We start from the raw sequence: 55,826 nt of genomic DNA, 5'->3' as shown, positions 1-55,826 counted from the left end.
TAATCGATCAAACAATCTCAATCAATATAATGTAAAATGAAAAAAAAAAATAAATAAACATAAAAGCTTAAATTTTTTTAATAAAGTATACCCAAATATATATGGATACTTGGTGCTACTTAAAATACAACAAATTTTCGTACGTTAGTATTTCTTACGTTACACAATACTTAACAAATATGTCATGTTTGTGAACAGTTGAGCAAAAATTGTGAGGCATGAATATGATAGTAATAATTTAAAATCAAAAGTCCTAATAAATCATTTTATTCATTTATTTTATTAAATAGGCATGGTTCTACTACAGTCTCACCCACTCTAACTCTTAATTATCAAACATTTCTATATATCTTTTATGAAGCTCAACCTAAATTACACTTGTAAACTAAAGAACTGAAAAATCACAAAACTAACATTTTTCCTCCTTACTTTTTGGGCTTGAACTTGGGCCTGTCTTAATTAAAATCAAGCCCATAAGCCTTAACCCCGTCAAGCCCAAAAATCCCAAAATGCTTCTCAAACTCTTCGCCAACTTTTCCATTCTCATCAAAAAGATCAAACAAGTAAACCTCAACTCCGACGCCGGGTCTTCTAGGAGTCCCGGCGTTTCTAACCGCACGCGCCACCACATTACCGTTAAAAACCGCCGCGTTTTCAACGTTCGCCGCTTCTCCACCACTCTTCGGCCAACCAGTCTCCGTCACCGCCACCGTAACTCCTCCAAAACCTTCCTTCTCCATCGCGTAAACCAACGCGTCAATACTCGCATCGTACACATTACTGTACTCAAACGCACCGTCTCGAACCGTACGGTCCGGTTCAGATCTGAACAGAGCGTAATCCAACGAAACCTCTTCTGGTTTACTGTTGATGTAACTGAAGTAAGGATAGAGATTTACCATGAACGGCGATCCGGTCTCGGTCAGGAACTGGAGGAGAGGAATCATGGCGAAACGGAGGGAGGGATCGAAGGAAGCTGAGGAAGGCGGGTACGATGTGGATAGTACGGACGCGGCTTGAGGCGAGGATAGCTTGATTGAATCGGCGAGACCTAGGGTTTGAAGAGCTATGTGGAGATTGAGAATGGTGGGAACGAGATGAGGTGCGTAGAACGAGTCTTTAAGGAAAACCTCGTTGCCTACAGCGATGTATCGGATTTGATCGGCGGAAATGTGGTCGAAGATGTTGAATCTGAGCCAGTCAATGGCGGCGGACGGCGGAGATGTGGCGAGGAATGGGAGGATTTCGTTGGGTACGCCGATCATTAGTTTTATTCCGGTGCCGGAGAATGATCGGAGTAGGGCGGAGTCGGTGTTGAAGAGACGAATGTTAGATATTCCATTTGATTGGAGGAGTTTAACGACGTCGTTTGTGGGTGGTAGATTATTGGCTACGCGGCCGTAGCATATCCCAATCGGAGCACAAACTGCATTAAATAAATAAATAAAAATTATAATATTTTTTTAAAAAAAAATTGGAAAAAGAAGGAAAACACAAACTATCATAAATAAATAAATAAAATTTTGTTGAAAGCAATATCACTACGTAAAAGGTAAAATATACTTAACACTTTAAATATATGATGTTGTATTTGGTTAAAAGTAATCAATATGTATAATATACTAGCAAAATAACTACAAAACAAGCTTAAAAATAACAATAATAGATAATTATTTTGTTAATTAATATTTTCATTTTATGTTGTTGAGTTTGATAAATTTTCTTTTTTGATCTATTTGTACAAAAGAAACTAATAAATAAATAGTGTCACCTGCGTATGAGATAAGCAAAGCAAGCTCAATAAGGAATAGTAGTGAGAGTTGGGGGAATAATACTTGACTTTTTGGCATGTTGTTCTTTAATTCCAAGATCGTGTGTGGAAAGAGGGAAGTGGCCATCATTTTTGTATGGGATTTGAGTCCTAACATGGCTATGTTAGATAAGTTTTGAGTCAAGTTTTAGTTATGGTTGGTTTAAAGCTAGCTAGCTATTTGCATGCTTTGATCATTTTTGGTATAAAATATAGAAGTTTATTATTTGCATGCATGTATTCCTTGTGTGGGTTTTCGTTTTCAACGTTGGATTTCAAAATTCAGTTTGATATTTGGTTTGGTAGAGGTTGGATTTTGCTACTAAAGGCGAATGTAATCCTTTTATGATGTAACCACAACTCTCTCATTAGGGTAATATACCATTTTAGACCTTTTTAAATTCTGAATAAGAACTAATATTTCACCTTTTTTATAGTTTACTTAGGACTAAAGTAGCAATATTATCGATGAATCTAACTCATGTATATTATTAGTGAACAAGTTTCCATTATGCAAAAAAAGACTTAGTTAAAAAAAGCCAAAGAGGTATAAATGACTTAACAAGGATCACTTGCAGAAGCATAAAGTTAAAAGATGGAGCATCTAATTCACACTCTTTAAATTGCCTGTAAATTCAGGGGCCCAAGTACCATCTGTTTTGATTAATATATTTATATAATTTTCATCCATGATTGTGCTAATCATATCAAAAGAGATTAGAAAAATCAAGCTCAGTCCACTCTAGCAGAATTATTCTTTTGAGAAAGGAAAAGGAATAAAGAAGACAATCAGCCCATGAAAAAAATGCTAAAGCTTATCATTGCGCAGATCCCTAAGTTGAACCTCATAATAATCTCTGTCTCTAAAAATATTTTGAAGTTAGTAAATCTTTAGACCAAAAAAACCCAAAAAGCAAATTTGGTTTCTTATTATTAATAAGCTTTTGTTTGCTTTCACATTCTACTTTTGTAGATAATAATAAACATCTTTGAATGACTTAGGTGAGTTGTACACACTTCAAATTTATTACTATAATTAAAGTTATTACACTATTGAAAGTTGAAACCAAGGGATAATTGGTTTTAAACGGATTAAGTGAAGCGATCGTTTGCTTGAACAACTTCCCCAAACTTTGTTTCTTTGATTTAAGCTTTAAAAGATTCTATTACATATTTATAAATTATAAATATTTATTTATTTATTAGTATTTTTATCTTCTTAATGGGTTCTAATATAATAGTTTGCCAAGATATTGGCCACAAGATAATACTAATCATCCATAATTCGCATATGCATTACAGTATGCACTAGTACAATATATTAATATGCACTTATTATAATGAGAATGAGATTATCTGTCAACAAATGCAACTCTTTAATGGCTTTTAGGGAATATTAGTGTTGTCTAAAGGCTCCAAAATGTCACTTTCTCTCCATACAAAGCAATCTAATTAGCAGAAGCTCCTTCCGCAGTGAATAAAACACAAGGAATATCTTTAGTTGTCTCACTTTAATAAAGAAACTTAACTAAAGTAATTCTTTTGTTTTTTATTTTTAATTTTCACAAATACCCAATATAATTTAAACACCTCAATTCCATTATACATAACCACTTCTTACAAGGAAATAAGTCTTGCTTGTTCCATGAGTAAACCCAAGTCTCCCTTTGTTCTCACTCAAAGAACCAACCCCCAAAACCACTAGTACTAAACCAAAATCCCTTATCCTCTCTTCTCCAAATCCCAAAACCCAATTCTCAAAAGATGGCCACTTTGCAACCCCAAGTGCAGCAAGTTCCTCAGCCTCAACAACAACAACAACAACCAGTTTTGGTTTATCCAGTCACAAAGCAACCTGTGCCTGAGTCCACTCACCATTCAAGTGGGTCATTTGGGACAGTCTTCATTGTCTTAGCCGTGATTGTTGTCATATCAGGTATTGCTTGCTGTCTTGGCAGGCTTTGCAATCGTAAAGCCCATAAACATAGCCCAACAAAGCCCCATAAGTCTCAAAAGTCTCGGCCCAAAGGTGGGGAGCCTGACTCCAGGAATCGGAACTTTCAGCCCAAAGATGGAGATCCACATTTTCAGCCCAAACAAGGTGATATTGAGTTTGGTAAAAGTAGCTTTGGGCCCAAAGAAGGATACGTCGAATCGTTCGGAAACCGTAGCTTTAGGTCCAAAGATGGAGACAGAGATCCCGAGTTTGGGAATCCACATTTTCAGCCCAAACAAGGAGAGACTGAGTTTATGAAGAATAGCTATGGGCCTGGGCCTGGGCCTGCACTTGGGCCCAGAGAAGGTTATGTTGAAACGTTTGGGAACCGTAGCACTCGGTCCAAAGATGGGGATTTCGAGTTTGGGTTCGATAAGAAAAATCCAAACCATGGAAAACAAAATGGTAACAGAGACAGTAGCAGAGGCCACAAGCCGTACGAACATGGGGAAGTGAAGTACCATGGTCATGGTCATGGTCATGGAGGGCACATGGGCCCATAAATCATATATATATATGCACCATATTGATCAACTCTTTAGGATTAGCTGGCTGGATTAATATCTCAAAATCCTTGTCTTTTATTCTTTTTTATTTTATTATTCTTAATTTTCTTTTACATATATATGGTCTTTTGAAGTTCACTTGTGTATTTTTAGATTGAAACTAAACTTGCTATGTAAGTATCAATTGTTAACGAAATGTTTTCGTGAACCACAAAGATATTGAAATAACATAAATGTTTAGTAAAAAGACATTATTATAAGATGCTAATGTGAATTTACTAAATGATATTCTCTAAAACTGGCTTACAATATTTTTATGAGACCTAACAAGAATCTGATAATTTTTGTTTTATTTTAATTGAAAGAAAAACAGAGATATAATAATTCCATTTTATCTCATTGATTTGAATCTATTTCTTTTTGTTTAAATAATAATAATTTATTTCAAAATTGATATGATATATTCAATGATTGAGCTAACAGGTTAGAGAAAGTGCTTGAACAAAATAGAGTATTAGGTGTCCCTTAAGAATGCCTAGCATTTACAAGTTTCTCCAACACAGAATAACAATAGATGACAATAAGAATAACATTAAAGCAAAAACAAAAAGCTTTACAATTAATAGGTCAGATTAGTCCATATGTGGCAATACTTTCTCTCAAATATGCATCATGCATGTATGCATGTATAATATTTTATGGGCAACCAAACTTCTTCAAAAGAGTTATGTACCCAAAAAAAAAAAGATTAAAGTGACAAAATGATATAAATCAAATCATTAAAAATAATGTGGTAAATTTGAATAACTATTTAGTACTGACGGTTGCCAAAGTTGGTTGGTGGAGCACTATATCTTTGTTCAGTGAAGGCTCTAGTTTCAGACTCTCCACTGGACCCATCTCTCCATGTTGACTTTTGTTGACCAGAAAATTCTTTAGAGTTAAACTCTCCACTGTATGTGTCATATTCTGAACTGTCTCCACCACCAAGTGCCATTTTTCTAAACCTCATAATGTCTTGGTTGTATTGTCCTGACTCGTATATAGTGCTTTGTCCATACTTTACTCCATTAGACAGATCAGACATTTCTCCTTCGCAATCCAATGCTCTAGCCACCTGAATATACATATACTTAATTTTAAATATGAAGAATATATATTTATAGAAAAAAACTTTGTTTTGAATTTCTCTTTTACACAGTATCTTTTAAATTTTTTTGTTAAATTTCAGATAATTAACTACAATTAAAATTTCGATGTGTTACAAAACTAAGTTTTTAACTATTATACATCTTTTTTTTTATTTATTTTTAAAACACTTCTAAATATTTTCTATTTTTATAATTTGAAAAATCTTTTCTCTTTTTCATTTTATTTTCTCAATCTCATCCTTGTGTTTTGTTATTATGAGACCGTTATAAATATAATCAGAGACTACATTGTTGATCTCTCCATCTCTATCTCAATTCGTCTTGAAGCTTGAAAGCAGATTTTTTTTTTTCTAAGAAGTATTAATAAAAAAAAGTCTAATTTATTTCATAAATTTTATAATATAATTAAAAATATTCAGTCCAACCATAATAATTAATATAAGTTTGTATAGGTGGTCTTAGGCTATATAAATAGCATTTGGTTTTGATCATTTTTACCCCACAAACAATGGGGTACAAATGACCCACTTAAATTTCATTCAAATAAAATTGTTGACAAAGTCAAATTTTCTAACAAGAATTAGAAGGAGGATGTTAAAGAGAGCAATTTGTTAAATGATTGCCTCTCATCAAATGAGCTGTTTTGTAATCTGTGAAGCTAATAAGCTTCTTGAAGCTCGAGTTGTAACATTTCTCTTGGAGATTCAATTAAAAAATTCTAAGCCATTGTTGTGGTTGTTCTTCCCCTTGGATTAGACACAAAAACTCTGATTTTAGTAATCTCTGGTTTGCAATTTTTATTACTGTTTTGTTTAAGTTTTGATTCTAATATTCTTGTTGATGTGTTGTTCTTGATTTGGTGTAGATATTTACACTATATATATTTTATAAACATTGTATAACTATTTAAAATATTCTACAATTTTTTTTCTTAATAATTTATAATTCCCAAAATACAAAAGAAACTTCTAAAAAATTGTAGTATATAAAATACCCTCTACCGAAGTTAAAAAGTTATGTCTATGCATATAAACTAAAATATATAATATAAGATGGAAAATGAGAGATTGTTTAATATTAGGTACCTGGGCCATACGAGGTCGTTTTGGGGCAGAATGGCGAACACAGGCAGCGGCTGCCTCAACCATTCTGATCATTTCACTCTCAACATAATGCCTTTCAAGCCTAGGATCCACTAATTCACTCAAGTCACCACTTTGAAGGGCTTCAATCAGCAGTGGACGAGCCTATATATGCATATATTAACATGTTAACAGTACATATTATTAACCAATACAAATTTTATCTTATCTTAATTGTTACGTACCCATTCCACCAAACTCTCATCCCCAAGGGGTTGAGTTGGGTCAACAGGTTTACGACCTGTAATAAGCTCTAAAAGCACCACTCCAAATGAGAACACATCTGATCTATCTGTTAATTTTCCACTTGATGCATACTCTGGTGCCATATACCTATTACACACACCCACAACCCAACCCCAATCCAAATTCAACATTAAAAAAACTGGCCCAGTTAATTGGAAACTGATATTGAACCAAATTATGAAACTTGTTAATTACCCAAATGTCCCCATAACTCTAGTGGATACATGGGTGTGAGTGTCATTTGATGGCTTGGCTAGGCCAAAATCAGCAACCTGTACAAAAATCAATTCTATTTTTTAGTATATACATATAGAATTTAGAATGGACAATCACAAGATTAGTTTATCTTATATGTGGTATTTTATTTCTAAACATTAGGAATGTAAGACTAACTCTAATACATTTTCTTTATGTTGGACTTAGAAAATGTGGGTATAACGAACGATCTTTAAAAAACTACAATGCCAATGTGATATTTGAAAGAATCTCATAAAGCCAAATTAGAAAATTTGTAGGGTAAATTTGTGGCTTTTTGAAATAGGTTAAAAATCTCAAACGAACACACATTTGCCGAAAATTCTCAAATAGAAGTTAAAAAGAGACAACAGACATTTCTAATTTGACTCTAATATTATGTTATAACTTAATAAGGTGTGATTTTAGATGCATAGAATTCTATCATTAGAGATCTTAAAGGAGATTGGCTATATTAGTTTGCACCAATAGTATGTCCCCTTAATAAATAGTATTGAATAATTAAAAGACTCCACGTTAAAACTTGCCTGTGCCTCAAAAGCATCATCAATCAAAATGTTTGCAGACTTTATATCTCTATGAATAATTTTTGGATGGCCTGTAAAATTATGGATCAACAAAACAAAAGTAAGAAGGCATTAAAAACCAAGACTATAATATGCAAAGAGAGAGAGATACATACAATCTTCATGTAAATATGCCAAACCCTTTGCAGCCCCCAAAGCAATTCTCAATCTTTTGGCCCAATCCAATACCGGAAGTCCAGCAGCTGATAACAAAGACATTATTATAACAAACTAAAAGAATAACCCTTTAAGGCTTAAATGAATGAACAATTCAATTAGTTAATACCATGCAAATGATGCTCTAAAGTTTGATTAGGAACAAATTCATAGACAAGCAATCTATGATGCTCATCTATGCAATATCCCACTAAAGACACCAAATGACGATGATGAACTCTGCTGATGATTTCAACTTCTGCTTTGAACTCTCTTTCACCTTGTCCACTTCCAGCCTTGAGCTCTTTCACAGCCACAATTCTCCCATCTGGTAACCAACCCTTGTAAACACACCCAAACCCGCCTTCACCGAGCACATTTTGACGCGAAAACGAATTCGTTATCTCCATTAAATCTTCATAGCTGAAATATGCATTAGAACCACCTATGTCCAAGCCACCTCCTCCATAGCTTACTGCATTGCCTCTCTGACTCCCATGGCTATTGGAAATGTATGAATTGGGACCTTGTGAGCCATAGAAGCTGTCTGCTGGTCCAGAGTGATTGTTGCCAAAATTACTTTGTTGTTGTTGTTGTTGTACTTGACTCCCATAATACCCTTCTGGTTCACATTATACCCAAAAATCAATTGAATTGAAAAATTAAATCCCACCTACTAAAAATCATTAGAAAAATCTACACTACACCTGCTAAAAGGGTGTACATCTCCATTCCTAAATAATTATAAAATATATTTCCAATACTAATTTAAACTATAAAAAAATTGTTATCCCTCTAAGAAGGGTGTTTCTAGTACACCCAATATTTTTTCTTATACACTTATGTTTACTCGACTTTTCTAGCCGTTAAAAATTTTCCTGAATTACTGAGATTGTTAAATTTAAAATTTTTTATCCAATTTCATTCAATTTTACTAATTCGGTGATTGTCCATGTACTAAATCATGCTTCCCGAATTTTTATATTTATCAAATTATGTCCATGAACTTTCATTCATGTTAGACGAAAGTCGTTAAATCCATTTATTTCAATAGTACATGTACATGTAAAAATTCTTAGGGCTAAAATTCTAAAAGCCAATTATTTATAAAAAGTTCTCCAAGGACCAAAGTAGTTACCCTTAAATCATTTAGTTTCACCAAATTATAGATAGGTACACACCTGATTTTACAGAGAGAGGACCGTTGGGCATGTAATGTTGATTAGGATAGAGCTGATCTTTTCTTCTTCTTTTTCTCCTTGAGCTAAGGAAGAGTAACGCTATTAACCCAATGATGATGATTCCAGCTACGGCACCCCCTATAACAGCTCCATGATTTCCATTCGATTCTGATGATGATGATGATGATCTTGAGTTTTCTGAAGAAGATGATGATGATGAAGAAGAAGAAGACCCTGTTTTCGAACCAGATGTGGGTGAAGACAAGCTTGGTCCGCCATTGTTACCATCATTATTTGAAAAACTGGGAGTTGGAGGAGAATGTGGTGGTGTGAATCCATTATTTGGTGAATTACTTGAGGTTGGGCCTTTGGTGTCGGCCGGTGGTGAAACAGGGGTAGGTGGGGATCCAGATTCCGCCGGTGGCGGTGGAGATATTTGATCAGAACCCGGTGGAGTAGACGAATCCGGTGATGGAGGAGATTGGGTTTCCGATATCGGCGATGGTGGTTGGTTATTTGAGTGGTTTGGAGGAGGAGAAGGAGGATTAGGCGGCGGAGGAGGTGAGTCTGTCGGATTATTATCCGATGGTGGCGGGTCTAAAACAGGTGTCGACGACGGCGGTGGCGGTGTTGGAGTTGGCGAACCCGAAGGTGGAGGAGAACCCGAATTCGATGGAGGCGATGGCGGCTGAGGTGGCGGAGAATCGGGAGCTGACGGCGGCGGTGGTGATGATGATACTACTTCAGGTGGTGGGGGAGAGAGAGTAGCAGGTGAAGAAGGTGGTGGAGTTTGTGTGTCGCCGGTGGATGTGGTGGCCGGCGGTGATGACGTGGAGGATTCCGGTGGTGGTGATGATGAAGAAGAAGTAGTATCGGAAGGTGGTGGGGTGGTGGTGGAGTTGGAATTTATTGGAGGAAGAATGTCATTCAATCCTGACATCTTCTTCTTCTTCAATTTTTTCTTTCTATAATTCTCTTTTCATTACAGAGCTCTATTATAATTATAGATAATAACAAATTTAATAATAATTACGTAAAACAAAGATGGTCAAAAGAAAAAACCCATGCAAAAGGGTCGTAATACGTAAAAAAAAAAACTGCAAATAACTATAGCATTAATGGCTATGGGTGCCTTTGAAATTTAATCAAATTATGTTTTTTTAAAAAAAAAAAATTAAACGCGTATTGATGAAGAAAGAGAAAAGAGAAAGAAGTGGTCTTGTGTTGTTGAATTAGAATAGAAAACCAAAATTCATGAGTGCCATGATCATCAACATTAAACAAACGACAACTAAAAATTCTCTCTTTTTTTAGATTAACAAAATGAACAAAATATATTTATTTATATAAAAAATAAAGAAATTATAATGTTATGATTGTGAGGAGAGAGTATATTGTGTAAATCTAATAATGTATTATGGCTACTTGGGTGCACGATCTTCATTGAATTAGTTCAAATTCTCTCTCAACTGTCTCACCTTCTTTTCTTTGTTTTGTTTTAATATAATACCATGATTTTTTTCTCTCCTTTAATTTCGGGTTACCGTGCAATTTTAATTTCGTAATGGACAAATCTTGAATAATTGAGAAAACATTGTTAGGATTTTTACACAAAATCATTTCTTTGCCCATTTTTAATACAGAGATAATTAAATAATGTACTATTTTTTTGGTAAAATTTTTACATATTTTTAAAGATTTTATTTTATATTTTTATAAAAATAATACGAAAATAATAAAAAAATATATAAAATAACATCTAAACAACATCGAATAACAACAAAAAAAAAGAATAACATACAAATAACAAAAAATCAACAACAAATTAACAAAAATACAATATAAAAATACATTAAAAATTCGTATTTTCTATAAATAAAATTATAAAAATATTTAAAATTTCACACAATTGTATTTTTGTAAATTTTTTTTTATTATTCTTGTGTATTTGTAAAATAATTGCTTTAATATATTTATAGGGTCAAAATTATTTTTTTTTTTATGTATTTTGATTAAATTTTTATGATTTTTTTAATTATATATTTTTTTATGAAACAAATGAAACAACCTGAAAAACAAGGTAAAAACAATAACATGATTTTGTAAAAATATTTAATATTTCGTGCATCAGTATTTTTATAATTTTGTTTTATCTTTTTCAGGTAATTATGAAAACATCTTAAAATCATTTGTTGTTATTATGTAAAAATAATTAGTAATGATTTATATTATTAATAACAATACTACTTGGCTTTTGTGTGCTGGAAGTGTATTAGGGAACAATAATCAATTTTCTGTACTAAGAAATATCAACGGTTTTCACTATTCTTTTATTGACATTGATTTTTTGATATAGAATAAAATATTAATGTTGTAGTGGTTTATATACTAAAATGTTAAATATAAGTCTAATTAAGTTACTTAAACAAAAACATGTATGCACGAATTATAATTAATGATATAAATATGATGGGACCAATAAGTTGATACAAAGCCTAGTATTAATTGTGCTTATAACATGTTTACATATGATTAAGACATAACTATATATGTACCACCATGTACTATTCCTTGTTACAACATTTGTCTATACTCTACATATATAACTAACATGTAAGTTGAACAAAATTTAAATTTGCTAAAGTCTCTCTATCAATTGATTAAAGTGAAATGCTTTATTTATTAATTGGGTTATTGATTAGATTAAAAAATAATAAAAAGCAATAAATATATACTACTCTTTCCCACTCTACAAATGAAATAATGTGACAAAATTATCTATGTGACATCGTCCATCATTATAAAGATTATATTCAACAATGTCAATCATGTGCCTACACCATAAATTTTATACATTGTCATGAAATTAAATATTATAATTTAAAAAAATTATTCTATATACTATTTTTTTTATTTTTCTTCTTTTCAAATTTACAGTTTAGATTGCTCCAATGATCGTTATGTGAATTTTAGTTACGATTTAAGTTACTCCGTTAATCGCTATGGAGGTTTTTATGTAAATTTCTGTAAAAATACAAAAAAATATATTTTAAAGTGTAAAAATATAAAAACTCCTATAATTTATTTTATTGGGCATTTTATACATGAAGCCTAAAGCAATGTTAAGTATCTTAAGATGCTTTACATTAACACTTTGGCTAATGAGTCTACCAAAATCATACTGTTATTAGATTAATGGTATTAATTTTTATTAATCAAAATGGCATATAATCAAATCATAATGGCCTTAACAAATCCAAAAAAATACAATCCCAGCATCAATCCAATTCTGCAACTGGATTGGAATATCATGTCTAGAGATTTTATATTAAACATATAAGATAAGTAAAAGAAAAGGACTTGTGTCCAGAAAAATAAAAAATCTCTAAAGAGACTAAATAATGTTATGTATGTGGATACAAAATGTTATTTACAAGAGACAAATATCAAGAACTACACATTTACGTATGGCACAACCAAAAAAAAGTGAAGTGTTAATATATGCAGGTCTAAGTAATACCTTATCCCAGTGAAAAAGAAAAGAGTAAAACCCATATCTGCAGCTCCTACTTTACTTGTTAAAAGTCTTTATTTGCTTCTCCAGCTGGTAACAAATTAAGAGACAAAATTAGAACCATAAGGCTTTGAATCGGGTTTCACACATTTCCCTTAAACCGAATACAGGTTATGTTTCTTTTTTTTTTGTTTATGTTCAATCATATCATGCAGTACTAATCTAAAAGAGATAATTCAGTAATTAAACTCAAACCTTGAGGCTCTCCATTTTTTGCATCTGCAACTCTTTAACTAGTCTCTCATTGCTGTCATTTATAAACATAGAGATTTGACAGTCAAATAAAGAGAGTAAACAAAATGAATGGAATATATCTATTGAAAATTACTTTTGGAAAATCCCACTTACTTTTGTTCCAATAACAGTACTTGAGTTTCGAGGGCTCTCTCTCTGCTGTTAGTAACAAACCTCTGCAAAACACGACAGATTTATTTACTCCTACGTACGATTCTCATTTCAGACACTTGAGAAGATAAAACATGTCGAGTTTACATAGAAAAACCAAATAGCAGTCACTCTTTTTTCAATGGAAGAAATTTTTACTGCATATATGGTATGAATCTCCTTCACTTAACAATTTCAACTTAGTTATACCATTTTAAAGCGTCATGGTGTTAACAGATGTTCGGTTTTCATTTCAACTTAGTATTAATACCATTTTAAAGTGTCGTCTTAGTGTTAAAAGATGTTCGGTTTCATTATAATCCGTCATTGTCAAGCTTAAAGCTATGTTTGGTACGAACGAGAGAGAGCAGGATATATGTATAATTTAGGATGAAAGGAGAGGATAGTACAACTCCATAGTTGCAAAACCGAGTATATCCAGTTACCTGATTGAGCTCATTGTTGCCTACTGGTTCCGCCAACTCTCTGCTTCTACCTTTCACTATGCAAATTAGAAAAATACATTATAAGATAAGAAGATGATAACTTATATGCTATGAGAATAAAGAATTGAAAAATATGTACACATACCAGCAATTTGTTGTTGTACAAAGTTAATAGATCTCAATATTAGTTCCTGTAATTGAAAAATAAAAAATAAATAAGAAGAAGAAGAGGAAAAGCATAATTTCCTAAACAGTAAATAACAAAACAAATTCCAGTACGCACCCTTTGTAATGCATTTTGCTGCAAGAGATGTTGTAGTGAGGGAAGGATTGAAGCAGTTGTAACTGATGTAGAAGATGTAGGTTTTTCAGAACATGTGCTGACAAATCTATCCGAATTACTGTCCTAAAAAATACATAATTAATGGAAAATGTTAAAACTCCAGTCGATATGTAATTAGAAGGGAATAATATCTTGAACGGGTCGTCGATACTAGTACATGAAAACATACAGTGAAATTTACTACTTGAATTCGCCTTTAGATTATTCTTGTTGTATTCGAAGAGAAAAATGTAAACGGTTTGCACATGTTGGCTAGTATATCAATGTATTGAACAAAAAAGCACTTAAATTTTAACAGACATGATTTACTTTGGTTTTTTCATTAAGTATGATTTAGAATATCAAAGGTTCAACTTGATTGTTTTGCAAATGAGCTTATGGTAATTTTGAAATAGCACAATCTTACCTTAGGAATGGAACTCTTGTTTTCAGCAAACTGCCCCTTGGATGGGGAGGCCAATTTATCTGACACATTCTCTCCTGCATCAATCTCAGAAAACTGCTTACACAAGTAAAGAAAAGAAATAACTTTGAATAGTATAGAACGAAAAAAAAAGGACATCGAGACGTACTGTTATCTTTCTCAAGATGATGTGTACAGTGCTCTCTGCAAAGGAAACAAATACATAAATGACTTTAAATAACTAAGACAATTGTAATAACATTACTGCAATATTCACTCAATAGGACTAAATATTTCCAAATTTGAATCTGAATCAATTTTTCCATAGTCATACCACAAGAATAAAGAAAATAAATTAGCCTAAAATAATATGAAGTTGATGGTAACAGCAGTGACAAAAAAAGAAAAAAAAGAACACATGATGCCGAGAATACTTAAATTTAGGTCATTATTAATTTAAAGCCTTGACAGACAGAATAAGTATGGTTGCGAAGATTAAATGGAAAAACTATGAAATAATTGCATGATTAGCTGAAGAAATGTTGAGAATCGCACACGCGCTACATGAAAGTTATAAAACAACCAAACTCATTTTACATACTTGTGTGCCTGCAAGGATACGGGAGATGAAGCGGGTGAACCATCAAGATTCCTAAGATCACTGCACTCGTCCTAAAAAAGTGCAAGTAGATTAATCATAATCTCGAAATGTCATCTATCTATTATGGGCACTTAAGTTTGAATGAAATGAAAAGAGTTTCATTCAAAATGAGATGATATTATTACCTTCTTGAATTGTCCAGATTTTTCAGAATTGAAATGATTTGAACTTTCCATAAGCTTTGTCTCTTCTTGAAGAACTAATTTATCATATTCAGCCTTCTGTTTGCTTATACACTCGTGATTTTCAGCACTGGAAATAAAATCATCATCCTCAATCTGGAAATGAAAGGCAACTTTATGAGTGAATGAATAGATTATAGATTGGCAATTTTACAATAAAAAATGCTTTCTCAAGTTAATCCTAAGAGGGAAAAAGAGATCAAAGGATTGACCTACTTACAAGAGCGGCCTGTTTTTTCATATCATTCAAATCGAAATTCCACGCACTGATTGCCCGTATATACTCTTGCTGCAAAGAATACAAGCTTTAAGCAAGGAAGTATTTAATGCATAGAATAGTGTAGATACACATTCTTTTGCAGAGATGTAATGCCCTAAAGAAAGAAAGAAAAAAAAAAAACCTGCTCATCTCCAACCATAGCCTTTTTTTGTGCAAGAAGAGCAGCCTCATTTTCCTGGAAAACAGATATAGGTTAATACATGCAAGATAATATAAAATACAATGCCATAAATACTCAGTAAAATTGAAATATAGCAGCATCAACCTTCACCATCCTAAACCGATCACCAAGTGGAGGAAGGCCATGAAGAATGGTCTGAGCTACATACTCTCTTGAACGTGCCTGTTTGAAGAAACGATAATTTAAAAGTTTCTCTGATGTTGGACGCTTCTTTGGATCCTTTAATAAGCACGCAGTTACCATCTCTCTAAAGGACTGCAATAGATTAGTTATCTCAGTATAGTGACCAATTCAGCATTTCAATAAAGTTTCAGATTAAATGGGAATTACACTTGAAAACTTCTTGTCCCTTTCATAATCAAGGCCAGGTGGTCCATTTTGAAGGGTCATCAGTAAAACCTGCAGAAAAAAAAGGCATGATTTAGATAAGCAAAATAATTTTTACTCAAAAGCAAACATCATTCCAAACTAAGTACGAAAATTTTGCCTAAATCATTTCAGCAAACTGTGGAGCACAAATTAAAAGTATATGAAGAGAGATTTTGAAAGAACAAAGCATTAATGGCACACTTACACAACAATATATCCAAAGAATAAATTAACAAAATTAGAAGAAAAGACCACACAATTTATCGATTTGCAAGTACATGATATGCATTATTACATTATTGTTAAGAAGCATTATTTACTTTTGTTATTGAAGTTCATATTTTAGGCATACACGGGTAATAAGTAATATGAAATATTTCAGAGAATCGTGAAATGTACCTTCATTGGTGGATAATTGGACAGTGGAGCATGACCATGAGCAAGTTCAAGAGCTGTTATTCCGAATGACCAAATGTCTGCTCTGTATAAATGAAATAGATAAAGATATTCATATATGTAAAACAAACCTTAGACACTTTGAATGCTACAAGATAAACCTAGTAAGTAAACCAAACATAGTCACATCATCTGAAATTCCTGCATGATAGGAAAATTTGTGTTCATTCACTGAAATCAAAATATCACCACTTTTATTGACGGTGATCTTCAGTTTTCCGATTTATGGATGTTAAAAATATATAAGCACCATATGTTTATGCATAAAACTCTACTGAATGGTAAATTTTTGCACGGGTAAATATAAATTGCTCTCTAAATGGTGTACAAGGGGTACAGTACATGAATGATATACTTACTTAAAATCATATCCATGCAATTGCTGCATAACTTCAGGAGCCATCCTGTGGATAGTGTTTGAAGACATAAGTAGAAAAAAATTAATAAGAATAAGGCTCAAATTTGGGGTTGGGTCCAATGCATTAAGCACAGTAATTCAGTATAAATATACATAATTATATTAAGTAGATTGGTGTAATTCATACCAGCATGGTGTTCCAACAAAAGTATTTCTTGCATGCCGTCTATCACCATTATCAAACAAACTTGCTGAAACACCAAAGTCTGCTAGCTTAACTGATCCCTTTGCATCGATCAATATATTCCCAGCCTGCAGATATGAAAGTAGTAAGGTAAAATAATGAATGCTTGAGTATAAAGGACCAACAATAACAGATATCAAATAAACATGGATAAATTTCACATGACAGGATTTTATGAAATTTTCACACATAAGCAAGTGAAAATACCAAACGCATTTTACTACAGCAGTCAGTGCTCGAGGCTCACAAGCTATATGAATTTGTGTTTCATTTCTCAGTAGCTAATTACTGTTTAACTACAGCAATGCAGTTAGTTAAAGATAGCTGCAAAAGTTCCTACAGATAGCAAAACAGATACCTTAACATCTCTATGAATGAGTCCATGTGAATGTAAATAGGCAAGAGCTTTGAGAACTCCAAGTAACAACGTGGCGATAATAGGCTGATCAAAACCATTTGGTTGAACAGATTTCATTATGTGAACACATGATCCACTGGCCATATATGGAGTCACAATCCAAAGACTAGCACCAGCTGTGAAAGAGCAGTGTGCTTTCAGTAGATTTGGATGATCGAGCAAGCTCATAGTTTGGGATTCGCGACGAATGACATCCTGTTCAGACAATAACATCCATGCACAAGCAAAAACAAAATCAACAAAAGATACAGTACTGATAACTGCATAACTATAAACTTATAACAACCTCAGTCATGATGAAAGATGGATCATAATACTGAAATCAATAAACTAAGATTGTTTTGTTTCAAAAATAAAAAATCTATCACTGAAAGAAAAAGCAACACAATAGATACAAGTCTAACCAAAACTAGTAAAGCAATCACAGATTCACATATATTCTACCAAATGTTAATACAAAACAGGTACATACCAAGTCACTGTTGCACTTTTCCAAGTCCAAAATTTTGATAGCAACAATCTCATTCAATGGGACACAGAGAGCTCTATACACAGTGGCACTAACACCTTGACCCACTTCTTCATACAGCTTATAATCTTCAGGATTAACTGGAAATTTCATAGCTGATGAATGCTCCATTGTTGCTTTTTTATGATATATCATAAAAACATTTCATTGATCCTATTATTACAAGACAAATAAATTAATCAAATTTAGAAGAAAAAAAAATAATGAAGAATAAATAAACAATATAATACTAAGTTAAATTCATTATCTTTGATCCTTTTAAAGCCAACCCATTAAAGGTTACACATTTATGTATACATTTATAAAACCATGACCAAGTTAAGCTATTATTCTGTTTACCAACTCAAATCCACACAAAAAAAATCATATAACTTAATAAGATGCTTACCCAGTACTTTCAAACAATTAGAAATGATAGCGAAATCAAATTAAAACCATAAATTTTTTTAGTATAAATCAAATAAGGAAATGAAGGAGGAGCAGAAAAGTGATTACAAGAAAGGGTTCTGCCATTAATAAAGAATCTAGTACAGTACAGCTCTCTGGTTCTGTCTTGTATAGGTCTTCCAAGTACAGATCTCTGTCAAATCGAATCCAGTTAGCTCAAACTCTTTCACCATTAATCAGTTAGCCCCAAATCCTAATTAGGTTTTCTTTTTTTAATTTTATTTTATTTATTTATTGCTATTTCATTGGTTTGTACAACTATAGTTTAAGACTTTGCATATGCCCATTTTAATAATAATAAAAATAATAATAATTATTTGTATAAGATATTTTTTTGGGGATATTTTGTTGTTTGTTTAAGCTCCAAAATTCATTTATGATAGTTTATAAAAGAATACATTAAATGTTGGCAATTATTAGTTTCTATGATAACCAACCATTTGCTTATAGATTATTTTACCTTTAAATTGACTTACTTTTTAAATGTTTTAAGTGAGATTTATTTTATGTTAGTTGAACATCTTTCTTTCATTAGGGAACTAAGTTAAGATTAGATGTTTTATTTGTACCTATAAAATTATAGATACACTTTAATATTAAAAAAAATATATCATATTTATACCTTATAAAGTTATAGATACATTCTAATATTTTAAGAAAATTAACTTAAATTAATTTTTATAAAGGGTAAATAGTGGCATAAGTACCTAAAATTTTGGGTTTTTAAGCGGTATAAACCCAATAATTTTTTTTAGCGGCATAAGTACCCAATGTTTATAAAACTGTAATTTTTTTTCAGTTTCATCAGTACAGACTCTGTTATTATCTTAAACAGGACACATATAAGACTCAAATTCTAGATTATTTGGTCTGTACGAGAATATGTAGTATTAGTTACTTCCAAATATTTTTTAATAAATTTAAAACGGAGCCTGTACTGGCGAAAATAAAGAAAAATTACAGTTTTACAAACATTGGGTACTTATGCCACTAAAAAAAAAAAATCATTGAGTTTATGCCGCTTACAAACTCAAAATTTTGGGTACTTATGCCGCTATTTACCCTTTTATAAATCACTCTTAATACACTTTTAAATTTTCTTTCTTACATTATTTTGTATCAAATTTGATAATTATTTTAATTTTAATTCTATGTATTTTTTAAAAGTTATGTTCAATTAATTTTTATTTTTTATTAATAAAATTTTATATAATTGTTTATTTTAAGTTTTTGACTTAATATTTAAAATATTTTTTTTTTCATTTATATGTATATTTTTGAAGAATATAGAAAGGATGAAAAAAATTACAATAAAAACTGATATAAAGTAAATATATAATTCTTTCTATAAAATAAAAATTATTCAATGGGTTCTTTTATAAATTTTTTGGGTGCAAATAAAATCCCCAAAAATAATTAACTTAAATTCATTTTTAAAAATTATTTTTAATATCTTTTAAAAAAAATCTTTCTCACATTATTTTCTCTTAATATCAATAATTATTTTAAAGAAAATTTCCCCATATACTACTTATTGGAGCTTAGTTACATAAGCTCATAGTCTCACATTTGTTGGGATAATATCATCTTGTAGACTCAATTGATTGATTCATTTAATAGATTAGAATTCTAAAATTGACTGTGTCAAACTTTATATATATATATATTGCATATAACACTTTATATATATTGCATATTAAACTATATGACACTTTGAATATTTTTTTTTTATTTTAGGAACATTTCTATTAGAATTTAGAATTTAAAATAGTTATGATCAAGAGAAAAAAACAATCTATATTCCAATAAGAAATTATTTAACTAAATAATGGATATTTTTATGTTAATTCTTCTTTGGTTGTGTTGGCTAATAATTTTTTTGGTTGTCGTGTTATTTTTAAAATTTATTGTTTGGTTTCACAATTGTGTGTAGGTCGAGATGGATAATAAGAAATTGATAGATTTGATAAAAGGTTTTTCTGAGCAGAGTCGCAAAGTTGAAGAGTTACGTCAGAAGGTGTCACTTATAAGGTCAAAAATGTATTGTGCCTATGATCTTTATCGTTTTCATGAAGATTGTTGCAAGTCTGATGATGTGTTATTGAAAACATCCGTTGCATTATTTGAAGATTCGATGAACTCGAAATTATGTAGTCATATGGACCCTTCTACGGAAGATAGTGAATTTTTGAAATTGGTAGAAGATATTGTAGGATTTAGCAGTAGTGATCATTATGTTTCGATTATACCTAATGTGAAAGATGAAAAAATATTGGTAAATAAGGTAGTTGAAAATAGTTTGAATGTTAGTTGTGGTAAAAAGTATTGCATTGGTGATGACAATGTTCAGTTTGAAGACAGTGGGAAGAATAAAGAAGTGTCATTTGAAAAGGAATCACCAATAATGGATGAATGGAATTGTTTCGCGACGAATGATGGAAACTATATGGAAGGGGGGTTGTTCAAATCTAAGGTGTTAGTATCAACAAAAGATAAGGAGTCAATATCAAATAAATGTAACTAAAGTTGCGTAGAATCCTCAAAGAGGAACCATAGCTCAATTCCAGACCCGAGATTTGCGTGAGGATATGGATGCTCTGATCCATATATTAAGGAAGAGAAATAGTTAGTAGCTATTCATGGTGGTTCTGGATTTGATTTAAACTTATATGATATTACTCAGTTTGAGTTGTCTGCATTGGTAAGCGGGTAATTATTTTTATTCTATTCTTTTTCTTGTATAAATATACATTTTAATAGTGTGTGTAAATGTGTTAAAATTTATATATATACATATATTAAGATGGCAAAGTAAAATTGGCTTGTGAGAGAAGCGAGGAACACCATAAGTTTTCAGAAATTTCTGTATTGTATCCAGTAGTTTGTTCGATACCCTGTTTTATTGGAGAGTCCTCATTTTCTTCTTGCGAAGAAGTTGTGACTAAATATATATTTGACAACTCACTGAATTGTAGGTAAGTAATTACTATTATCTCTTGTTAAAAATTATGTTTGTAACTTAATTTGTCAACAATAATTGTGTTACTTTAATTATTTTTGTGTTTTCCTTTTGTAGGGAAGTTTTATATTTGAGTGAAAGAGTCGTGGGCCAGAGAGAAGACTTTCTATCATTGAATGTTAATACATTGATCGGGACAAGGGTTCGTTGAATAAATATTGGCTCAAAGTATTGCTTTAATTTTTTATTTTATTCTTACCTATTGTTTGATAAATAATTTTGCAGGTGGTGAACATGGTAATAGATTTATTGTGTGACTAAGCTAAGAGGGCATTCTGTGAAATTTTGGTTTATACCGACGAGTATTTCTGTTAGTGTTAATTCTTTTAGTCAATTATTACTTATTTATTTATGTAGTGTTAATTTTTTTAGTCAATTATTACTTATTTATTTATTTATTGTTTTGCTTAACTTATAATTTTGTTTATATTTTCTAAACATTCCTTAAAAGAAAAAAAAAAACACTAAATTTTCAATATAATAATTGTTAGACTTTTTATTTGGGCTTACATTAAGTTTTATTGGTTTTATTAAAACTTGGGTTGATTGGATAGTTCTTTGGTGTGTTAGCCCATGTTGTTGGTGATCAATTGTTAATGGGCTTAGCATCTGTGTGTAAAGTCTAGGTGAAGCAGAAGTGTGGGCTTTTCTAGTTGACTGAAGCCTTTGATGAGCAGGCCCAACCCAACTAGGGTTTTGTAGCTAAGTCCCCTCCCTAACTCTATAAATACATATTGTCTCATCACAATTGTATACCTTTTGATAATCAGATAAAATAAACTGCTTCTGATTTAGAGATCTAGGGAGGAAGACTTAGTTGATAGTATTGCACTATCGAATTGGAGTAACTGCTGTGGATCAAACTGAGATAATTGCTATGGATCAATCAGGTACACATACCTAATTATTATATCTTACTATTGTGTTCTATGTTATATACAAATAGATCTTGGGTATATTATTAATTTTTCTAACATGTGGTATCAGATTGCCTATTGTATATGATTTAGAACCTATAATTAGTATAATTAATTTGTATATGTTAATTATCCATAATTACATATTAATTTCGTTATTATTTTATGTTGAATTTTTTGTTTTTTAAATCTTAAAACTTTAGGGGTTTTGTATATCATTAAATTCTCGTTCTATTGATATATTATATGCATGAAATCATTATGTATATTATGAGAATTTTAACTTTAAAGTTTTAGGGTTTATATGATTATAATATGAAATTATAATTTGTGTGTTTTGATTTTATTGTTTTTAATCTAAAATTGATTATAGATATTTCATTATTAATTGTTTATGAATGTTCTTCAATGATTAATTTTGTATTTTGATCAAGATTGATATCCAAATAATTTTTTTTTTTATGTTCTTTATTTTTTGGATAGCTTTTTGTAACACCCCGATTTCCCGAGATGTCACATAGGATAGTCCGTATAAAACAATTTAATAAGATAAAGACAATCAAATACTGCTTTATTGAAAAATATCCAAGCATGAGATCTCATTGTTTAAAACAAAATACTTTTAGTACTGTAAACTTAAATAAGAACTAGTTAAGTCAAAATAATAGTTCCAAAATGTTTAGCAGTTAAAAACATTAAAAGCAAAATACTGTGCCAGCCCCCTAACATGCAGTCCACGCCTCGAGCTCTTCATTCTCACTGCTTAGCCTTACCCTTACCAGCACACAGAGTACCCGTGAGCTAACGCCCAGTAAGAAGAGCTATGTAGGACATAACCCTCATAACTAGTTACTTGACATAATTTGCTCTTTTATATTAATCAACAGTAATTCACATTCCATAAATATATCCACAACGCATGTTGTTCTCACATGCACACATCAAGTCTCATACCGCACATTATACTCACATACGATAATCAACTATTCTCTCATGTTGATCAGACATGAGGTAACCTACCCTGCCTTGTGTTATTCTCACACTTGGCATCCAACAGGGCAATTAATTACCATAAGTTGTACTCACCCATGATAATGTTATAACCTGCAAGTGTTATGCTCACACAAGCAGCAAGACCCTAATATTATTCTCGTGCTAATGATGCTCACAAAATATAAGGAAATCACAACACTATCAAATTAAATAACAAACCAACCCAAGTTGTATGCATAACATACACCCTGTGTACAGATGTCCACTCTTCTTACCTCAGTTGCTAAGACCACACTTGCTACCTCGAGCACCTCAACGAATTTCCTTGTTGAGAACAAGATCCTAGACATTCATTAACACAGCAATACACTCAAAATACATTCAAGTATGAATCTCTAAACTCATACAGAAACTTACGTAAAAATACGTAACACATAGGTCCATTTTACTTGCATGACACACCATACATAAGCATTTATTATTTAGATTCACACAAACATATTGCATGGACTCAAACAAACATTCTTAACGTAAAACATGAATTCATACAACACATTTTTACTTAAAATTTACTAAAATACTATTTATTCTTATTAAAGTCCAAATAAATAGTTAATTAATCACCAATAATTATAATGAATACCTACAGCAACCAATAAATAATAAAACATATTCCTTTTGATATCATAGACAGTAAATGGTATTTCAAAAATACATTTTACTATTTTAACAACACTTATCTATTTTTCATAATTAACTTAAGCATTAATTAAGTAAATTCATGAAAAATACCAAAATTAATTAAAAACCGAATCTAACTCTTCTAATACACTTTATAATCTGTAATAAGTCACAATTAATTTTCTTTGAATTTTCTAAGCAACCTAGGTATTTTTCATAATTAAAATAAGAAATAACATCAATAATTCATGAAAAATACATAATCGCCTGAAAATTCAATCTACCAATTTTATAACCGTTTATATATCATAGCCCATCATATAAAATAAATATAGATTTTTCTGAGCACCCTAAGTATTTTTCATAATTAATTTAATAAATAACACAAATAATTCATGAAAAATACAAAATTAACCGAAATTCGAATCTACCAATTTTGCAATAGTTTATATCTCATAACTAATCATATAAAATATATTTAGATTTTTCTGAGTAATCTAAGTATTTTTCATAATTAATTTAACAAATAAACCAAATAATTCATAATAAATCAAATAATTGCAAGAAAATTATCAAACTTCATAGTAGGCCTAAGAACACCTAGCACAAGTCAAGAACTGAAAGAAAATCGAAAAATAACCTCCAGAAACCCCTGAACGGAGTGTCGCCGGAGTTCTCGTCGGTTTCGTCGCCGGTAAAGTGTAACTTTGTCTCCGATGGCTCTTGAAGCGTCCTTTCGATTGGGGAAGCTCTCCACAATGCTCAGGACCTCAAAACGATCAAGAAAAGTGGTCCGAGAGGGCAGATCGGGGTTGTCTTCTTCGTTGGCGGTGTACCGCCTTTAATGGAGTTAAAATTTTGGATTTTCGTTTTGGACGTTAAAGCTTCGTTTTCTTACGTCAAAAACAATCCTTAGGGTCCCATGCACTCAAATATAACCTCCCTTGACCCAAGAACAAGCTTAAACACGTTCGAATTCGAGTCCGTAACTAAGCCGCACCTTTGAAGCTTCAAAAATGGCGAATCTCAAAACGACGACTTCCGCCCCTTATACCACGTTAAAAAGCTTCCTTAGGTCGTATATAATTGATCCCAAACCCCCACGTTCACCCAGGTTTCACTCCGCTTGAAGAAACGAAAATTTTCGGTATCGTATACGCCGTATACGTGCTCTCTCTCTCTCTCGTTGGTTCTCTGTTTTTGGTGAACGAAAATAGAGTTTAAAACCTAATTTCTATCGTGTTTAAACCCAAGCAAAATATCGCATTGAACCGAAGTGGAGCGATTCCCATTCCACCAAAATAGGCGTTCGGTTCCGATTCGTTTGTGTATACGTATCGCATATATACTAACTGTTAATAATAATAATAATAATAATAATAATAATAATAATAATAATAATAATAATAATGATAATAATAAAAATAATAATAATACGTATAATAATAATAATAATAATAATAATAAAAATAATGATAATAATAATAATAATACGTATAATAATAATAATAATAATAATAATATACCCATATAACAATATCCAGACATATGTATCTATTAGGCATTATACACATGCCAATAAAATCAAATATTATATCATCATAAAAATAATCCCATACATATTTAAATCCATAAATATGTAACATAAAAAAAAATACTCTCAGCTAAATAAAATTACAAAAATACCCTTTCGGGGTTAGCGGATATTACAATTATCCCCCTCTAAAAGAAAATTTCGTCCCGAAATTTTACTCAAATAATTCTGGATATTGTTCTCGCATATCAGATTCAAGCTCCCAAGTAGCTTCCTCAACCACACTGTTTCTCCATAGGACTTTCACCAGGGTAATTGTCTTATTTCTCAAAATCCTATCCTTTTGATCAAGAATCTTTACCGGACGTTCATTGTAGGACAAATCTTCCTGCAAACCCAGTGTTTCATAGCTCCAAACATGCGATGGGTCTGACACATATTTCCGGAGTTGAGATACATGAAATACATTGTGCACCCCAGATAATGATGGCGGTAAAGCTATTCTATAAGCTACACTGCCCACTCTATCCAATATCTGAAATGGACCAACATATCTAGGACTTCGTTTCCCTCTCTTACCAAATCTCTTCACTGAGAATCCTTTTCGTGGTGTCACTCGAAGAAACACATGATCACCCACTTCGAACTCAATGTCCCTCCGCTTCAGGTCTGCGTAAGATTTCTGTCTGCTCTGAGCTGTGATCATTCTAGCCCTGATCTTCTGAATAGCTTCGTTGGTGTGATGAACTGCATCTGGCCCTAGGAGTTTGTTCTCTCCCAACTCATCCCAATGCAGTGGAGACCTGCATTTTCTTCCATACAACATCTCATAGGGTGCTACCCCGATAGTAGACTGATAGCTGTTGTTGTAAGAAAATTCAATCAAAGGCAGGTATTTGCTCCATGATCCTTGGAAATCTATCACACATGCCCTCAACATATCTTCCAAGATCTGATTTGTTCTCTCAGTCTGACCATCTGTCTCTGGATGATATGCAGTGCTGAACTTCAACCGAGTTCCCATTGCTCTCTGTAAGCTTTCCCAAAAAGACGAAGTGAACCGAGCATCTCGATCACAAACAATAGAATACGGTGCCCCATGTAATCTCACAATCTCATTCACATAAAGTTCAGCAAAATGGTCCATGGAGTAAGTCATGCGTACTGGTAGAAAATGGGCAGATTTTGTATACCTATCGACGACTACCCAAATGGCGTCAGGTTGCTTTGTAGTCTTAGGTAATCCAGTCACAAAATCCATGGAAATCTCTTCCCACTTCCATTCAGGGAGCTTCAGTGGTTGTAACAATCCCGCTGGTCTTTGATGCTCTGCTTTAACTTGTTGACATGTTAAGCATTTGGCCACAAATTCAACTACATCCTTTTTCATACCAGGCCACCAATACAATGCTTTTAGGTCATGGTACATTTTAGTGGTCCCGGGATGAACTGAATAAGGTGTAGTATGAGCTTCTACCAATATCTCCTTCTTGAGCTCATCATTATCGGGCACATAAATTCGTCCCTTGAACCGAATTAATCCCGTGTCTGATATTTCATAATCTTTGGCGTTACTATTCAAAATTTCTTGCTTTAGTTCTCTGAGCTTCTGATCTGTCGTCTGCCCCTCCTTAATTCTTTCTAACAAAGTGGATTGAAGTGTGACCTTTGCAAGTTGCCCTGTAATAAACTCTATACCAGCTCGTTCCATGTCTTCCACTAATTCCCTTGATACTCCTTGTAAAGTGGAAACTAGTCCGGGACCTCTACGGCTGAGTGCATCCGCTACCACGTTGGCTTTACCGGGATGGTACATTATCTCGCAGTCGTAGTCTTTGACTAGCTCCAACCATCTCCTCTGCCTCATGTTTAACTCTCTCTGGGTGAAAAAGTACTTTAAACTCTTATGATCGGTGTAGATTTCACATTTCACTCCATAGAGATAATGATGCCAGATTTTTAGTGCAAAAACCACTGCGGCTAACTCTAGGTCATGTGTCGGGTATCTCTGTTCGTATTCTTTTAATTGCCTTGAAGCGTAAGCAATTACCTTCCCTTCTTGCATTAGAACACAACCCAACCCTTGTTTAGATGCATCACAATATACCGCAAATTGTCCCTCTTCTGTTGGTAAACTGAGGATTGGTGCTGAGATAAGTCTATTCTTCAACTCTTGGAAGCTTTGCTCACACTTGTCTGACCAGGAAAATTTTAGATTCTTCCTAGTTAATGCTGTTAAGGGTGTGGCTATCTTTGAGAACCCCTCAACAAACCTTCTATAATAGCCTGCTAAACCCAAAAAGCTTCGAACCTCTGAGGCGGTCTTTGGTCTAGGCCATTCTTTCACTGCTGAACCTTAGCAGGATCTACTTTTATTCCCCCGTTAGTGACAATGTGGCCCAAAAATGCAACCTCGGACAACCAGAACTCACATTTTTTGTACTTGGCATACAATTGATGTTCTCTCAGTCGCTGTAAGGTCAAGCGTAAGTGCTCCTCATGTTCCTCCTCTGTCTTAGAATAAATCAGTATATCATCTATGAATACAATGACAAACTGATCCAAATATTCCTTGAAGACTCGGTTCATGAGGTCCATAAAAGCTGCTGGGGCATTTGTAAGTCCAAATGACATCACCATGAACTCATAATGCCCGTATCTCGTTCTGAAGGCTGTCTTCGGTATATCTTCATTTTTGATTCTTAGCTGATGATACCCTGAACGAAGATCAATCTTAGAAAACACCTTTTTCCCTTGAAGCTGGTCAAACAAGTCGTCAATCCTCGGCAGTGGGTACCGATTCTTTATAGTCACCTTGTTCAATTCTCGGTAATCTATGCACATTCTCATAGTACCGTCTTTTTTTTTAACAAATAGAACTGGTGCGCCCCACGGAGAGTAGCTAGGTCTGATAAACCCTAACTTAAGCAATTCTTCCAGCTGTATTTTGAGTTCTTTCAATTCCGATGGTGCCATCCTATATGGTGCGCGGGAAACTGGTGCTGTTCCGGGCACTAATTCTATCACAAATTTGATTTCTCTGTGTGGTGGTAACCCGGGTAACTCCTCTGGAAATACATCAAGAAACTCAGCAACTACCCGTGTTTCCTCCGGCTTTCTTTCAATTTTCTTGGTGTCATCAACCACATTAACTAGATACCCTAAGCACCCACGCTGCAATAGTTGCCCAGCCTTCATTGCCGAAATAATAGGAGTGCGGGGTTTCTTTCCTACCCCCCTGAACTCGAAAGTCTCTCCATCTTCTGGTGTGAAAACAACTTTCTTTTGCTTGCAGTCAATTGATGCTCCATATTTGGTAAGAAAATCCATGCCCAAGATTACATCAAAATCAAATAAATCTAATACAATGAGGTCTACAAATAATTCTCTACCATCTATCCTGACAGGTATACCCTTAAGCCAACTTCTAGAGATTACAACCTCCCCAGATGGTAACATGGTCCCAAACCCCACAGTAAATAATTCACTCGGTGCATTTATATGATTTACAATTGTGCTAGCAATAAAGGAATGAGTTGCACCAGAATCAAACAAAACTTTACAAGTGGTGTTGGCCATAAGAATCTGACCTGATACAACCGAAGGACTGGCCTCAGCTTCTCGCTGAGTGATGGCAAAAACTCTGGCTGGAACATACTTGTCATCTTTCTTGGGTTCTGCTCTATTCCCAGTCTGTCCCCACAGTGGGCAATTGCGTTTGATGTGTCCTTCTTTTCCACATTTGTAGCATGCTTTTGCGCGACACTCACCGAGATGACGTTTGGTACATTTAGGGCATTCTGGAATGTTTCGCCCACTGCTGCCATTAAATCGTTGGTCGTTATCACTTTTGTACCTCTTGTCTTGACTTGGCCGCCCTGACCGGTCCCGTCCCCGTTTCTTGTGGTCATTAGAATTGGCTCCACCTTTCTTAGATTCTCTCCTGGCAGCATTTTCCTTCCAAATTTTGTTTTCACTCCGCTCAGCCGTAAGAGCCATTTCGACAACTTGAGCATAGCTGAATTGACCCCTTGACACAATTTCCACATCTCGAGCAACCATTGGTTTCAGGCCTTCCACAAATCGATGTGCTCGCACTCTATCAGTAGGTACCAGATCTGGAGCAAATTTCGCCAATCTATCAAATTTTTGTGCATACTCAGTCATAGTAAGACTCCCTTGGACTAACCCAGTAAATTCATCGACCTTTGCTGCTAGAACTGCTGAGTTATAATACTTCTCATCAAAGACCCTTTTGAAATCGTCCCAGTTCATGGTATCTACATCCTTTGTTTGTTCCACCACCTCCCACCAGATACGAGCATCTTTCCTCAGCATGTAAGATGCACACTTCACTCGGTCATTCCCATCCACCCTTAGCATCTGCAAAATGCTTTCTATGCGACTTATCCACTCCTCAGCCACTACCGGGTCTATGCCTCCCTCAAACTCAGGTGGGTGTTGTTTCCGAAATCTCTCTGCTAACAACTCATGTCTAGCCTCTATAGCAGGATATACCACCTTTGCGGTGGTGGGTCTCTATTTTCTCGCATCCCGCCTTATTTGACCTGCGGCTCCGGTTGACGTCTCAGCTGACGAAGTTCTTCATCCTGCCTATGAATGATTCCTTCCAGTGCGGCAACGCGCTCTTCCCATCCCTGTGGTGCTTGAGGTGGTTCATTGATCCCTCCATCATCTCGGCCTTGGCCTTGGCCTCGACCTCGACCTCGACCTCGACCCACTCTAACTGACCTTCTAGGAGGCATTTCTAAACTCCTGAACCACACAAACCAATACACATCAAGATCATTTTGATCATCAATTTTACATGAAAATAATGTTACCCTCTCGCATGCAGAAATTTAAGGCAACTTAATTATAAGTAATAACCACTTACAGTACAGTGAGTCGAGCTCGTCTCATGGCGGTGAACTTTACATGTTAGGGCTAACCACATTCTTTAGGACCGTATTGCTCTGATACCATATTGTAACACCCCGATTTCCCGAGATGTCACATAGGATAGTCCGTATAAAACAATTTAATAAGATAAAGACAATCAAATACTGCTTTATTGAAAAATATCCAAGCATGAGATCTCATTGTTTAAAACAAAATACTTTTAGTACTGTAAACTTAAATAAGAACTAGTTAAGTCAAAATAATAGTTCCAAAATGTTTAGCAGATAAAAAAAACGCTAAAAGCAAAATACTGTGCCAGCCCCCTAACATGCGGTCCACGCCTCGAGCTCTTCATTCTCACTGCTTAGCCTTACCCTTACCTGCACACAGAGTACCCGTGAGCTAACGCCCAGTAAGAAGAGCTATGTAGGACATAACCCTCCTAACTAGTTACTTGACATAATTTGCTCTTTTATATTAATCAACAGTAATTCACATTCCATAAATATATCCACAACGCATGTTGTTCTCACATGCACACATCAAGTCTCATACCGCACATTATACTCACATACGATAATCAACTATTCTCTCATGTTGATCAGACATGAGGTAACCTACCCTGCCTTGTGTTATTCTCACACTTGGCATCCAACAGGGCAATTAATTACCATAAGTTGTACTCACCCATGATAATGTTATAACCTGCAAGTGTTATGCTCACACAAGCAGCAAGACCCTAATATTATTCTCGTGCTAATGATGCTCACAAAATATAAGGAAATCACAACACTATCAAATTAAATAACAAACCAACCCAAGTTGTATGCATAACATACACCCTGTGTACAGATGTCCACTCTTCTTACCTCAGTTGCTAAGACCACACTTGCTACCTCGAGCACCTCAACGAATTTCCTTGTTGAGAACAAGATCCTAGACATTCATTAACACAGCAATACACTCAAAATACATTCAAGTATGAATCTCTAAACTCATACAGAAACTTACGTAAAAATACGTAACACATAGGTCCATTTTACTTGCATGACACACCATACATAAGCATTTATTATTTAGATTCACACAAACATATTGCATGGACTCAAACAAACATTCTTAACGTAAAACATGAATTCATACAACACATTTTTACGTAAAATTTACTAAAATACTATTTATTCTTATTAAAGTCCAAATAAATAGTTAATTAATCACCAATAATTATAATAAATACCTACAGCAACCAATAAATAATAAAACATATTCCTTTTGATATCATAGACAGTAAATGGTATTTCAAAAATACATTTTACTATTTTAACAACACTTATCTATTTTTCATAATTAACTTAAGCATTAATTAAGTAAATTCATGAAAAATACCAAAATTAATTAAAAACCGAATCTAACTCTTCTAATACACTTTATAATCTGTAATAAGTCACAATTAATTTTCTTTGAATTTTCTAAGCAACCTAGGTATTTTTCATAATTAAAATAAGAAATAACATCAATAATTCATGAAAAATACATAATCGCCTGAAAATTCAATCTACCAATTTTATAACCGTTTATATATCATAGCCCATCATATAAAATAAATATAGATTTTTCTGAGCACCCTAAGTATTTTTCATAATTAATTTAATAAATAACACAAATAATTCATGAAAAATACAAAATTAACCGAAATTCGAATCTACCAATTTTGCAATAGTTTATATCTCATAACTAATCATATAAAATATATTTAGATTTTTTCTGAGTAATCTAAGTATTTTTCATAATTAATTTAACAAATAAACCAAATAATTCATAATAAATCAAATAATTGCAAGAAAATTATCAAACTTCATAGTAGGCCTAAGAACACCTAGTACAAGTCAAGAACTGAAAGAAAATCGAAAAATAACCTCCAGAAACCCCTGAACGGAGTGTCGCCGGAGTTCTCGTCGGTTTCGTCGCCGGTAAAGTGTAACTTTGTCTCCGATGGCTCTTGAAGCGTCCTTTCGATTGGGGAAGCTCTCCACAATGCTCAGGACCTCAAAACGATCAAGAAAAGTGGTCCGAGAGGGCAGATCGGGGTTGTCTTCTTCGTTGGCGGTGTACCGCCTTTAATGGAGTCAAAATTTTGGATTTTCGTTTTGGACGTTAAAGCTTCGTTTTCTTACATCAAAAACAATCCTTAGGGTCCCATGCACTCAAATATAACCTCCCTTGACCCAAGAACAAGCTTAAACACGTTCGAATTCGAGTCCGTAACTAAGCCGCACCTTTGAAGCTTCAAAAATGGCGAATCTCAAAACGACGACTTCCGCCCCTTATACCACGTTAAAAAGCTTCCTTAGGTCGTATATAAGTGATCCCAAACCCCCACGTTCACCCAGGTTTCACTCCGCTTGAAGAAACGAAAATTTTCGGTATCGTATACGCCGTATACGTGCTCTCTCTCTCTCTCGTTGGTTCTCTGTTTTTGGTGAACGAAAATAGAGTTTAAAACCTAATTTCTATCGTGTTTAAACCCAAGCAAAATATCGCATTGAACCGAAGTGGAGCGATTCCCATTCCACCAAAATAGGCGTTCGGTTCCGATTCGTTTGTGTATACGTATCGCATATATACTAACTGTTAATAATAATAATAATAATAATAATAATGATAATAATAATAATAATAATACGTATAATAATAATAATAATAATAATAATAATAATAATAATAATAATAAAAATAATGATAATAATAATAATAATACGTATAATAATAATAATAATAATAATAATAATAATAATATACCCATATAACAATATTCAGACATATGTATCTATTAGGCATTATACACATGCCAATAAAATCAAATATTATATCATCATAAAAATAATCCCATACATATTTAAATCCATAAATATGTAACATAAAAAAAAAAATACTCTCAGCTAAATAAAATTACAAAAATACCCTTTCGGGGTTAGCGGATATTACACTTTTCTTTAGATCTATTTTTTTTTAGCAATTAATAGCCGAAATTAGAGACATAAATCAACTAGAAATAGATTCTCGATCGAAACCCATCCAAAATCCACACTTTTCGTCGGTTTTTTGGCCGGTTTTCACCTGCAGACCCGACTGGACGAACCGGGTCGCGTGGCCCGTTTGCGAGACCCGGCTGGAGGAAGAAGAAGGAGTCCAGCCGCGAAGCCCACTCGCGCAGGTGGCGCGTGGGGGCGCGTGGGGCCACGTTAGAGGTCGTTTTTCGACGTTTTTTTTTTCCAGCGTCATTAAAATTCAATTTCTGATTTTTCTATGATTTTTAATTAATTTTTTGACTCCGTTTAATAATTATTATTATTTTAATGATAATTATGTAGTTAAAAAATTATTAAAAATATTTTTTGATGATTTTTCGAAATCTGTCGATCATAGAAAATTTTTTGGGTTTCTTCTCGTTCCATATGACATAGTCACTCTCTTATTTAATTTATTTTGACTATGTAGTCTCCACCAATTTTCTTATATTCACATCTTTTGATTATTTGTTGTTCTAAAATTATAAAACTTGGTTGTTTGATACAAAAATAATGTGTTATGGTGGACACTTTATTTTTTGATTATCAATATAATAAAAGCAATTATATATCTCTTTTGGAAATTTGGTTGAAAATTATTAATTTTCAATGATTGTTTTATCACCAAATTTCACATGTTGAAGAAAATATTATATCTTTTGGTTGACTATATGTGTAATTACTTGCCCAAATGTAGTATTTACATATATTAGTTCACATTCCATGAAGTGCGTTAATATTAAATATATATATTTTAATTATTTGCCCAAAGGTAATAATTTAAATATATAAATTTATTATTATTTTTTGTTTGAATTAATACATATTTTTAAGAAATTTATTTGCCCAAAGGTAATAAAATTCTTAAATGATATGTATTTTTTTTCTTTGTTGTTAACTTCATGAAGGTAGATCATGGGTGTGTTATATTCTCACCCCAAAGGGGAGTTTATAATGACCAGTTGATTCTACAATATTTTCTAATACATTGCTCATATTGCTTATTCAAGTTTTAATTTTTGAATTTTTCAGTCTCCTTTTCTGTGAACAACAATAATGCTTCCATCCATATTTTGAATGCTTCCAACTACAAGACATGGAAACGAGATGTGGAATTTACTTTAGGCATAATGGATTTGGACTTGTGCCTACGAGAAGAAAAACCTGCTGATCTTACTGACTCCAGTACAGCTACCGAGAGAACTCATCATGCACAATGGGAAAAGTCAAGTCGACTTAGTCTTCTTACTATGAAAAGATCCATTCCTGAACATCTATTGAGTGGTTTGCCAGACACTACAAATGCCAAAGAGTTTTTCAATGCTGTAGAAAAATTATACGACACTGGTGAAAACGCTGAAACTGGACATCTTATGGATGAAATGACAACCATTAAGTATGATGAATTAAAAGGAGTGCGAGATTTTATTCTGAAATTGGTGAATATTCGGTCCAAGTTGAAAGATCATAATATTCCTCTTCCTGACTCTTTCATTATTCATCGAGCTCTTCATGCTCTTCCGCCTCTTTCACCTTATTAAGACCCTACAACACTTACAATCAAACATGGACTATCGGCCGACCTAATTTCTCGGTGTGTAGCCGAAGAAAGCAAGCTTAAAAGGGAGAAGAATGAATCTCGCTAACTATGTTTCTCACCTCAAGCCCAACAAAGGAAAAGGAAAATTCAAGAATAAAAATGATGGTGCTACTAAACGTAATGGTAATGGTAAGGAGCATAAGAATAAACGAAGAATAACAATGGAAAGTCCAAATACTCTAATGTGAAGTGTTACTTTTGTGAAAAATTGGGGCATCGGAGAACGGATTGTCACAAATTTAAGACTTGGTTAGAAAAGAAGCAAGCACAATCAGGTAATCCATTAGCATGTGTTTGTTTTGAATCTAATCTAGTTGATGTTCCTATTGATTCTTGGTGATTAGACAGTGGTGCTACTGTTCATGTTTCTGCTTCCTTACAGGGGCTAAGGGATCTCAGGAAGCCAAGTGAGAGGGAGTCCAAGCTTAAAGTGGGCAATGATGTTGGAGTTGACGTTATCTATGTTGGAACATTTATTCTTGAATTACAACATCGTTAAGATTATTTTGAACAATACCTTTTATGTTCCTACTTTTAAAAGGAATTTAGTTTCGCTTCCGCTTTTGGTTAAACAAGGATATTCTTTTCATTTTGCAAATGATAATGTTGACATTATGCTTGACTCTCGAATTATTGGAAATTGCTTTTATTCTGATGGTCTTTACAAGTTGTCATTGGCTCCTTTAGATTCCTCTTTTAATGTTGTGAATACTGTGGGTAAAAGACCTCATATTAAGGAAACATCCTTATTGTTATGGCACAAAAGATTGGGTCATATTTCCAGAGAAAGGGTTGATCGTTTAATTAAATCTGAAATACTTCCTCCTCTTGATGCTTCTGATTGGGATACTTGTGTTGATTGTACTCGTGGAAAATTGACTAAAACAAGAAAGAAGACTGCAAACCGCAGTCAATCTTTATTGGAAATTATCCACACGGACATCAGTGGTCCTTATTCCACCACGTTGTGCAGAAATAAGTATTTTATCACTTTTATTGATGATTTTTCTCGTTATGGATTCACCTATTTAATTAAAGAAAAATCTGACGCCCTTGATAAACTCAAAATTTTTCGAAATGAGGTTGAGAAACAATTAGGAAGAGTCATCAAAGTTGTTCATTCTGATCGTGGAGGGGAATATTATGGTCGTTATACAGAATCTGGACAACACATGGGGCTTTTTGCAGAGTACTTACAAGAAAATGGTATAGTTGCTCAATACACTATGCCTGGTTCACCTGAGCAAAATGGCATTGCTGAAAGGAGAAATCGCACTCTCATGGATATGGTTAGAAGTATGATGAGTAGAACAAATCTTCCAAAGTTTTTATGGGGTGAAGCACTTATGACTGCAACTTATGTTCTTACCTATTGTTTGATAAATAATTTTGCAGGTGGTGAACATGGTAATAGATTTATTGTGTGACTAAGCTAAGAGGGCATTCTGTGAAATTTTGGTTTATACCGACGAGTATTTCTGTTAGTGTTAATTTTTTTAGTCAATTATTACTTATTTATTTATTTATTGTTTTGCTTAACTTATAATTTTGTTTATATTTTCTAAACATTCCTTAAAAGAAAAAAAAACACTAAATTTTCAATATAATAATTGTTAGACTTTTTATTTGGGCTTACATTAAGTTTTATTGGTTTTATTAAAACTTGGGTTGATTGGATAGTTCTTTGCTGTGTTAGCCCATGTTGTTGGTGATCAATTGTTAATGGGCTTAGCATCTGTGTGTAAAGTCTAGGTGAAGCAGAAGTGTGGGCTTTTCTAGTTGACTGAAGCCTTTGATGAGCAGGCCCAGCCCAACTAGGGTTTTGTAGCTAAGTCCCCTCCCTAACTCTATAAATACATATTGTCTCATCACAATTGTATACCTTTTGATAATCAGATAAAATAAACTGCTTCTGGTTTAGAGATCTAGGGAGGAAGACTTAGTTGATAGTATTGCACTATCGAATTGGAGTAACTGCTGTGGATCAAACTGAGATAATTGCTATGGATCAATCAGGTACACATACCTAATTATTATATCTTACTATTGTGTTCTATGTTATATACAAATAGATCTTGGGTATATTATTAATTTTTCTAACAATAATTAATAAGTGTTCTATCATTTTTAAGGATGGTCCAAATAATTTGTAACAATTTGACTCATAAAATTGAGCAGTATTACTATGCTTTGATTTTTAGTGGATTTAAGTGGGAGTTGTATAATATAAATCTTTTTTTTAATTTTTGTACTCCACGTCTTAATTTATTTTTAGAGTTTTTGCATTATATACTGAAATTTTCAATTTTTTTTTTTTTTTAAAGTAGGGCAGAATTCAATATTATTCCTTTATATTTTTACACATTATTAGTTGTCCAGATCTGAATTTTCTTTGGGATAATTACACCGATTACTCAAATTTTCAACTTTTTTATTTTTATACTGTGAGATATAATTTTTTTCAAAAATATTATATATTTTTTTTAAAATACTGTGTACTGTGTTAAGTTTTTACTGTTGTTCTACTGTTATTTTTTAGGTATTCTATTTTTATTTTTAGTTGTTCTGTTTTGTGTTCCACTATTGTTTTATAAACACAATATTTTGAAAAGATTTCCGTGTGATAGTATTTTTGTAAAAATTAACCAAAATTCTAGCATTTTTGTAAGTTTCCCATTTTTTTAGAGAAATGATAGTAAATGGCCCCAAATCATAGGACTATGTTAGTTTATGTCCTCATTTTAAAAAAATATAGCAAATGACCCTAAATCATAAGATTATGTTAGTAAATGTCCTTATTTCAAAATCATTAGTTTTTTTTTAGAATTAGAAGCAAATTATTTAAATATTATGGTATATCTATATTAGTTTTGTTAAAATCTTTTTTATTTTAAAATTATGTCAATTTTTTTAATTTTTTATGAGTTGTTTTGGATTGTTGGTATATAGATTATTGCATTTCATGTATATTTCTATTTTGTTGTATGGTATATTATTATTCTTAGATGATATTTATTTTTTATTATGATATGTATAATAGTGGTATATAATTTTATTAGCATAATAAAAATATTTTAATGTATGTATATAATTTTATTGCCATGCTACATATATTTAATTATTTCTTTTATATTTTTTGATTGTATGATTATTTATTTTAAATAATATTTAATTGGTTTTTATTTTATTATATACAATGGTCATGGTATATATATTAATTGTGGTATATAATTTGATTAGCATAGTATATATATATTAGTAATCTATATTTTTTTTATTATTATTTTTTGTATATATATTTTGGTGTATGGTATATGTATTTTTTGTTATACAGTATATAATTTTTTTAAATAATATTTAAGTTTAATTTTCTATTGTACTTTTGTTGACATGATATATAATTTTATTAGCATCCTATATATTTTTATTTTTATTTGTTGTTATTATTATTATATATATTTCTATTGTAAGGTATATATTTTATGTTATATGGTATATAAGTTTTATTGTATAGTATATCATTTTATTTTAGATAATGCATGTTTAGTTTTTATTTTAGTATATATAAATGTGATATATAATTTTGTTAATATGATATATATAATTTTTTTTAATAATGTTATATTATTTTGGTTTATTTTTTATTGTAGGTATATACGTTTTATTGTATGGTATCTGATTTTTGTTGTCTATGCACAATCACTTAAGCCGTTACGCTGGGCTTCCCTAAGGACCTCCTCGCTCCATTCTCTCTAGGAAGAGGAAGCGAAGGGCCATAGGAAAGAACAAGCTGGGCTCCGGCTCCGCACACCTGCTGACACCTTTCGAAGCACTCTTTTTTATTCAAACCATTTCGGACACAACTGATTCCAATAAGCTCGTGACCACTCTCAGAGGTAGCTGGGAACAAAAGGAATAACTAGCGCCCGGCAAAGGAATTCTTTTTTCCCACCATTGACTCTATTTATTATTATGGTAAATTAGTGTATCAAGATGTCAATCTGAGATCTTATTTCGGTTCGATACGTCCACCTACGAGACTCACCTTTGGCTTTCGTCTCGGTAGGTGTATTATTCTACATTTTCCAAAAAGAACATTCATTCATTTCTTTCTTTCCCGTCGACCACGTTGACTGAAACGACGCGAAAAATCCAGACCCGGAAAGGAGAAGGGCCGGTTCACTGGATGAAATCGGAACTTTCACTTCCTTACTATCGTCTTCTCTTCATTTTCTTAGAAGACCTTGTAGAGGTGGGAATAAGAATTTAGATAAGCTATGACTCCAGCATAAAAAACAGCACATTATGGCCATGACCCTATTTTATTATATATAAATTAATTTTTTGGTATGTATTCATATTTTAATGGTGGTATATATAATTTTGTTAGCATGATATATATATTTTTTAAGTATTAATTTAGCATTGTTATAATTTCTTTGTGGTATATAATTTTATTACTACGGTATCTTAATTTTTTGTACTACGATATATCTAATACTGCTGTATATATTTAAATGATCTAATATATTTATTTATTTTTGTTACAATATAATAATATGCAATACTAAAAAAAATATATAACTTAATTCTATTATTATATATATATTTTTTAAAAAATATGTGATTAATATATTTTTATAATTTTTATTAGCTAATTTATTAGATTTAGCCATTTTCTTAATTTTTTTAAAAAAAATGACATTTACTAACTTAGTTACTAAATTTAGGGCTATTTTACACCTCAATCCATTTTTTTAACTACGGCTCATTGTTACACAATTATCACTGGACTGGGCTATCTTCTTTCTCCGAAGTTCGTTACGGGTTGAAGCCCACAACAACTTGAACTCCAATACATCTTTCTTAATTTTTTAAAACAATTTAATTTTTTAGTTTTCATATTAAAATAAAAACAGTTTGTTTTCTACCATTTTCGCTTAAAATCAATTAATTTTTAATTTTCTTATTAAAATAAAAAACAGTTGATTTTATACCATTTTTACTTTGAAACTGTCAAGTTTTTTTTCCCATAGAAAACAGCTGATATTTTACCAAATAATAGTTGATTTTCCTAAGCAAAAATATAAATTTGAAAAAAAAAATAAATTGATGTCGTATATATGATCTTTTTCTTCCAAAAATAGTAGAAGGGGATGGTTTGATTTGCTTTGTTCACATACACATAATAGAAACTTTTTTCATTCATATATACAATTATCAATTATGTGTTTATTGGATTGCATTCAATAGTTTTAAGTTAATTAAAATTCAATCTAATTATATATTGAATTTTAGATTTTAATATTTGATCTGATTCAATTAATTTTAATCATCTAGTCGATCTAATATCTATTATTAAATATATTGGATTTGATCATTTCAATTCATTAAATATATTTCATGTATACTTATTACATTGATTCAAATTTATCTAATAAGACTTAATATTTTCTAGATCGAATTTATTAAATTAGATTTGATAAAGAAGAAGTAAATTTTTAATCCTAATCAATGGTTTGTTGCTCATAGTTCTACTGTGATTTATCTGTGTCCTGGTTTTGTGCTAGGTGACGGGTCTAAGCAGTGGCAGCCACCACTTAAAAATAGCATTAAGGTTAATGTTGATGGCGCTATATTTGTTGACACTAATCGGTTTGGGGTTGGTTTTGTGGCCTGTAATGCACAAGGGTTGTTGATCGAAGGAGTTACCAAGCTTTATCAAGGATCGGTTACACCAGAGTTTGTGGAAGCATTGGGTGTTAAGGAAGCTTTAAGTTGGATCAAGCGAAGTCAATCTTGCCAAGTTATCCTTGAAACTGATTGCTTAGTGTTTATACAAGCTTTGCGTAGTTCAATTGAAATGATTTCTATATTTGGTCAAATGGTTAAAGATTGTAAGGCTTTATTGAAAGAAATTCAAAATGTTTCTATCTTTTTTGTTAGACGATCAGCTAATAAGGTAGCTCACAACTTTGCTAGAGCTTCCTTATCTTATCCTGATTGCAGTTTCAACATGGGGTCTGTCCCAGTTGATTTGCTACCTTCGTTGGTAGCTGAATTTAATAGTTAATAAAGTATGATTTTCCATTCAAAAAAAAAATAACAATACTAATAAGTTCGATTGAATATTAAATATATTGAATTTTTGAATACCCTATCCAACATCCAATTGGATATTAAAAAATATCACCTAATCTGATCTAATCACAATTAAATATTTATTATTTAGGGATCATTTTAATTAAATTGGATTAATTTATGTACAGAAGTATTTAAAAAATCTTATCCAAGTGTTTATGCTAAAAAAAAATAAAAAACTATTAAATAAAATCTAAAATCATTAAAACCCGATTAAAAAGTCACCAATCTAATAATAATTAAAGCATAAAGTTTTTTTTAAGCCTTGAAAGCTTGATAGTGTAGCATTGAGATCCCATTTCCATCCATTTTTTTATGTGGACAGGAGATTTTCATGTAATAAGTGGGTCCCCAAGTTTCGTTTAAATTGACATTCTTGATTAAGATATATTCCAAAATTAATTTAAAGTAAGAAAAATTATGTTCATATGGACATTCTTGATTAATTATGTTCATATGGACATTGTTGTGCACATGTAAGTTGAATTGAACAAATTATTGCATCAGATGTTGATATATTCCACAATAATAATCATATGATATCATTATCATTTGTGTTAGATTGATTTTTTAGCCAATTGATATTGAGTCATAATTAATAAGAATTAAGAATAAAAAATAGTAAATTCTAATACATAAACACCGATCTCTTTTTGAGTGTAAACATAGCAAAATTTCTACTTATATAAATTTGGATGCCTTTTGAGGTCATGTTTGACCTCTTATATAGAGACGGATATGGTGCACCTCTCTTCCTTGGTTAACTTTAAACTCATACATGGTTACATAAATATTTCAACAAATTCATAATTATTTTTAAAATTTCAGAGGTAGTTGTACTCCGATTTTATAGAAGTATCCTGTTATTTTCGTGATTGTTAGTTTACAAGTTGGAGTGAGGCATCTCCGCAATATTGATGACAAGAATGGGGTACGTGGCCTACGGAGTAAGAGGTAGTCAGAGCCGTTTATGGGCATAAGCGGGCTAGGCCTGTGGCTAGGATCCACCTAGTCCAGGAGCCAAAAAAAAAAAAAAATCCCTTTTAAAATTACACAATTTTTTTTGTTGATTTTGAAAATACAATTTTTTTTTTTCCAAATAAGGGCCTAAAAATAATTTTTTGCCTAGCCCACTAAATTTCAGGGCCAGGCCTGGAGGTACTCAGCATATAGTATAACCGACGGTTTTAAATTGTTGGCAATTCTCATGCTTCAATTTTACGAGTTTCAGATTTGAAAATTCATTTCACGTATCTTAAATTTCAAATTTTTATTTTCTCCATCTTAAATTTTATTTCCCTCCTCTTAAGATATAACCCCCCCTCCCCCCCAAAAAAAAAAAAATCATATCTCATTTTTTCAAAGTCATTTATAAATATCATATCTCATGCCACGAGCCACATTGTCCCTCTCCTCCACTCTCGCTCTCTCGCTCTATCCCTCTCTCGTGACAGCACAAAGGTAAGTACAACATTCTCTTATTTGTTGTTTAAATTTCTATTAGCCATGATTTGATTTGTTGATTTTGATCTGTGTGTGTTCGAAAAAAGTCGAAGCTTGCAATCCAAAATTTTTTTTGAGGATCGTCAAGTGAAAAACAATCTGAAACTTGTAAAAGAAAATTTCGAGGAGGATGAAGACGAGCACAACAACGGTGGAGGAGGATGAAGCTTGTAAAGGTTTTGGAGCGGGTGCGACATATGCGAGAAGTGGTTTCGAGGAGGATGAAGAAAATATTTTTTTTTGGGGGCAATCCACTATAGCGATAGTTTAAAATCGTCGGCTATAGTATAGCTGACTGTTTTAAACTGTGGCATATAGTATCGACTATACCCGACGACTTTAAACCGTCGAGAATTCTTTTATACCGATATTTTTCTACGGTCGCCTATTCTACCTAGTATTCACGATGCTCGTACAGGCGACAATTTTATAGACTGTTAGGAATTCTTTACTCGACGGTGTAAAACTGTCGGGAATTCTAAGTTTTTTAGGAGTGAAATAACAATAATAAAGACAAAGATTATTATGATTCCCAACTATCATTTATTTTACTTCCTAATGCAATTACCCAATTTCTCTTATTCCTATTCAATTGACAAGTTGAGTTAATTAGTTTCTAATCTGGTTAAGACTTATAATTAAACTCAATCTAGGTAAAAACTTCCTATTCAATTGACAAGTTGAGTTAAGTAGTTTATAAACTGGTTAAGATTTATAAACTCAATCAAGGTAAAAACTTCATACATTCCTATGATAAAGTTTGATCACAAAGATAGCATTAAACAAAGCAACTAATAAAATCATACAAACAACTACTTTCGTCCTAAATAAATTTGCATCTATAACAATTAGAGCATATTCAAATATCACATTTTAAAATTTTGATTCGAATTCATAAATAACAATAATAGACGACCAATAAATAATTGTAGAATTAAAATAGATCGTATGGAATTGAATTAAAAGAAAAATGAGAAATTGAACAACTACATTAATCCATAAAATAAATTCAAGTAGTTCACATAATAATCCTTAAAAAAAAATAGCTACTAGAAGTCATTCTAAAATAATAGAAATTCAATTAAAAACATAAAAGATAGAGATAAGAGATAGAACATTGTTGACCAGTCCTTTAATAGTGCCTTATGCTCCTAACCTTCCTTCTACACTCGAAATTTCTCTCAATTTTCGAATGATAATAGATCTAAACTCTCAACCCCTTTAAATACAAAATTAAGAAGGTTTCTCAAAATCCTCCAATGCCCAGAATTAGTCTCTAAGTTCAAATGATAAAAGAAACCTAGCCCCAACTTGTTTTATAAACAAAATTTGGGAAGTTTCCCATTTTTTCGCAAGAGCCACGACTCTCTTGTTTTATGATTTCTTGTCAATGACTAATTGTATTTTGGTTATAACTCTGTCGATATAGCTCAGAATTAAATTTCCTAAAAGTGAATGGATCATAGCTAAAAATTAGCTTGAAGTTTCAAACTTTATTTTCAATTATAAACGGAGTGTGTTAAACATATCCAAAACTTAGAATTTTTCACCTACAACTCCAAAATTCATGCTAAATCTATAAAATTCATATTATTTATCATTTTTCTCTCATTTTAACCCACATAATATATTTGACCATTAAAATCTAAAACAAAAAGAAAACAAAAACAAATAAAAACTACTAAAACACATACTAAAATAGACTCTAAAAATGCATAAAAATAAACCTAATAGAAACTTCTATGACCCAACTCCTTCCATTGCTAGATCTGCTTCCACTCGCAAAGGCAGAGATAGTAGCTAGAAGAGGCCAAAATTCGTCTTATTTTTGGAGTATGGAAAGTTAGAACATGAGTTTCGTGGGAAAGAGAGATGGTCATGGGGAGGAAAGACATATATGGGATCAGGTGGAAGAAAAAAAAAAGAAAAAGAGGGGAAAAAAGTAAAAGATTATTTTTTTTTTTTTAATTTGAACAAAAACAAATAAAAACTACTAAAGCACATACTAAAATAGACTCTAAAAATGCATAAAAATAAACCTAATATAAACTTTTATGACCCAACTCCTTCCATGGCTAAATCTGCTTCCACTCGCAAAGGTGGAGATAGTAGCTGGAAGAGGCCAAAATTCGTTGTATTTTTGGAGTATGGAAAGTTAGAATATGATCGTCGTGGGAAAGAGAGATGGTCATGAGGAGGAAAGACATAGATGGGATCTGGTGGAAGAAAAAAAAGAAGAAAAGGAGAAAAAGGAAAAATGAAAAGATTAATTTTTTTTAATTTTAATATGATTTATTTTTATTTTTTTTTTCATTTTAAAATATTATTTATATATTTTTTAAAATAATCTAATTATGTGGATCAAGAAAATTATGCCACACTTATATTATATACATATAGACAATTTCAACGTGGTAGTTAGCAACCAAAATTTGATGAAAGTGGTAAATTACTAACATAATATGAGTTTAGAAGATTTTACCGTCAAAAAATTAATTTTGAAAATTAGTTGCAAATATAGTGACAGTTTAAAGAGTTTTGTCGGAACTTAGTTTACAAAATATTTTAATTTTTTTTATTTATAATAAGAAAGAAATCAAATACATTAAGCTAATATTAAGCGGGTTATTATACCGATTCTTCTTTTATTTTAATATAAAAAAATTTCGAGTCTGTGTTATCGTGTTCAAATAATAACATACCACAAAGTATAAGTAGCACCGAACGTATTGATGATAATGGTCGTTTAATAGTGTGCAGTTGCTGTCGTTTTAAATCATATAATTCATGTGTGGAGTGGATGAGAAGAAAAAGAAGTGAAGATTAATTAATTAATTAATAATATGTAAAAATATCACAAAGCAATTATTGCCACGTAGTGAATCAGAGATTTGGTATGGGATATACTCTCAACAAACAAACACATGACTCATTTTTCTTCTCAAAATAAAAGAGATGACTCATTTTTATTTATTATGGTCACTTTCATATATTCATTTAATATTGTATTTTGTATCACAGCACCAACTAACCTAATCTTCTTTCCTTTCCTGCCTTTCATCATTCAGTGGACTTAATTTTTTTATTTTTATTTTTTAAGCTTCTTTGAAAGAAAATAATAATATTAATTTTTCTATTTTTGGGTCCATAAAATAAAATAAACAATGAACACATTGAGCTAATTTTCAGCCAAGCAAAATGATATTATTAACATTTTGTGGCTAAACAGTATTTGATAATAATTTTCATTTATTATTGAATAAATAAATTGTAAGACAAACAAAACGCGGCCTCCATTTAATTATTTAGAAATTAAGAAAAATCTTGAATAATAATTATTTAATTGTTCATAAAGTTTTTTTTTTTTTTGATTAAAAAATTGATGTGAGAAAGTGGAAAGTACTATTAATTTTACTTTGCATTTAAATATTCTTGATCACTTTTTTTAAGCCTATACTTTTTCTATTCTTTCACATGTGAATTATATGCTACATAGTCAAAAGTAAAATTCATGCTAAATTTACATATAAATTCATGGTGCCTAAATAATAAATAATAATAATTATTGATACTAAATAAGATTCACAAGTTAGTACTTAACATTTAAATATTGATTATTGATTGAAATGTTATTAAAGTTCACATACCAGATTCAAACCTTTCTGAAAAGAAAAAGTTAACAAACCAAATATTGCATTGTATAAGCTTACTAATCAAAAGAATTTTCTTTTCTTTTTTTTTTTTTTTTTGAATTGAGAATAAAGGTACATGGGTGGGTGTGAGACTAATTTTAATAAATATAATATATTGATTAAATATGTGTAACATATTAATAAGTGAGTATATGATAAATTATTATAATTTTGTAATATAAAAAAAGTTACAAATTTATGATTCACATTTAATAAAGTTAGTAATTGTATATGAGAGCCATTTTCTTAGAAAACGTAAAACATTGAGAATTTAATGGGAGACGGTTCTAGTGAACTCAACGTTTTTTTTTTTTTTGAAATAAGCGTGATGTCATTAAAAAAGAAAACTAGACCTCATGGTCATTACATAATAGGTTCTCCGGTAACACTGAAACCGGGATAGATCCAAACATATGATGAGCAAAGGCCCATCTAGCCACATTGTGAGCGGCAAAATTACAAGTTCGACTAATGAAAGAAAAATTACAACCAATAAACGAGTGAGAAGACTTGGTACAAAATGAGACGTAGTTCTCAAGCGCCCAACGAGATTCCGTCCCATTGATAGCGTTGATTACCACCCTCGAATCATTCTCAACTATAATAAACTTGTGTCCCATCTCCAAGGCAGTCGAAATCGCTAGGCAGCACGCCTCAGCTTCTCCGCAAATCACATCAGAAAATTCCACCATCGCTGTCTGAACACGAACCACTTCTCCAAGATGGTTCCTGGCGACGACTGCAACACACATATTGTCAAAACCCACTTTTACATCACAATTCAGCTTAATCCAATCCCTTGGGGGAAGGGACCAAACTTCCTTGAGATGAGAGGTGGGACTGGGTAATAAAGAAGCATGAATATCAGTATAAGTAAAATATATATCATCAACACATTTTTTCACATCAACAAGATAATTATTGTGAACTTTATCATTCCGCACCCTCCAAATAGTATCCACAACTATGGAGGCATACAAGAAAGCATCCTCCACTAGAACTCCTCTACGGTTTAGACCCCAGATGAACTTGATCCAATCCCAAACTCGGATCCCAGTATCACAAATGGGATAAAAACCCCAAGGAGAAGAACGCCAGAGGTGAAAGGCCACATCACAAGAGAGGAATAAGTGTTCCATAGTTTCTTCCTTGGTTCCACAAAGAGGGCAACAAGTATTCTCAATGTGGAATCTTTTGTTAATCACTGATCTTGTAGGAAGCGCATTAGACAAAATACACCACCACAGGATCTTATGCCGTTCCAGAATTTTGCTATTCCAGAGCTTGTTCCAAAGATTCGGGGCAACCTCACACTGGGGGGCTCTATCCAACGCTTGAACAAGATAAGCAGACTTGCACGAGAAGTTACCATTGCTAGTTTGAGTCCATATCCATCTGTCCATACCATTGCCAGAGGGTTGGCCCCCTTTTAAGATAGCTACAACAGTTTCATGATCAAAGCTTTCATTCAGCTTATCCACGTTCCAGTGACCATTGGATAGTAACAGATCAGACACACGGTTGAGGTTATTCGCACCTCCCCTGATTGGTTTTGGACAAAAACCTTTATAGTGGGGAATCCATGGATCCTCCCAGATAGCAGTAGTCTCTCCATTAGCCACTAGTTTACAAGCACCTCTCTTCAAAATAGAGTTAGCCTTCACAACACTCTTCCAGAACCAGGAGTCAGAGTTTTTATACTTGTATTTGAGAAAATCCTTCCCTCTTAAATATTTAGTCGTTAAAACTCTGCAACACAACGATTGGTTACCAGTAAGGATATTCCACCCCCACTTAGCCAGAAACTCCAGATTCATTTCTCTTGTTTTCCGGAAGCCCAGACCACCAAGAGATTTAGGTAGGCACAACTTGTCCCACGCTTTTAAATGGAGCCCATGATTTCCTTTCTCAAAACCCCACCAGAAGTCCCTAACCAGACCATCGATTCGGTTGACCATACGATTAGAGAGGTTGGTGGTCTGCATAGCATACATAGGCAACGAAAGGCCCACTGATTTTATTAGAGTTGCACGGCCTGCCTTTGACAGAGACTTAGCCTTCCAACCCTGGAGTTTTGAAGTGAGATTATCCAGGATAAAGTTGAAGTCAGCGTCCTTTTGTCTTGAACGGAACAGGGGCAAGCCTAAGTACTTGATGCACCCTTCAGGCGAATCAATCCTCAAAGTTTCCTTGATTTCTCTTCTCATACTCGACGGGGTGTTCTTACTAAAGAATATAGAAGTTTTTAACTTATTAACCTGTTGCCGACCACAAACAGAATTTCTCCAGACAATTCCAGAAACCATTAACCTCATTCAAATTGGCTCTCCCCATCAGAATTAAATCATCCGCGAAAAAAATATGGGATAGAACTGGACCACCTCTACATAGCTTTATGCCATGAATGCTTCCTTGAGTCAGGGCGTCATGTAAGAGTCTCGAAAGAACTTCCGCAGCCCAAATGAACAGATAGGGCGATAAGGGGTCCCCTTGACGAAGACCACAAGTGGGGATAATTTTTCCAACCTGACCCCCATTCAGACAGATGTTTAAAGTCGTGGTGGAAATGCATTGCGAGATCCAATTCCGGAATCTCACTGGGGTCCCACAGCACTCCATCACGTGGTCAATAAATCGCCAGCTCAGGCGATCATAAGCCTTGACCAGATCAATTTTAATAGCAAAAAAATCTTCTTTGCCTTTCTTTCGGTTGAAAGAATGAATAACTTCCTGAACAATGACGTTATTGTCGTGTATGTTCCTTCCTGGAACAAAGGCAGCTTGGGTAGGACAAATAAAGGAAGGTAACAAAGGTTTAATTCTGTTTGCTAAGATCTTGGAAATAACCTTATACACGACATTGCAGAGAGAGATAGGTCTAAAATGACTGGTTCTCTTCGGGTTCTGAACCTTGGGAATAAGAACAATATTTGTAGCATTGATACCTCTATGCATATTACCAGTTAGAAAAAAATCTGCCACCGCCTCACAGAAATCAGCGCTAACAGACTCCCAGTAGTGCTTAAAGAATAGAACTGACATCCCATCAGGCCCAGGAGCCTTATGCTTATTCATGGCAAAGAGGGTGCTTCTAATCTCTTCTACACTAGGGCACTGAATGAGATTCTCCGACTCCTCCAACGATATTCCCTCTTGAAATAACCGACTACAATCATAGTCCTGCCTGTGATCCTCCCTAGAGAAGATACCTTTGAAGAAATCAATGAACTCTCTGCCAATAAGCTCCCTTCCAGAGATCCATATATTGTCCTTGTTCAAAAGACTCTCAATTGCATTTCTTCTCCCTTTAATAGTGGCAGACAGAAAGAAAAACTTTGAGCACTTATCCCCTTCTTTGAGCCAGGAGATCCTTGCTCTTTGTTTCCAATAGATCGCTTTCCTTTCCCGGGATTCGTTTATAGCGCGTCGGATGTCACACTCCCGATTCCAATCTCGGGACCCAGCGGGAAGGCTCTGCAAAGAGTTGAGTTGGTTTTCTAGGTGTTTGATCTCCCAATCGAGCTTGCCAAATTGAGTGCGGTTCCAGTTTAGGAGAGCAACTCTCGTGGCGCCTACTTTTTTAAACACACGGGCAGGGGCCCAAGAGTGATTAACCGACTTCCAAGCGCTAGCTACCACTAATCTGCTTCTCTCATCACGAGTCCACCCCTCCTCAAACTTGAAGCATCTCTTGATCTTAGGTTGGACTCCACCCGCCTGAAGGAACAGCGGCCTGTGGTCTGAATTACTAGTATGGACCGAGCTTAGAGTAGCTCTTGGAAAAAGATTGAACCAAGCACCGTTGGCTAAACCTTTATCGAGGGCCGACTTAACATGACCCCTACCAGAACGATGATTATCCCAAGTCATCATGTCTCCTTGGATAGCCATATTGATAAGACCACGGGAATCAATGAGATTCGAGATTATCGGGATAAACGGGTCCCTTCCCGAGGACCCTTCTCTTTCAGAATCACAGAGAACAAAATTCAAATCTCCCAAGATAAGGCAAGGACCCCCAAATCTATCTCCCAATTTCAAAAATTCAGTCCAAAAATTTTTCTTTGCATGCAAATAGGGAGGGCCATAAACACAAGATAGTAACCAAGGGTGGGTGGGAGGATCCGAATAAACTAAACCAGAGATATGATTGCGAGAACAAGATATACATTCAAAACTGAAACCAGACTTCCAAGCCAAAATAATACCTCCAGCAGAACCGGACGGCGGCACACAAATATTAAAATAAAAGTGGAGGGTCTTTAGAGTACGTACCAGAGGCTTAGCATCCACTTTTAGCTCTGACAGAAAAATAAAATCCGGACAGCGAGATGTGATCAGGGACTTCAGTTCCAGAACTGTAGAGGTCTGCCCCAACCCTCTACAGTTCCAAGCAATGCCTCTCATTGCTCATGTGGAGGAGATTCGACATTCTCCTCCACAGGGTTACGAGAGTAGGCAGACACACTAGAACCAGAATCTTCTATAACAAACGAGCCAATCAGCGGGTTTTTCATAATTCCAGACCGACTCGGAGAAGAGGATGAATTCTCAGAAGGCTCTTCCGACACCACCTTCGACTCGTTATCATGTTGATTGGAGTCCCAAGGGAAATCACGGATGACACCTGGATACTTGCGATGAATTTTGTGCGGCCTAGAACACAGAGAGGCAGAGGCTTCGAATTTTCTTTTCTTAAAAGGCGTAGTCCTCTCATTTACGTCCGATGAAGTCGGGACGCCAATATCCCCTCCAATTTTACGAATCTCATACAAGTCTAATTTCCCAAAATGTTTAAGATCATGCAATAAATTTTCTTGGGCTTGAAAAAATTGAGATAAAGCATTCTCTTCATCAGATTGCATTATTGCCACACAAGCATCTTCGGGCGGAGTAGAAGGAAGCAAGTTTAAGGGCGGCCCCGGTTGCCCATCTTTTTTTCTATCTATTTGAAGTGGCCCACTAGGAGAGGATTTACCTCTAGCAAGTCTCGGGCTCCCATGATTGCCCTCAAGTAAAAGAGGCTCCTTACCAATTACTAACTGCGGCCCAATAGATGAATGGTTAAAGACAGACCGATTGGGCCCACCAATAGTATTACTAGAAGTACCCTGCCCAATCACAGATAGAGTCGGCCCACCTTTACCCGGCCCACTACACAACTCTCTTCCTTGAACATTAATCAGTGCCACGTCACCATTCTTCTTTTCCAAAAGCTCGTCCATTAAGTTCACATTGAGCCCAACAGAACTCGGCCCAGAACCCAATCTATTAACCCCAACGGTAATATCATTTGAAATATTTAAGCCTTCCTTTGACCGGTCCTCTTCTTCAATCCTCAAATTGGTATACTGAACAGGTGCCTTATCTGAACACAGGAGCTCTGTGTCACCTCGAATGCCCGAAAAAGGAGCTTCTCTCACAGAGGGAAAGTCCACAGAGAGCTTTTCCCTTCCATTTAAATTCATTTCAACTCTATTCCCATTTCTGGTAATCCTTGGACTCCGACCCCCTGCCGTCACCTTGGGTACCCAAACCTGCTCGCCACCCTGAGAACTCACCATCACCTCACGCCCTGTCCCTTTCCTCCACTTTTTCGAAACACGGGCAGCGCTAGCCAACTGCCGGACCGCCTTTCCACCATTAGCAGGGGCAGACGATGGGCCACCACGAGGAGGCAACACCGCCTGAGCCGTACCTCCTGAGAATACATCATGGAAACGAGAGGCCGTGGACAGCCACGGACCAAACAAAGGATGCACCGAACCATCCACCGCAGCCACTGTGACCGGAGAAGAGAAAGAACACCCCTTTCTCTGGTGACCCAGACGACCACATTGATAACAAAAGATACCAATTTTTTCATACTTAAACTGAATCCACCTTTTGTCCCCTGAAATTAATTCAAAGAAACAACCCGAAGCAAGGGGGTTGAGAATATTTATGTCAATGAAAGCTATGAGATAAATACCCCAGGTTGCCGGTTTCTCCTCATCCAACTCAATCTGAATCACATCACCAATCCTTCTTCCTAAGAGATTACCATTTTCAATGGAGAAGTACTCTTGAGGAAGGTTATGAAACTGCACCCAAAGTCTAACCACATTCACTGAATTTGAACTCTCAATACCAGGGCCCCAAGCATGGAGGGCAAAGGTGTAGCCTCTAAAAAGCCAAGGGGCATTATGCAGAGCCCAGTCTCTATCTTCCACTTCCTTATGCTTACTTGGAAAGGTGGTTGATATCTCTATTTAATGCCCTATTTTAGCTGGTAACATTCATGGGGATGTGTGATATTAAATATAAATTCTAAACACTATATAAAAAAATTTAAAGTGCTTATTTAAAAATGTACCTTTTTTTTTTATGAACAAACATTTGTTAGAAAACACAATATTTGATAACTCTCTAAGTTATTTCTTAGAGAGTTTCCCAAGAGAAATAAGCTTTTCGCCAAAGGTTTAATACTTTGTTTAAGTCACGGTAATTATCACTAATCTACACTTAAGGTTGTGAGTGAATGCTTCTTTTCATGTTCTTTTTCTTCATGTTATATAATGTGATCATGAAATTTCTTTTTTTCTACTTTTATATATATAATATACATAGTATATATGTGTGTCGTAATATTTATCTAACCAATTTCTTATAATATACATCTTAATTTTTATCAATTATAATAAAATCTTTAACAATAAAATTGTAAAATGTATGAGGTTCTATCTCAAAACTAATTAATAATGAGAGAGGAAAAAATAACTCATAAATCTTATATACCATAGGAGTTTCTCTTGGATACATATACATATTTTATAGACTCATGACTAATTTTCTTTATTTCTTTTAAGCTCCTTATCAATCATTTCATTCAAGAGAAAAAAAAAATCCTGTTCTTGGCTTAATTGGACTCAAATCTTAGGCTTTCAATTTTATGTATAAATGGGCCGACCCTAAAAATATATGAGCCCAAGACGAATTAAATTTGGGGTCTTCAAAAATATATAAAAAAAAATATCAAAAGAAGAGTGTTATGGGATTTGAACCATGACCTTAGACATTATTACGTCTACCTCAATCAGCTAAGCTATAAATATTTATTATTTATAATTTACTTAAATTTTACTTAAATAAAAGCCTAATAATTTTTTTTTTATTTTTTTATTTTGGGCCCCCGGAAAGTGTGGGCCCTAGGCACGGGCCTAGCCCGCCTATGCCTAGAGCCGGCCCTGTGTATAATCAGCAACATGATATTTGTTCAATAAAATGAGGTTATTCAAAAAAAAAAAGAAAAATTATATTAACATTTTGTAAAAAGTATTCATAATAATTTTCATTTGTTGATTAAATAAATTGTAAAAACGCGGTCTTCATTTAATTATTAGAAAGATAAACAACTCTTGTATTATTCAGTTGTGCATAAAATTTTTATATTATTACTTTTAATTTACATTTAAATATTCTTGATCACTTTTTTACTTTTTTTTATTCAGTACTATTTCACATGTGAATTATATGCTACATACATATAAAAGTAAAATTCATGCTAAATTTACATATGAACTCATGAACAACAAGATTAAAGTTCACACATACCAAAACTTTTTTTTTTCTTTTTGAACAAAAAAACGTTAGAAAAAAGAAAAATTTTAAACATATGAAATGTTATATTAAGCTTAAAGACCCACTAATTAAAGGGATTTCTTTGTGGTGACTGGTTAGTGCCTTTCTTAGCAAAACAATAGGGTCCTCTTTTGAGTTTGAATATATATATTTTGAGAGACTTATTATCAACATTTTTATGTTTCATTCAAGTTGTTCAAGCATAAAATAATATTGTTCTTGGACTGAAATTGGACTCAAATCCTCGGCTACCAAAAGCTAAAAATACTAATTTATAATTATTTGTAAGTATTAATATAATAATTTGGAGCATATCCCATATATATTATTTCAAACTAAAATATATATATATGTGAATATTAAATTATACTAATAATATATTACATGTAATAATAACAAATAGACTTTAATATTTCAAAAATGTAATTATGTTTAATTAATTAGACATATCTTTATATATTAAAAGTGTCTATCTAACGGCAAGAATGGTTTAACGATTCTTTTTTTTTATTTAGCACTTAACAGACTGTTAACATTAAACGTTATCAAATAAATAAACTCAATAATTAAACCCAAAAAATTAAACAATCTTTTTTAAAATTAAAAAAAATATCTTACCCACATATCTCTCTAACAAATCCTACAATTTTTGAAATTTTTTTACACAGCTTCATTCAAATTTCAAAAAATAAACTCAATAATTAAACCCATAAAATTAAATAATATTTACGATTAACTTACATATCTCTCTAACAAACTACAATTTTTGAAATTTTTTTACACAGCTTCATTCAAATTTCAAAAAATAAATCCAATAATTAAACCCAAAAAAAATTAAACAATCTTTACGATTAACAAATTTATCACCCATACAGGCAAACACAACAAAAGCCTCCCTCTCTCAATTTCACCTACTGAAACAGATTTCATATTTACAAGAGTGTCCAAGCTAAATGTCAGAATATAATTACTTTTTCTTTTCATTTCAGGCAAAGATCGCTCCTTATATAGGACAATCTGCTCTGACAATAGGGGTGTTCGAGGAACATAATGCAATCATCAGTTGTCAATTCTCATTGCTTTTGGTAAAAATTACACCTTTAATACTTCTTTGTTACTTTTGTTGTGCTATTTTGAGTGACGGTGGCTTTATAATGAGCAGATGAGATTTCAGTTAGCATTGTTAAAATTCATGATTTCTGGTAGGCTGATAGTGGTAGCTTCTTAGGAATACTTGTACACATTAATTTTGATTTTGCTCTATTTTTGACTCCATATCTAAGATTTCTCCTTGGTAGTGAGAATGTTCCCTCAAGTGTTAGTTATTCTTAATTTTGTAATATTTGAACTGGAACAAATGCAACATATATTATAACCTTATTATTATTGTTTCCAATATGTTTTTACTAACATTTGTAGTTTAATTTAAACTCCATTATACTAGACATAAAAGTTTAATTTAAATTTATAATTCAAATCTCTCTAAATTAAATATTATTTATTTTTGATTCATTTATTTCCTTCAAAACTCATAATTTAATACTTAATATAAAACATAGCATACGTGCATCGCACGTAACAATATACTAGTTTTATTAAATATGTAGTTATGTGAATATTAGAGTAAGATGATAATCTTACTAAAGCCAATTATGAGATAATTAGTAGATTTTGAGAAAATAATTAAGTGATCGTAATTATTATAAATTACGGAAATTTTATTGAAACATGTGAGTATTATATATACTATTTTTAAAATAAAATATCTTTGAGTTACGACTGAGGAATCTTTAGATTGTACATCATGTATTTTGATTTACTTTTATATATAGTTCTTTTTGTCAAACTTTTGTAACAAAAGATCTTCGAAAC

The 55,826-nt window shown here is 32.9% G+C and overlaps 5 protein-coding genes across 6 annotated transcripts; 1 reads left to right on the top strand and 4 right to left on the bottom strand.

Moving 5' to 3' along the window:
• Positions 1–237: 237 nt before the first annotated feature.
• Positions 238–1,916, bottom strand: LOC115712022 (glucan endo-1,3-beta-glucosidase). Its single transcript, XM_030640226.2, has 2 exons — positions 1,772–1,916; positions 238–1,426 (listed from the first exon to the last, which is right to left on the bottom strand). The coding sequence occupies exons 1-2, from the start codon at positions 1,899–1,901 to the stop codon at positions 456–458; spliced, it is 1,101 nt and encodes a 366-aa protein (XP_030496086.2). The 5' UTR covers positions 1,902–1,916; the 3' UTR covers positions 238–455.
• Positions 1,917–3,413: 1,497 nt separating this feature from the next.
• On the top strand, positions 3,414–4,572 carry LOC115715338 (uncharacterized). Its single transcript, XM_030644198.2, has one exon. It carries the CDS (start codon positions 3,575–3,577, stop codon positions 4,307–4,309), a length of 735 nt encoding a protein of 244 aa, XP_030500058.1. The 5' UTR covers positions 3,414–3,574; the 3' UTR covers positions 4,310–4,572.
• A 339-nt stretch (positions 4,573–4,911) lies between these two features.
• LOC115712491 (proline-rich receptor-like protein kinase PERK12) lies at positions 4,912–10,117 on the bottom strand. 2 transcript variants are annotated; one of them, XM_030640771.2, is made up of 8 exons: positions 9,010–10,117; positions 7,959–8,450; positions 7,789–7,875; positions 7,634–7,704; positions 7,047–7,123; positions 6,791–6,938; positions 6,549–6,710; positions 4,912–5,429 (listed from the first exon to the last, which is right to left on the bottom strand). In XM_030640771.2, exons 1-8 carry the CDS (start codon positions 9,947–9,949, stop codon positions 5,124–5,126), a joined length of 2,283 nt encoding a protein of 760 aa, XP_030496631.2. In that variant the 5' UTR covers positions 9,950–10,117; the 3' UTR covers positions 4,912–5,123. The 2 variants fall into 2 exon arrangements, with proteins under 2 accessions (XP_030496631.2, XP_030496632.2); XM_030640772.2 differs by having other exon boundaries at positions 7,959–8,447.
• Positions 10,118–12,355: 2,238 nt separating this feature from the next.
• LOC115714692 (serine/threonine-protein kinase BLUS1) lies at positions 12,356–18,549 on the bottom strand. Its single transcript, XM_030643446.2, has 20 exons — positions 18,333–18,549; positions 17,781–17,990; positions 17,249–17,503; positions 16,834–16,958; positions 16,648–16,692; positions 16,232–16,313; positions 15,794–15,862; positions 15,548–15,718; positions 15,404–15,457; positions 15,223–15,291; positions 14,946–15,098; positions 14,761–14,831; positions 14,329–14,363; positions 14,163–14,236; positions 13,697–13,819; positions 13,559–13,604; positions 13,414–13,469; positions 12,932–12,993; positions 12,779–12,830; positions 12,356–12,613 (listed from the first exon to the last, which is right to left on the bottom strand). The coding sequence occupies exons 2-20, from the start codon at positions 17,970–17,972 to the stop codon at positions 12,581–12,583; spliced, it is 1,767 nt and encodes a 588-aa protein (XP_030499306.2). The 5' UTR covers positions 17,973–17,990; positions 18,333–18,549; the 3' UTR covers positions 12,356–12,580.
• Positions 18,550–28,816: 10,267 nt separating this feature from the next.
• On the bottom strand, positions 28,817–30,121 carry LOC133036594 (uncharacterized). The gene is made up of 4 exons (XM_061113105.1): positions 30,043–30,121; positions 29,748–29,930; positions 28,939–29,648; positions 28,817–28,828 (listed from the first exon to the last, which is right to left on the bottom strand). The coding sequence occupies exons 1-4, from the start codon at positions 30,119–30,121 to the stop codon at positions 28,817–28,819; spliced, it is 984 nt and encodes a 327-aa protein (XP_060969088.1).
• Positions 30,122–55,826: the final 25,705 nt, after the last annotated feature.

The sequence above is a fragment of the Cannabis sativa genome, chromosome 4 (assembly GCF_029168945.1).
Source record: "Cannabis sativa cultivar Pink pepper isolate KNU-18-1 chromosome 4, ASM2916894v1, whole genome shotgun sequence".
Classification (NCBI taxonomy): Eukaryota; Viridiplantae; Streptophyta; class Magnoliopsida; order Rosales; family Cannabaceae; genus Cannabis; species Cannabis sativa.
This window is presented reverse-complemented; position numbering and strand designations above follow the sequence as displayed.

Excerpts from the sequence above, each read along its gene's own strand:
- LOC115714692 (XM_030643446.2), bottom strand. The coding sequence starts at position 17,972 with ATGATATATCATAAAAAAGCAACAATGGAGCATTCATCAGCTATGAAA. Across the intron at positions 15,719-15,793 it reads GGGACAAGAAGTTTTCAAGT|TCCTTTAGAGAGATGGTAAC; the intron begins GTAATTCCCATT and ends AATCTATTGCAG. Across the intron at positions 13,820-14,162 it reads ACAAGAGTTCCATTCCTAAG|GACAGTAATTCGGATAGATT; the intron begins GTAAGATTGTGC and ends TGTATTTTTTAG.
- LOC133036594 (XM_061113105.1), bottom strand. The coding sequence starts at position 30,121 with ATGGAGGGATCAATGAACCACCTCAAGCACCACAGGGATGGGAAGAGC. Across the intron at positions 29,931-30,042 it reads CTGGAAGGAATCATTCATAG|AGGCTAGACATGAGTTGTTA; the intron begins GCAGGATGAAGA and ends ATCCTGCTATAG. Across the intron at positions 29,649-29,747 it reads CATGCTGAGGAAAGATGCTC|TTCTAGCAGCAAAGGTCGAT; the intron begins GTATCTGGTGGG and ends ATAACTCAGCAG.
- LOC115712022 (XM_030640226.2), bottom strand. The coding sequence starts at position 1,901 with ATGATGGCCACTTCCCTCTTTCCACACACGATCTTGGAATTAAAGAAC. Across the intron at positions 1,427-1,771 it reads TTTGCTTATCTCATACGCAG|TTTGTGCTCCGATTGGGATA; the intron begins GTGACACTATTT and ends TATTTAATGCAG.
- LOC115715338 (XM_030644198.2), top strand. The coding sequence starts at position 3,575 with ATGGCCACTTTGCAACCCCAAGTGCAGCAAGTTCCTCAGCCTCAACAA.
- LOC115712491 (XM_030640771.2), bottom strand. The coding sequence starts at position 9,949 with ATGTCAGGATTGAATGACATTCTTCCTCCAATAAATTCCAACTCCACC. Across the intron at positions 7,876-7,958 it reads TTTAGAGCATCATTTGCATG|CTGCTGGACTTCCGGTATTG; the intron begins GTATTAACTAAT and ends CTTTGTTATCAG. Across the intron at positions 7,705-7,788 it reads GGCATATTTACATGAAGATT|GCCATCCAAAAATTATTCAT; the intron begins GTATGTATCTCT and ends ATAATTTTACAG.